Source organism: Corythoichthys intestinalis, chromosome 1 (genome assembly GCF_030265065.1).
Source record: "Corythoichthys intestinalis isolate RoL2023-P3 chromosome 1, ASM3026506v1, whole genome shotgun sequence".
In the NCBI taxonomy this organism is placed as follows: domain Eukaryota; kingdom Metazoa; phylum Chordata; class Actinopteri; order Syngnathiformes; family Syngnathidae; genus Corythoichthys; species Corythoichthys intestinalis.
Window position 1 is genome coordinate 19,393,792 of NC_080395.1, and position 72,089 is coordinate 19,465,880.

Sequence of the window (72,089 nt, forward strand, 5' to 3'; positions counted from 1 at the left end):
TTTAAAAATAATGGTACTTTTGACCAACGAGCAGAATGTGACACAGAAATGCCTCCAAAAAAACCAACCAAACAAAATAAATGAATAAATAATCGAAACAATACATGAAAAAAAAAAACTGCACTAAAAGGGGAAAAAAAGCTGTGAAAACAGCAAAAAACACACACAAAAAAATTGAAAAAAGTAAAAACTTTGTAAAACTGCAATAAAAAAAAAAAAAAATAATAAAATTGTTGTTCTGGGCACTCGTTAGCCGCCACTGGCGGCACTAGACGTCCGATTCATGTTGACTGGGAGAAGTCTTGCGCCAGCAATGGCAGCTAATGAATTAACAAAGCTTCTAAATGAATAAAAAGTGAATGAAAAACTACAGGAAGTGAGCCATGAGTGCAAAGCATCTCCACTCGATTTCTTCAGAAGTTACATTTTCTAGTTCACAATGGAATATTTTTTTAAAGTTTGTGTGTGTCACTTCCCCATCAAAACAACACCATGGGTCTTTCTTTCTCAGCACTTTCGTTTTATGTGAAAGTGCTGAAACGGCGACGGTTCTCAACGTCCATTCCTATGTACTTACAATTTAAGTCAAAGTATTATTTCTACACTGCAGTGTTGTTTTTGGCAACCGTAATAATTTTTGTCTTAGCCTGTTAGACGATAATACTTATTACTTGGTATACTTAGTCATATTTTTGCCATCTCAAACTGTGCTCGTCGTTGTTTTTGTTGACGAAAACTCAAGAGTCAAGACTAATTAATTTCGTCTAGTTTTAGTCGAAGTTTACTAAAAATGTTTTCTTCTGTAAAATTAAAAAATACATCACTAAAATAATTTCGAATGAACATTGACAGACAAGCACATATTGTAGAGTCTCTTTATGATGCCAGCGCCAACTTGGTGATAATACACGCTCAAGAGGAAAACAGTACATTACCGTATTGGCACGAATATAAGACGGCCCTGATTATAAGACGACCCCTCTCTTTTTCAAGACTCAAGTTTGAAAAAAGACTTTTTGAACACCAAATTAATTTTTTATACAGAAAATAATTACAGTACATCTGAAACAAATGATTATCACAATATATTTGAGAGAAAAAGCATGCTATTTTGCCTCATTCAAATCTTAATATCTGAATATTTAAATATGTTAACTAAAGTGCAATCACATTCGTAAATGAATGGCTTCTGGTTTTTGAAATGTAAATTAACCAATCTATTGTGACAAAAACAACAAAATTGCAATCACTGCATTACCCATCAAAGTTGAAGTCTAACTGTAACTGTAGTCTTAAAACAAATCTGAATAAGGAAAAGCATACCAGAACATCGCTTCAATGATATCTGGCGTCATCTTGCGTCGTGAATAGGTATAATGTCTAGACCGCGAATATAAGACGACCCCCTCTTTTCCAATCTTATTTCAATGCAAAAAACACCGTCTTATATTCGGGCCAATACATTATTTTCAATTAATTATACCCACCTGGACGCCACAAACTGTAACTAAAACAAGTTGTTCGAGCGAGAGTTTAAGAGGTCGCTCGCCGTTAGCCTTAGTCTAATGCTAACACGAACATGAACGCTATGCTAACGCTACGAGTTACATTTAGTCTGTGAAGATCAATCAGCACAGATCTTTGAAGGCTTGAAGCAACATTGCATGTTCTCTCTGGCCAACAGTGTTGTTAACCTTACTTTAAAAAAGTGATTAATTACAGTTACAAATTACTTCTCCCAAAAAGTAATTGTAAGAGTAATTAGTTACCAGTTAAATGGTAACTGGTGATAATTTTCCAGTTTTTTTTCTCAAAAAAAAAGGTCACTCAATGTGAACTTTAAAGGTTTTTTGGGGGATATTTGTACCTAGCCCAATTCTTTACCGTAAACCTACTGTAACTAGACACAGGGGTATTGCGATAACTAGATAGTAACCTTTGTTATGTGTGGAAGTCTTTTAATGTTGCGAATCAACCGTTAAAGTTGTTAAAATTGCTCCCATTATTGCATTAGTTCTCTTCTATCTACTTTTGACATGTGTAAGTTTTAAAACTATTTCATCATTTAAAGATAGATTTAAGTCAAGATTTTGCCGATTTAGGAGCATTTTAGATAAAAAGTTACTTAGGTTCGCTAGGAAAGTTCTCTACAACATAGCCTTCCTGAGAGGTCTACTGCTTTAAGATGGCGGCTGTTTACTAACACATCTAGTTCTTATACATGTTGCTAATGCAGCAGTGTCTGTCATTTGCATCTAGTTCTGTATATACTGTATGTAATATCTACCGAAGCATCATGTGGGTGTAGTTTGTCGGTTATCGGCTACAGTCAGGTATTATTGGAGCCACCAAGCACAGTAGCGTCGTGTTTACAACGGCGTCACACTTCCTTGCCTCTTCCCCACTCCTGCTCTGCTCTCTCGTCTCCGTGAGTCCGTCTTTCTCAGACTTTTCTCACGTCAGTCAACCAACATAGTAACGCACGCCTTTCCCGCCTCAGTAACGGTAACGGCGTTGCCAAGATGAGAAAATTAATTTGATTACTCACTACTGAAGAAAATAATGCCGTTAGTAACGCTGTTATATTCTAAGGCCATTATTAACAACACTGCTGGCCAAGAAAACAAATCTTACCGCGTATGCAAGCCTGCATGGAGACGGCACACTGGTGAGTCGGGAAGTGGGGGTTGTAGCACATCACGAGTGACACAACCAGACACTGCTATAATGCAGGCTAACTACATATAAAATGTCACACATTGTCAACATGTGACGAACCTGGCATTCGTCTCGTTATGTTTTAATCTCCAAGAACACATTTTTAGCTTGTTATCGTCATGAAAAATGTGTGATACACTGCCATGGGAGTCAATACTAAATCTTACTTGTAAATATGGTGGTGGTGAGTTGACACTTGAATATTTCCATCATTTTTTTGTGGAAAAATTCCCAATGCAATTTCTCCAGATTATGATTCCTTCTGGATTTTCTTTAAACTATCAAAACAGATACATTTCCCTACTGGCTGTTTAATAGCCTTTAACTAGTCTTCTTTTCCCACCTTCTCCTCCCCCATCTGTCTTCTATGTCACACCCTGTCCTCCATTACCATTTGGTTTTTTTCCCCTCGCCAATAAGGTTTTTTTCCTTATTGCTCTGCGTTATTGATCATTGTTTAATTGCGATGTGTTCCTAACAACCTATAATTATACAAGGTGGGCTAAAAATAGGTGTGTACAAGGAATGGTTAGAATGACATGGCTGTCTCAACCTTCTGTCTGGAACAATGCACACACATAAAGGTCCTGATGCATTATTAAAAGATAGTTAGGCGCCCACACAAGCAATAAAACGCACACAGTGGGTGGCTTTGTCACCATGGCAACAAATGTGCAGCCTAAAGAAAAGCAGCTGGGGGGTTTAAAGTGTATTTGATGGAGTGATAAAAGACAGGAAGCCCAATTAATGTATTGATCCCAGCATCTACACATACGCGTCAAACAAAATTCTGCCCCGTTAGCATTTCGACTGCTTATTGAGATGATCTAATTCGTCAAGAAACATTCAGCATTTTGGTATCGTTACGAAGTAAATTTTTGGTTACTTCATTACAACATATTGTATCTAAAATTGTTCAGTATGTGTACTAAAAAAATTGTCTTTGCCATTTGTCTTCTAAAGCACGGAAAAGGACCTGCTCTCTAAATTAAACGAAGTGAATTTTCACATTACATTAGAGTGCAGTTGTACCTAGGGGTACTTGAAAAAAATCATTTTACGATTTTTTTTTCCTGAGATTATTCCGCTTCATATTACGAAAAATGATTCATCATATGAAAGATAATATATACTGTAACTGATCATCCCGGCTTGCAGCAATGCAATCATGTAAACGTGTGACTATAGGTGTAAACGAATGAAATATACAGTGTCCTCCATAATTATTGGCACACCTGAAAAAGATGTTTTTTTTGTGTTTTTAAAAAAAAATTTTTATTCAAATAATATGGGACCTTAATGGAAAAAAAAGAAAAATCCAACCTTCAATACAAGTGCATTTATTTAGTGGGGAAAAATCCCACATAAAGAAATAATTATTTGACATAAAAAAATGTGTGTCACAATTATTAGCACCCCTGGTGTTAATGCTTTGTACAACCCCCTTTTGCCAACAAAACAAGGTCTGGGGACTGAGATGGCCATGGGAGGAGCTTGATTTTGTGTCTGGTGAACCATTTCTGTGTCGATTTGGCCATATATTTAGGGTCGTTGTCTTGCTGAAAGACCCAGTGACGACCCATCGTCAGCTTTCGGGCAGAGGGCAACAGATTTTGATTTAAAATGCCCTGGTATTTCAAAGCATTCATGATGCCATGCACCCTAACAAGGTTCCCAGGGCCTTTGGAAGCGAAACAGTCCCACAGCATCACTGACCCACCCCCATACTTCACAGTGGGTATGAGGTCCTTTTCAGCATGCGCATCTTTCGTGGCACGCCAGACCCACTGAGAGTGTTTGTTGCCAAAAAGCTCAATCTTGGTCTCATCTGACCAAAGCACATGGTCCCAGTTGAAGCCTGGGACCGTGTGTATTTTTGTGTGAGACCAAGATGTACTGATAAACATTAGACTTTCATAGATTTTAGATTCACTACACACAACTGAAGTAGTTCAAGCATTTTATTGTTTTAATATTGATAATTTTGGCAAAGAAAGTCAAGAAAAAACAAAAATCCCCATCTCAAAAAATATAGCATATCATGAAAAGGTACTCTAAAGAAGCTACTAACCTAATCATCTGAATCAACGAATTAACTCAAAACCCCTGTGAAAGATTTCTGAGGCTTTAAAAACTCCCAGCCTGGTTCATTACTCAAAACGGCAATCATGGGCTAGACTGCCGACCTGACTGCTGTGCAGAAGGCTATCATTGATACTCTCAAGCAAAAGGCCAAGACACAGAAAGAAATTTCTGAGCGAATAGGCTGTTCCCAGAGTGCTGTATCAAGGCTCCTCAGTGGGAAGTCTGTGGAAAGGAAAAAGTGTGGCAGGAAACGCAGCACAACCAGAAGAAGTGACCGCACCTTTAGAAAGATTGTGGAAAAGGGCCGATTCCAGACCTTGGGGGACACGCAGAAACAGTGGACTGAGTCTGGAGTAGAAACATCAAGAGCCACCGTGCACAGGCGGGTGCTGGAAATGGGCTACAGGTGCCGCATTACCCAGGTCAAGCCACTTTTGAACCTGAAACAGCCGCAAAAGTGCCTGGCCTGGGCTACAGAGAAGCACTGGACTGTTGCTCAGTGGTCCAAAGTACTTTTTTCAGATGAAAGCAATGCCAAAATGCCTGAAGACCAGTGTCAAGTACCCACAGCCAGTGATGGTCTGGGGTGCCATGTCAGCTGCTGGTGTTGGTCTACTGTGTTTTATCAAGGGCAGGGTCAATGCAGCTAGCTATCAGGAGATTTTGGAGCACTTCATGCTTCCATCTGCTGAAAAGCTTTATGGAGATGAAGATTTCATTTTTCAGCACGACTTGGCATCTGCTCACAGTGACAAAACCACTGGTAAATGGTTTACTGACCATGGAATTACTGTGCTCAATTGGCCTGCCAACTCTCCTGACCTGAACCCCATCGTGAATCTGTGGGATATTGTGAAGAGAAAAAATATTGTGAAGTTGAGAGACACCACACTGTGGATGAGCTTAAGGCCGCTATCGAAGCATCCTGGGCCTCCATAACACCTCAACAGCGCCACAGGCTCAATGCCTCCATGCCACGCCGCATTGAAGCAGTCATTTCTGCAGAACGATTCCAGACCAAGTATTGAGTGCATAGCTAATAAAATTAATTGAAGGTTGACTTTTTTGTATTGGTCGGATGAAATATGCTAATTTTTTTAGATAGGGGTTTTTGTTTTTTCTTGACTTTTTTGCCAAAATCATCAATATTAAAACAATAAAAGGCTTGAACTACTTCAGTTGTGTGCAATGAATCTAAAATACATGAAAGTATAATGTTTATCAGTACATTAAAGAAAATAATGAACTTTATCACAATATGCCCATTTTTTTTAGAAGAACTTGTATATACTGTAAAGTGTATATACTGTACGTATGATAGAGGTTTCCTCAAACTATGCACAATTGCACTTTCATTTAAAAATATATTAAAATACCTGATCTTAGCCTTAACCGGTATTTAAAAAAAAAAGCTAGCTTAAATGCGATAAACAGCTTTTTATTTTTTTATTTTTAACAATGCTCTTAACAAATCCTTTAAACATATTCCCACAAAACAGCTAAATATACCAATGAACTAAATTAAGAATGCATAAAAAAAATTCTCAAACAAAAACTTACCTTATGTTGGTCTGAACAGGGAGCTGCTGGATTCAGCCGTGTTAATTGAGTTGTCACATTCACTGTTGCCACTAGAGGGCAGTGTATCCACCCATATCAATAAAACTAAATGCAAACCAGCAAAATTTGATTCCAAGATTTTTTTTCTAATCTAATTACTCAAGTTAATTGATTGTTCGAGCACTAATTATATGATAGAATCATGTTATAAAAGCCCCCCCGAACAAATTAATTTAATATCTTGAGGTAGTACTGCAGTTTTGACTCTTTTGTATTTATTGAATTCAATTTCATAAGCGAATATCTTCATTGGATCAGCCGAATCTCTGCAATCCAAATATGATGTTGACGTTCAGTTCTGGATCTCTTAATTCATTGAACATTCTGGGAACAATCAATTTCTACTGTCTTCCGGCACTGCCTTTTTTGTTGTTGATTCCATGCATCTCTTTTTATAGTGTTGGATAATTGAGTTCTATCATTTATGTATGTCACATGGAGTATCCTATTTATTCTGAACAAAGGTGGACGTGGTTGTTTGCAGCTTCCATTTAATTTCAATTTCACTTGTTGTCATCTGGGAGCGTCGCCTTGTAGGGCAGGCAGCAACACGTTTGCCTTCTGGCTGCACGGTGTCCCACTCAAACTTGATTACAGACTTTCGACATAACAAAACATTCAGCTTGCCAGTTCCTTCCCGAACCCCCTCCCCTTCATTCCATACCTGCTTAGTCACCACGGAGGCTTCAGACAATCACTTTCTTCTCTTGAACGTTCCAGACTACAGTTTAGAAAAAAACAATCTTTTGTACAATACATATGTTACGAAATGATTTTTTATTTTTAACCGTTACAGGGCACTCATTTAACTGACTTTTAATTGACGGCGTTAGACGGCAAATCGATTTTGACTGGGAAGGGGCGAATGAAACATGAGCATTTACAGGTAGTTTTCCTGGTTTGAATGAATTGGACGTCTACCGACAACAATGACAGTTACAAGGAGTTAAATATTATAATAAAAACACAAGAGTATTACTCTGGGCTGTAACCAGTAATTTTTCTATTTGTTTTTATTTATTATTATAGAATAACTGCAAAAATTGAAGTAACATTTTGAGAAAAATTTATTTCTTGGTAGTTTCACAATGCTATACTTTCAAAATCTCAACTCCATTATACAAATCAAACGTAATAATTACAGCCAAATGACACATACACAAGTTTGCACTCGGAAGTCCTATGATCACGCCAGCGTGTTCAATCACGTGGTCTTCAAGGTGCCGTGAAAAAAAAAAAAAAACTATTAGCATACTGCCGTCAATATTACTTGAAAGCATGGATTTCAACGTTTTCCCCAATTTTTTTTGGCATGAATGGACCACGGAAAAGTGGAAATATAGTAGTCTTAATTTCACGCTAGGACATGTTTTCTCCACTAGAGGGAACTCATGCGCTTTGGACGGGTTGTTAACTTGTTTCCTTTCTGTAGATTTTTCTAGTTGGAATTTGATGATTTTTGTGCATTTGTGCTAAGAAAAAAAAGATACCATTGTTTTTTTAAAAAATCGGACAGTGTTAGCAGCTACTCATTACTTGAGTATTCTTTTCACTGAATACTTTACTTGTACTTCAATTTTTGGATGACTACTTTCACTTCTGTAATATTTTAAAGTAACGCTACTCTACCCACCTTGACATGATCATTCATTACAAGTAAAAGATCCATAAAAAGATATTTTTGTAAGTGTTTTTATTTACATAATTCATCTTTTTAATATTTCACTTGTGTATTAGATAAGAGTTTTGGCTGTACAAGAAAAGGAAAAAAAAATTGCATCTGTAAGTTAAGCGGTGTTTGTGATTGTTTGCACTGGAGCGCTCCCTAGAGCATTTCCTTGTCATTACAACTCCTATCCCAGCAGAGGTGACAAGGTATTCTTTCAATAAAACTGCAGGTAGTCCTTGATCCGGCAAAGTTCTAAGGTTTAATATCACTTGGGGGCAAAAAAAAAAAAGCGGCCGTACCGTGGCACGCTTTAAGGGTCGGTTGCCTGCAGCATCTCCTCGATCTCCTGGTCCCACTGCTCATCCCGGTTGTCCGACTCGGCCACCACCTCGTAATCCTGGAGCTCCTGCTGCAGCTCCTTCTCCCAGTCTGACTGATCCTCTGCTCCCGAGAAGAAAAAATTATATTACATTATATGAAATGTGTCATTGAAGCAGTTGAAGATTTGTATCAGAATGATTCAAACCGACCGTCAACAGAGGGGAGGCTGTCCTTCTTGTCGAGCACTAGCTGCTCCATTCCTTTCTGCAGGTCCTCGCTGTCGATGGCCGCCGATTCAAAGGCGTCGCTCACAAATTCGGAGACGCCAGGACTGGTGGAGATGGAAAAATCTTCATCCGGAGCCGGCTAATGACACGCACACACAAATGAGTAATAAGAACACAAGAGGAGTGCGGGAGATGTCTACCATGCACCACCAAGCAGTAAATACAATAACCAGGCATGAAAATGGGTCAGGGGTTAAAAAGGTGAGAAGGGTGTGGAGGAAATATGTTCCGGTACACTCTATAACTAGGGCTGTCCCAAACGACTAATGTTCTCTCGATTAGTCAGCCGACTATTTTTACGATTAGTCTACTAATCAAATCCCCCCCCCCCCCTTTTTTTTCTTCTAATTTAGCAATGAAATTTTTGATGACGCTTATTAATTCACAAAAACATTTTGGAACACTTAAATTCTTTATTAAAGTACAAATAAACACGTAAATAACAAGAATAAATCACAAATAAACAACGTGGGTAAATGCTGATAGCATTAAGTAGTGATAAAGAATGTAATGTAAACAGATTCAGAACACTGACTTCGCCTTTCCAACATGATTCAAAACATTTCTTAAAAAAATGAATATAGCACTAATATTATAGTATACTACTATATATAGTAGTAGTATAATAATTATTCATTGCCAATTAGATTTGTCATAAAGGGTGTCATTTTTAAGCTATTCTTAGTGTAGAAACTGAATTCTGAAATATGTGGGATTAACTCCAGAAATTGTTATTTATATGACCAAAATGGTGTGCTTTTATTTTGAAATGTTCACAGGAAGTACGTTCGCTAAACCACTAACAGTAAGCTTTACACTACTCAAAAAAAGCTTTTTGTCATTGCATGTGGTGTTAATAATCATTTTTTCATTTTTTTTTTCGTTTGCAAATGCTGTTAACCAGCGATTTTTCATGTTTGAAGTGTCACCTTTTAACCGCAAGGTTGCCTTTTGGTGAACACTGCCAATGTTTTATAGCAGGATAAAGTAGGTTGTCATTTTTCCCCATTAGCCTCATATTAACAAGCTAATGTTTACAGTGTTTAATATAGATGTGTTTCCTCATTTTGTATGTCTGAACTTTAATTCTCTGGCGTGTTGATGAAAAATAAATATTGGTGAAAGGAACGAGTCCCATATGCCCTCAGCACGCACACACAAATGTATGCACGCGCGCGGCGATAAAACACAGCCGTGAAAATTATCGCCCTCATTTTTATGTACCGTGCAATAAATGGATTCATTGCATATCACGACAGGCTTAGCAACTAGCAAAACATGTCATTAGTTAGTTAGATGGATTTACAATCTGCCAGCTTGTAACTGTCTCCTGTCGTCTTCCAAAATTACAACTGAGTGACAGCGCTTTAGGTGTTAATTCACGGTCGTCGAGCAGCCAAGCTTGGCATTGAAGAGACAGGACACAACAGTGTACACTCCTTTGTTTCGTTGAAATAAATGTTTTGGTCACTCTGGTGCGCTTTTTTGCCTTTGTGCCGCTTTCCCCGCTTGCATACCAAGAATCCGATATTAAAAAACAAAATCCTCAGACCCCCCCTAAAAAAATTTCCTTGGATCTACACAATTCACGTAGGTCACCCTTTTCGACTTCAAAACGGCAAATTTCGCTAAAAGGTGTGCGATTTTCATGCTACAACTGGGTGACAGCGCTTTAGGTGTTAATTCACGGTTGTCGTGCAGCCAAGCTTGGCATTGAAGAGACAGGACACAACAGTGTACCCTCCTTTGTTTCGTTGAAATAAATGTTTTGGTCACTCTGGTGCGCTTTTTTGGCTTTGTGCCGCTTTCCCCGCTTGCATACCAAGAATCCGATATTAAAAAAAAAAAATCCTCTGACCTCCCCCCAAAATATTTTCCTTGGATCTACACAATTCACGTAGGTCACCCTTTTCGACTTCAAAACGGCGAATTTCGCTAAAAGGTGTGAGATTTTCATGCCATATTAACACACCGTATTTGCATCTCTGGCTTGTCAAAGTCAGCAATGTTGACGCTTCAAGAGTTCAAACTTTTGAGATCACATTTTTAAACATAGCACATGAAATCTTAACAATTTTCTGACAGATTTCCACTTTTGTCTCAATAAATCAGAACATTCTATGTAAATTATTTTTTCAATATGCATACAATTTTACATTATTTTAATTACATATTTAAACCTCCCCCCTTCAACTGCTCAACTCGTTTCTAATGAAAACTTTGTGGAAACTTTTTTGTTTCTTAAAATACAACTTTTACTTACGTTCAATAAATATGTATATATTTTTTACATTACTCTTGTAGAATAGGAAAACAACAAATGTAAAAATAGTAATCGGGCTGTCATTTTTGGACTATAATGCTGCCTTCAAATGCTCTAGGAAAGATGATCCTGACCACTTGCTAATTGGTAATTACTAGTATGCGTTGTTAAAAAAAAAAAAAAAAAAGATGGACTTCATTTTGGTCTATTGGGTGGGCAAAATTATTTCAGACCTATTAATTCATCTACTCCACCAAGAGAATGCATCAAAAAGCAAACAGTAGGTTTCTGTTTGTAACTGAACATTTTAGCAAATACTTAAATATTTCATCGAAGAACACGTTTTTCATGATGATGGCGAGACGATAACGAACTAAAAACGTGTTTTGGGAGACAAAAACATAACAAGTCATTGTCAAGTTTTCATTGGACGAGAACGAGACCAAAATGTACAATAGTTTCCGTCACATCTTCACAATGTGTGACATTTTATGTGTAGTTAGCCTGCATCATAGCAGTGTCTGGTTGTGTCACTCGTGACATGCTGCACCCCCCCTCCCCCACTCTAACTCACCAGTGTCATCTCCAGTCACTCCAGCTTGCACACATGATAAGATTTGTTTCGTTATCTTGGCCAGAGAGTATATACACTGTTGCTTTAGTCTTTAAAGGTCTATGAAGAATGATCATCACTACAGCTGGGAATCTTTGGCCACCTAACGATTCGATTACGATTATGATTCAGAGGCTCCGATTCGATTATAGAACGATTATTGATGCACCCCCCTCCTTTTTTTTTTTTTTTTTTTTTTTAAATTTTTTAAAATGTTTTGTACATTAGTTCCAAAATTGTTCAAAAATACTCTCAGGCTAAACCAAACTACTATTTCAGTATCAAGTTAACATATAGCAGTAAATAAAATATACAAAAATAACAGTAAATAAAAAACTCCAGTCCCCATTCTGTATCAGCAGCTTTAAACTACATTCAATTCATTTAATGTTGTGAATCAACCGTTAAAGTTGTTAAAATTGCTCCCGTTATTCCATAATTTCCCTTTTGTCTACTTTCGACATGTGAAAGTTTAAAAACTATTTTAAAGATAGATTCAAGTCAATATTTTACCGATTTAGGAGTATTTTAGATAAAAAGTTAATTAGGTTTGCTTGGAAGGTTCGCTACAACAGCCTTTCAGGGAAGTGTACTGCTTTAAGATGGCGGCCGTTTACTAACGCCCGCATCTAGCTTCTTTGAAGATGTGCTGCTAACGCTACCGAATCTATAATGCATCTAGTCCTATATAAATTATATCTACCGTAACATTATGTGGATGTACTTTGTAACAGCTTTTCGGCAGCAGTCAGGTATGTTGTTGTGTTTTTTTTAAACTTGTGGCATGTGTTGAGCTAGAGCCGTGAGTTGAGCATTGGCATTACCCGAGGGGCCGGGTAATGAGAAGCATGAGGTTTAGCTACTCTTGCTTCGGTCTTCATTGACCGCGCGGCGCGCTGAGTGTGTTGTACTTCCGCTTTATTTGGCATATTTCAATAATCGGAATTTGGATGTTTGTGAATTGTTCTCGAATCTTTCACGGCCGAATCGCGAATAACCTAAGAATCCGAAATTTTGCACACCTCTAATCATCACACACTTAATGTAACTTGTAGCATTAGCATCGCAGTTGCGCTGGCAGTGCGACGTCCTCTTAAACTCTTGGACATTTTTTTTTTTTTTACATACAATTCATGGCGTTCGGGTGGGTATAATTAATTGAAAATAATGTACTGTTTTTCCTGCTGAGTATGTACTATCACCTAGTTGGCATTTTCCTTGTAGACGCTACAATATGCTTGTCTCTCAATGTTCATTCAAAGTTATTGGACACTTATTTATTTATGGAGCAATTTTTAAAAAATTTTACAGACGAAAACATTTTTAGTAAATGTCGACTAAAACTAGACGAAATTAGTTTTGAGTTTTCGTCAACAAAAACGACACATTTTGAGATGACTAAAATATGACTAAGACTATTAAGTATCATTGTCTAAAAATAAGATACAATTAAAATTCCTGCCAAAAACCACACTGACTTGGTTAAAAATAATAAGTGTTAAATAAATGTGTACACGTTATTATTCTAGGAGAATACGGCTTGAGGAGGCGTATATGGGCAATCTTTGACTCGACAAGTGGTATTTACCATCATTACAACACCACATGAAGGCAGCATTAGATGCACTTTACATATATGCCACACTGTAAAATGAGATGGGAAAAGTCTGATATGCATCGTCCAAAAATATGGTAATAACGAAAAAAAAAAAAAAATACTAATAATACTGATAAAAATATAAAGTATTTTCCTCAGTATAAGACGCACCTTTAATGAATGGCCTATTTTTAAACTGTTTTCATATAAAGGATGCACCGCATTACTAAGTGGCAGTAGTAGTAGTGGTTGGGGTTGCGTTATGCATCCGATAGAAGGAGCTGCGCTAAAGGGAGTGTCATGCCATGATTAGCCAATATTGATCTTTATAAAGGTGTGCCTTTTATTGCGGAAAATAGTGTATATGAAATATGAATAATAAAAATAACATTAGATTTTTAATTCTTGTAAAATTTGAAAATTCAACTCATTCACCGTCATCGAAAGGAATTAGAGCTGAAACGAGTACTCGAGCAACTCGAGTAACTCGAGTTTAAAAACTGATCCGAGTAATTTTATTCACCTCGAGTAATCGTTTAGTTTGACAGCTCTCAGCATCACGTTTTGCTCGGACTACTTTTAATGCGGGACAACGCGCTGTCACGTGCGGAGAGGAAGAAGGGGGAAAAAAAAAAACTTACTGCAGCCGACAGCCGCCACAAACAACGCCGACGTTGCTAAATACTAGCCCATACGATGCTACGTTGGTACAGGTAGCGTCTCATGCGTCTCATAGAGATCACATGTATGTTGAACTAGATGCTAAATGACAGACTCGGCCGCGTCTGGGCAGCTTTAGTAAACAGCCGCCATCTTAAAGCAGTAGAGCGCTAAGCGCTAATAAAGAGCGCTAAGCGCTAATAAATAAGATTAACGTTCCTGTTCTGAAGTCACGTTAGCCCTGCGGAGGGCTAGGTTTCTATTAATTATGACCACTGTCGATGCTTGGCTAACGTGTCTTACATACAGGCTTTAACATAACATAGCATTGTGGAGTGATGAGGGTGTAAAATAAAAACTTAATCATGCTAACTATCAATTTTAGCTCAGTAGTCATTGCTGGATAAAACACCAAGTAGCACTGGTGCTAATGTGCTCCAATACAGCCTGTATCATACATTTATTTTGAACACTGCAAAAACTCTAAATCCTATCAGGACTTACAGTTTAGACTAACTTAAAACTTAACTAGAACTTAAAAATGGCTTGACACAAAGAGAAATTCAATTGAAAGACGTGGGAAAAAATCCAAACTTTTAAGTGATGTGTGTTATCAAGCGTAACGGCATTTTTAGGTAAGATATATATATATTTTTTTGTAATAAGATCTAAAGTTTTTTGAGTGAAAGCAGTGAATTAGTCTTTTTTTTTTTTTTTTTTAATTCTAGTTACATCTGAGATGCAATTGTTGGCTGTTTTCAACAATATACATCGAAAATAAAGACATTGATTGACTGAAAATGGTTCAAAATTAGATGAAATGTCTTGTTTTCTCATGTATATTTATAATTGCTCTTCACCTAAAAATATATTTGTTTTATCCGATTACTCGATTAATCGATAGAATTTTCAGTCGATTACTCGATTACTAAAATATTCGATAGCTGCAGCCCTAAAAGGAATAGACGTCCAATTCATTTAAACAGGGAGGACTTGCTTGGACTGCTCATTGGGAGGGGTGACTAAACGAATTCCAGTCCAAATGGATTGGACATCGAGCACGGTCAATGACAGCCAATGTAATGTGTTAAAATAAAAACTTTGGTCTTGCTATGTGAAAAGTAAACTTCATATTTTTTTTACTACCGTCTGGTTGTCGCTGATGGAAACGGGCGGCGTTTTGGGCCTGACGTTGTCTACGAGAACAAGAACAGCAGAAATGAGCTTAAGCGTATGTGACTGATTAAGTGATTGTGATACCATTCATGTATTCAGTGGTATACCTGTTAAAATGATGTCACTGGATGAGACGGTGTCCTGTCCGTCACCGGCCACTTTCTGCTGCTGCTGCTGCTGCTGGGCCGCCAATGCCGTCAGCTGAGCAGACTGTTTGACGAGCGAGACGCGGTAGAAGTAGTTTCTCCAGAATACTTCCTCCTTCACGCTGTCAATAATATTCCATAATAATACGGAGAAGTCATGAAGTCAGCTTCTAACCTGTTTGGGCCTTTTTCGTCCTCATTTTATAACATTTTTCTCGTAACATTTATTATTTCGGAAGACCTTTTTTTTTTTTTTTTCCAGCTGTCAAATAAAAATTCTCGAATGCCAACTTTGCCTTTTACTTGAATTCTAACATTTTTCAAGTTAATTGAATATTTAATTTTCCACATACACTGCTCAAAAAATAAAGGGAACACTAAAGTAACACATTGTAGATATGAATGAATGAAATATTTTAATGAAATACTTTAATATTTCCACAGTTGAATGTGCTGACAACAAAGAGCATCAATGAAAATCAAATGTATCAACCCATGGAGGTCCGGATTTTGAGTTATACTCAAAATTAAAGTGAAAAACACAACAGACTGATCCAATCTTGATGGAATGTGAAGTCAAAATGAGGCTCAGTCGTGTGTGTGGCTTCCGCATACGTGTACGACCTCTCTACAATGCCAATGCAAAATGACTGGTTTGAATGTTTCTGACCAAACAATCAGAAACGGGCCCCATGAAGATGGCCTGACATCCTGTACTGAGCCCCGTTCTCAATTAACTTCACCGCAGAGCTCAATCGGCATTTGCCATTGACCACCAGAATTTGCAACTAGGCCATTGGCTCTGTGCTCTTTACCGATGAAAGCAGGTTTAACCTGAGCACATGCCGTGGAGAACGTGATGCTGCTGCAATATCATTCAGCATGACCGGTGTAGTGGTTGGTCAGTGATGGTCAGGGTAGGCATGGAAGGACACACAGACCTCTACAGGTTAGATAATAGCAGCCTGACTGCTATTAAGAATCGGGATGAAATCCTTGGACCCATTGTCATAAGCTACGCTTGTGCAGAGGGACCTGGTTTCCTCCTGGTCCATGGCAATGCCCAACCTCATGTGGCTGGAGTATCCAAGCAGTTCCTGAAGGAAGAAGGAATTGATAACATTGACGGGCCCCACATTCTCCTGACCTAAATCCAATAGAACACCACTGGGACATTATGTTTAGGTCCATCTGGCAGTCAGGTTGCTCCTCTGACTGTCCATGCCCTGGTCCACATCTGGGAGGAGATCCCCCGGGACACCCGCCGTTGACACATTAGGAGCATGCTTAGGTGTTGTAGGGAGGTCATAGAGGCATGTGGAGGCCACGTACAGTACTGAGCCTCATTTTGACTTGTTTAAAGGACATTATATCAAAGTTGGATCAGACTGTAGTGTAGCCTGCAGTGTTGTTAATCTTACTTTAAAAAAGTAATTAATTACAGTTACAAATTACTTTTCCCAAAAAGTAATTGCGTTAGTAACTCAGTTACCTGAATGTAAGAGTAATAAGTTACTTAGCAAAGTAACTGGTGATAATTTTCATGTTGTTTTTTTTTTCTCAACCCCCCCCCCCCCCCCCCAAAAAAAAAAAAAGAAATAAAAAAGAAAAAAGAAAAAAAAAAAACAGGTGACACCATGTGAAGTTTAAAGGGTTTTTTTGGGACAATTCGCCCTAGCCCAATTCTTTACCCTAAACTTAACTAGACACAGGGGAATTGTGGATATTGCGATAACTAGATAGTAACCTTTGCTATGTGTGGAAGTCATTTAATGTTGTGAATCAACCGTTAAAGTTGTTAAAATTGCTCCCGTTATTGCATTAGTTCCCTTCTGTCTACTTTTGACATGTGTAAGTTTTAAAACTATTTCATCATTTAAAGATAGATTTAAATCAAGATTTTGCCGATTTAGGAGCATTTTAGATCAAAAGTTACTTAGGTCCGCTAGGAAGGTTCTCTACAACAGAGCCTTCCTGAGGAGTCTACTGCTTTAAGATGGCGGCTGTTTACTAATGCATCTAGTTCTTTATTATACATGTTGCTAATGCAGCCGTGTCAGTTTTTGCATCTAGTTCTGTATATATGTGATATCTACCGAAGCATCATGTGGGCGTAGTTTGTAGGCTATCAGCTACAGTCAGGTATTATTGGAGCCACCGAGCATAGTAGCATCGCGTTTGCAATGGCGTTACCCTCCCTTGCCTCCCCCCCACTCCTGCTCTGCTCTCTCGTCTCCGTGAGTCCGTCTTTCTCTTTTGACTTTTCTCACTCAGCCAACCAACATAGTAACGCACGCCTCAGTGACGGTAACGGCGTTGCCAAGATGAGAAAAGTAATTAATTAGATTACTCACTACTGAAGAAAATAACGCCGTTAGTAACGCCGTTATATTCTAACGCCGTTATTAACAACACTGGTAGCCTGGAACTTCAGACTCACCGCTGTTCCAGCTATAGAGTCTGGGACCCAGCTACTTATTGGCCTCTAGAACCCAAACAAAATCGTCCGTGCAATCAGTTTTGTTTATTTGGAGATGTGTGCTTAACGAGCAACGTCACTCTTGCGCGTCGAAAGTAGTCTCCACAACAACAGAGATGGCGAACGGGAGAGCCGAGAATATGTTCTTATCTGCGGTAATTTGTCTTTCTCGCACTAGCCATGTTGAATAAACTTCTCCGTTCTCCTCGTATGTTTACGTCCTCGCACTAGAGTTTCTTGTCGCTTTACCAAAATCACGTCCGCCAGTTGCTGATTGGTCCACTCCCCTGTCGGTTTGCTGTGACTTACTCCATCCTGGGAATTTGATCCGCGGAACAGTCGCCAGACTCTTATAGCTTTGCCTGGCACGGCCAGACTCTTCTCCCTGTGTTTTCCAAACACTGAGAGAATAGTCGCTGATTGGTCCACTCCGCTGTCTGTTTGCTGTGGCTTGCTCCGCCCTGGAAATTTTATCCGCTTAATGGTGGCTGGACTCAATAGCTGGAACAGCGGTGAGCCTGGAGTACCAGGCTACTTATAGCTGGAACAGCAGTAAGTCTTGAGTTCCAGGCGAACTGTAGTGTGTTTTTCCACTTTCATTTTGAGTTTAACTCCAAATTCAGACCTCTATGGATTGATACACTGGATTTTCATTGATAATTTTTGTGTGAGTGATTTTGTTGTCAGCACATTCAACCATGGAAAAAAATATAAATATAAAAATATTTAAATCATTCAACTCTATAATGTGTTACTTTAGCGTTCCCTTTATTTTTTGAGCAGTGTGTATTTCTCTGGAAGTATTTCCCCTTTAAAATCACAAATTTCCCCATAAAAATGTGTTGTTGTTTTTTTGGTCAAACAACATAAGTTGATAAAACACATTATCGTTCTCATCAAATTAAATAATCGCTCTAAAGTACAATTACCACTCATTAATTTCCTCTAGAAGGTAAGAACATTTTTCTCATGAAAAGTAACCATACACAGAGTAGGTACTGACTGTTTGGGGACGAGGTCAAAGCGCATGCGGTTAAGCAACTGGTCTTCCTCCAACATGACAGCAGCCAGCGGAAACATTTGCTCCATGTCGAAGTGGAACTGCACGCCAGCCGGTGGGTCACGCAAGAAATTTCGCTTGTCCTGAACGTAGAACATATTAGTTAACAGTCAAGACTTTTTTTTTTTTTTTTTTAAATGTGCAGTTTTTTTTCATTATTGTGCCTATTCTTTACTCTGCAATGCAACAAGTGTGTGCATGAATTAAAGTGGGGAGCGGGGGGATCATTGTCAAGACGAAAAACTGGCAGAGATTATGGCTGCAGCTATCAATTTTTTTAAGTAATCAACTCATCTGTCAATTAATTAGTCCGAATAATCGTGTTACCGGATTAGGAACATTTATTGCGATGAAGAATAAATTTTAGGAGACATAAAACAGAGACCTGCTAAGATTGTCCTTTCAAAAGACCATTTTTCCCGAGTGTTTTTTTTTTTTTTTCAAACTATGCAGAATTGCGCTTTCATTATACGAGAGCAATAAAGGCATTTAAAAATAAATCAAAATACTTGGGCTCAGCCTCAAACGGTATAAAAAAATGAATAAGGATCGAAGTATGAAAAAAAAACAATTGACTAACTTGCATGTCTGCTAGCTTAAAAACTTTTTTTTTTTTAACAATCCTCTTAACAAAACGTTCAAAGACAAACACATATTCCTTAAATACAACTTCATGCCAATTTCAAACCTCGAAAACACGACAGTAAAATCCATCATTTTCAAGCATTTAAAGCAGGGGTCCCCAAACTTTTTCCTGTGAGGGCCACATAACCCTTCTCTTCTCTGATGAGGGGCCGGGGTCAGTTTGTAACAGAAAAAGTGTGACGATTGCAGGAGTGCCTAAATGTAAAAATGTATTGTTTTTCAGAAAGCCACAATCAAATAACCCTTTCTGGATTCTTCACGGAACCAAAGTAAATAAAATAAAAATGATATAATATAATATAGTATAATATAATATAATTAGGGCTGTCAAACGATTAAAATTTTTAAGCGAGTTAATCACAGCTTAAAAATTAATCGTAATTAATCGCAATTCAAACATCTCTAAAATATGCCTTATTTTTCTGTAAATTATTGTTGGAATGGAAAGATAAGACACAAGACGGATATATACATTCAACATACTGTACATAAGTACTGTATTTGTTTATTATAACAATAAATCAACAAGATGGCATTAACATTAATATTCTGTCAAAGCAATCCCTGGATAGAACGACTTGTAGTTCTTAAAAGATAGATTTTAGTACAAATTATACAAATTTTATGTTAAAACCCCTCTTAATGTTTTCGTTTTAATAAAATTGGTAAAATTTTCAATCAAAAAAATTAACTAGTAGCTCACCATTGTTGATGTCAAGAATTACACAATGCTCATGGTGCATAAAATCAGTCGCACCTAAGCGCCAGCAGAGGGAGACAAAAAACACAAGTAACAAGTGGACATGACACTGCTGTCATTTTAATCTGTTTGAGCGGGGCATATGCGTTAATTGCGTCAAATATTTTAACGTGATTAATGAAAAAAATTAATTACCGCCCGTTAACTCGATAACTTTGACAGCCCTTAATATAATATAATATAATATAATATAATATAATATAATATAATATAATATAATATAATATAATATAATATAATATAATATAATATAATATAATATAATATAATATAATATAATATAATATAATATAATATAATATAATCAGGGGTGCACATAATTTTTTTGCCCAGGTTCTCAGAGGAGGACCTGGAGATGTGACTTGGTCCTCATTGAGCTTGAGAGCCGACCCACCTGATGCGATAAATTTATGACAAGCTTTACTTAGAGCCAATTAACTTTGATTAATTATATTAACAGTTAATGCTTGATTAACATCAACTGGCACAACAAAATTGCCATTACTTTGAAGTGAAATGTAAAGAAATAAACATAAAAGCACCAATTCAAAATAAAGGGCATTATGCGGCTCCCACATTAACTCCAAGCCTTTTTAAAAGTGGGATGTCCTCCTCATAAGACCTCATTGAACGTGTATGTTTAGCTTTGTAAAATGCGAGCAAAAACACGTTTGTCAGTGCATGTCGCTGTTCATTACCTTTATTCCGCCCTATTCCGCCACATGTCCATAGGGCGAGTGGGGTCCTGTTTGACATCGATAGTTTGCTTAATTGCCACATGCTCTCTGTTTTTTTCGTGCTTTTCAAAGTTTGGATGGCTGAAATTCTTTGACCCTACATAAAATGCGTTGCTCTAATCGGCGACATTGGGATTCTCACGGCACATTTTGTACCGCATTTCCGTGCGAGCATCATTCACTTCTAGCCATGGTACCTCCTGTAGCCACTTTTCAGCAAAAGTCCTTTTTTTCGGTAGCTCCGGTGACGTCTCTGTCGTCTGTCTGTCTTTTGACGGGGGTGGGGGAACACGGAAGTAATTACTCAGTGTGGCCTGCCTCATCGACATTTTGAGAAGTTATTTTCTCGTGTCCGCCGCAAATAGTGGTCAGCCATCGGTACGCAAAAGCGTATGGAAGCCGTTGAGGGCCAGCGCGTTTGTCTACGTCCAGTACGCATGTGCGGACCACTTATGTGCACCCCTGAATATAATATAATATAATATAATATCATGTAATGTAATATAATATAATAATACTGTATTAATTAAATAGATAATAACCAAATAACCATTGCTCAGTTCTTCACAGAAAAAAGCCAGGACATAAATAACTCTATTGGAAAAAAAAAAATAAATAAATAAATATTATTATTATTTTTTTTTAACAATTTTTTTTTTTTTGTTGTTCAGGGGACCGGACCAAATGTGGCCCGCGGGCCGTAGTTTGGGGACCCCTGATTTAAAGGACCCGTCCGAACTCCCCTAACAGCACCCCCTGCTGACGGATTTCCATCACTACGACGGAGAACTTTAACCAATGTGAATGGCTCGTATATTATATTTCTATCTACGTAATATTGCTTACAGCTGACAGAGCGAGGATCTGCTGCTGAATGGTCTCCTCCTCATTGTAACCAACCCAGGGAGGCACTGCTGCTTCTGAATAGACATGCCAAAAAAATAAAATAATAAAAAGGAGACTTAATAACTTTCACATATTTTATATTTTAATACGAGAGATTTCTATCCTACCTGATCTTTTGGACTTCTTTTCCTGGACAAACTTCTCTTGCTCTTTCTGAAAGTCTCCGAGGAAGGTCTGCACACAAACAAGGAGGTGTGTGATTACTCAACTTTATTCACTCAACAAATGTCACTCAACAAATTTCATGGTCAAATGACCAAAATCAGTGCACAACCAGTCCACCCGAGCAATGTTCCCTCTGATTTTTTATGTGTCTGAGCACACACACTAGCTCCCTGAGCACATTGCGGACAACGGTGAGCAACATCAGATGTGGCCACACACACCAGTATCACGCCTGTTCAAAACATCGGCTCATAGCAAGTTACCTAACTTATTGAAAGAATGAAATTACAGCAGCAATTTTAATTATTTTACCTTAATACAATTGGCCTACTTAAAATGACAGACCAAAATCGAGTTGTTCATAACATGTGTACTATGTTATATGTGAGAGTCCTGCTTTTTAACCATAGCAAGAGTCCTGCTTTGGCCTGGGTAAGGTCCAGTTGTAGCATGGGTGAGTTAATAAATAAAACTAAATAAACAACCGCAATGGGAGTACAGTATATCAAACTCCTACATTAAAACAGTTCAGACAATAAAGACACTCAAGATTCCTATTCTCTGTGTCTGACCAGGTACACTGCAAAAACACACCTCCTTAAAACTAGTTAAATTCCCTTCAGTGTAAATCTACTAGAAAAAAAGTGAAATTATCTGCCAGTGCTTCAAGTACATTTTACTCAGATTTCTTGAAGAAAAATAGCAAGCTGAACCCTTGTAAGGATAAGAGGCTCGGTAAATGAACGAATGAATGAAAATAAGCTTAAAATATTTATTGACAGCAATAAATTTGTATATTTAATCTTTAAAAAGCTTTGAAAGGTCACACATGTTTTTAATTCAAGAATAGCTATTTTGCAAAACATTATTTGTAAGCAATTTTTTCTTCATTTAGGTGAATAATGACCAAGTTTGGATGTATGGGCTTAATAAGAACAAATAGTTATATTGACTTAAAGTCAGTGGAATAATCTGACGCATTAATCTGTTAACTAGTCTTTAATACTCAAAACAAGATGGAGAAAATTATTTGACTAATTAAAAGGTTATAAATTTGCAGTGTATACAGGGTAGGTTTAAAAAAATAAAAATAAATAAATAAATAAAATTAAAAAACCAGGAAAAAATCTCACTCAGTTTCACCGCTTTTCTTCTGTTTGCACGAGGAGTGGGAACCTCAGGGCACCTCACGATACGATACGATTCGCGATACGAGGCTCACGATAATGATTATCTCACGATATCACGATACAGCGATTATCGATATTTTGGTCAGAAATTGGATACATGATATTCTACGATACAACTGTTGAAACGGAAAAAAAGATATTTCAAAATAGAAAAAATACTGTTTAAGTCATTTATTAAACAGTGACACCTTTTCTGTGCAGCATTGCTGTAAAGTATCAATCTACTGCAAATTGTGCACCTACACATAGAGAGGAAACAAACCACAACCACTGATATCTCTTGGAGAGATTATGATGAATGGCACCCTTAATTTCCTTTAAGTTTTAAATCTTAAAAAAAAAACATCAGTGCTGTAGGTGTCAGTCAGCAGTTGAGCTTGGAGAGGGGCAATGATAAAATTGGTGGGTCTTTTCTTCGTATATGACCTTTGTTGCCAAAAGCGTTGGTTTAAGCATTTCCACTATCTGCTTCAGCATTTGAGATGCCAGACTTGGTCAGTCACATTCTTCCTCACCTTAAAAATGACAAAATAAAACAAAAAATATTAGCAACTTAATAGCTTTTGAGTTGGAATCCAGATATATATATATTTTTTGTTGGAAATATTGAATTACAAAAAATATTAATTGAATCTATAGAAATAAAAAATGCAATAATGACCTATTTTTAATATGTAGGCTACATTAATTATCAAGCACATCACTTTATATATTTTGGAAGCTATTCTAACCATTTTTGTAACTTATTGTATCAAAATGGCAGTAATAGGAGTTTGTGTAGTAAACTAGATGGAAAGTGGTTCTCAAATAATATCAAATAAATCAGTAAATTCTCAAATAATATCAAATAAATCAGTAAATTCATGTGGGCTTGCTCAATATTCATTTTCATCCAGTTTAGGGTCCTGGTTTATTTTATATCATTCAACACCAAATATCATCAAAATAATACATGAAAATTAAAAATCAATTACATTGCAAAACTTTTTTACCTCAAGTGATGAAAGCAAAGCAGTGAAGAAATCGACAGGCTGCAGCCAGACTCTCTTGAGGAAATCCGGGTGTGCAACTCGTCACCAGCTCCCAGTGGACCTTATTTTTGTTAGACAGTTCTTGCATACAGCAAAGTCCTTGTTCACCTTACTTCCTTTCTGGTTGGTGTAAAATCTAAAGTGTGTCCCCATGTATGATTTGTAGCAATATTTTCTCATTTTTTCCTCCACCATTCTCACGAAGCTTTTTTATTTTTTCAACCCACTTGGAGCCTTCTCTCTTCTTCTCTAGACGACTTGTGCGCACTTTACCTTCACCGCCACTCCCGAGCGCCCCTAGTGGACCGCCAAGGAATTGCTCAACAAACACTCAGGAGTTTACAGCATCCATACTCCATTGTATGGCCAATATGTTAAATAAAAGTATCGATACTTGGCGGGAGCATATCGATAAACAATCGGGTTGCAAAATATCGCGATATATCGCTGTATCGAGATATTGTCACACTCTTAGTTTGCACATACTCCGAAAGCTATTCCATTTTCAAAGAACCGCATTTCTTTTTTACATTGGCTTGATGTAGTATCGCTGCCCTACCCTTTCACCATGATGGGGGGTTAGCATTTGCGTCTCTTAACTCCGCTGCACTGTTGTTAGCTAGCTAACTTGCATGGTGCATATGGGCAGGGCACATATGCACAACACTGTCAATGCTACGATTGGCTGCGTAGCGCAAGTGAAGTGAACTGTATTATATTATTGGCCCTGACACCTGTTGCTCATTGAGTTACGTTGCAAAATGGTACAGAAAACAATTTTTTGGGTCTAATTAACTAGATTATATCAGTGTTGTAAATCAGCACAGTAGTCAGGCTCACTTTTCTCCACCAATGGGAGCGTTGCGTTGCTGAATCGAAAGCACCAATAGAGCGTTGCGTTGCTGTATCGAACACACCGATCGGAGTGCCGCGCTGACATATCAAAGCAGTGTCGACAATTGGCCTACTAGCGTTGCCGTATCGAATGCATCAATCGGAGTGTCACCCTGACACATCACTGCTGCGCTGACAAACAGTCATCTTATTGACGCTACAATATGTTTTTGTTGAATTTTATTTTGTGCGCTGCATTAATTTTCTTGTGCACTAAGTATGTGCAAGCAGTGGGCGATTGCGCACATGCGCAGCTTAGAAGGAACATTGCACACGAGGGACCAAACTAAATAATAAAGTACTGGTGCACGATAATTATTGGTCCGATAATGGGAACTATGATGTCATCCCAGTAAATCCAATAACATTATTAATAGGACTGATAATATGTACTGTGCTGGCTTTACACAGCAGTATGGGAAATCAGTTGACTATTTGCATGGCATTGCTGCCACCTGCCGGTCAGAATAATTCACTGCATCTATTTTTTGTTACAGTTTGGCTCACAAGCTCATTCACTTACACAGTGCTGTGTCTAGCGGTAGCATTGAAAACCGTGAATGCTTTCTGAAACGTTTCCGCCTCGGAAATATATGTCTGTAAGTATTTTATGTTTACTATCACATATGGATGTGCAATATATGTTTACTTCTGTGGTGAAGGGTCATATCTACAGAACTTCATAAGTTGTTGTGTTATATAAGCCAGCCAATGCTTAACGCTAGTAGCTCAAGCTAGTGTGCAATGCTATACATATAATAGTTGTGTATATAAGTGTTTTGTGCAGTTTGTTGTATATTGAGTATTGAATATGTGTATTTTTCTGTTGTACTTTCACAATATTAAGACGAGTGTCTTCCCATAAAAGCAAGAAAAGACCAAGGCTTGTGGTTTAAGGAAGTGCATTCATTGTTAGCTGGCTGTCGGGCATTGCAGAAGTGAAACGCACCGTTTTGGGCAGTACTGGCGCGATTTTATTACCTGGAAATTACGTCATTTTTGGTCGGCATTGACTGTCAGAATGTTGGTCACTTCGTGTTTTGTTCCTGAGGGTGCGTTCCCGACGTTGTATTCAATTCAAGCTCATTAAGACTGTATTCCACCCCAGGCGATCCAAGAGAAGGGTGGAAGGAAGAATCCCGATGGCTTTGTTTTGTTGTCTTATTGGCTCTCTGCCTACTGCTTTGCAGGGTTTCCCCTACACATTAAATATTGTGGCACACCACCACAACAAAATAAAAGCCGCCACGCCGCACAAAGAGATGTTTTATTTATTTATATTTTTTAAGGCCGTTTCAAACTAACGGCAGCCTAATGCGAAGGGTTCAGAGGCAACCTATTCATTGTGTATTGTAATGTCCGTAACTATACGGGGGCCACCTTGAAAAGTGACGATCGGACAGGGAGCTGTGACGTAGAGGGAAGCGAGAAGGAGATAGCGGTCGCATGTCGCGGAAGTCTGCCGTTATTTTGTTATTCTTTTTCTTTATTATTGTTGCCACAATAAAGTGGCTAAGCCAATACAGACCCCTGTCCTTCTTCCCCCATCCGAGGCATTAGTGTATTTTTGATCGGACTTTTCGGCGAACGTGAGCGGTGGACGGCCGTCTTGGACGGAAAGGCAAATTTGAATGAATTTGTGCCGAGTGGCGGGTCAGAGTGTCGCCGCGCTAATGTGTCAACAACGCATTCAATAGCAGAAAATGCAGGGGTGTTACAGCGGACGGATATATGCAATCACGGCTGACGAAACCTTGATAAATGCACTTTTTCCCCCAAGTTTCACGAGCTCTGGGAGACTCCAAAAATGTCTCTCATAACCTCCTTGCTAAGCTAAATGGTACCTCGATGTGCGTTTGTGTGGAAAAGTACTTCACGAACAACAACAACAACAACAAAAAAGCTAGTAAAACTCTTTACACGGCAATTAGAATTTCCCCCTAAACCTTGAAATGGCTCCATTACAAGGACGTAGGTTTGGTCTCAATATTGTTGGGGACGCTATAACTGCATAACCTGCATGTACACTTTTTGCTGGGAACAGGACATTAATAAAACCAAACTGATTAGGTGAACGGGGGTCAGGGCTTAATTTCTCACCAATATGAACCTAATTAATTGATAGGCTAAATGATCAATGCAAAAATAAATCTGTATTGACTTATACTAACTTTCACACTGCAAATTTATAACATTTCAATGTGATGATTTTTCTTAAATCTATTCGAAAAAAAAAAATCCATTTTGTTTTGAGTGTTAAAGACTAGTTAACAGATTAATGGGTCAGATTATTCAATTTACTTTAGGTAAATATTACAATTTGTTCTTATTAAGCCCATACATATAAAGGTTGGTCATTTTTCACCAAAATCAAGGGGGAAAATGATTTCAAATAATGTTTTGAACAATATCGCTTCTTGAAAGAAGAACATTTCTGACGAAAAAAAAAAAAAAAAGATTAAATATACTCACTTTTTGCTTAAAATAAGTGTGTTAAGATTATTTTCAGATACCGGTAGCTGTTTTTTATTTCAAGAAATCTGAGTAAAATTTACTTGAAGCTCTGGTAGATAATTTCACTTATTTCTAGTAGATTTACACTGAAAATGAGGGAATTTAACTAGTCAAAAAATGGTGCCATTGTAAGTCTGAACATAATGAAAGTAATTCACTTAATAATGGTAGGGGCAATTCTATCCTTACAAAATATGTGAAGACAATCTAAATGACCTCTATAACTGAACTCATTATATAATGCAAATAAGGTTGCCTAAATGTTGGTGGGGACAATTTGAGCATCCTGAAAAGTTCCTAGTGTTATGTTCCTAACATCCCGATGCAAACCTACGCCATTGGTCCATTAACAGAAGGACTAGTATTGTTGTGTTAATGTAGTACATTAAGGACTACGAGATGTTAGTAGTACTATTGCTACGGGGGGAAAAAAGTCGTATTATTACATAGTGTAATGTAGCTGTAATCAGCAACGCATTTTACGTACATGTACCTGGTTAATGAAATATTTCAAGTAGATCTCTGTTATGGTTCTTTTTGGGTAACAAATTGCGAAAAAAAAAAAAAAGAATTGTCATTATATGACGCAGTTTTGCCGTGGCACGATATGGTGAGGCGGTCCGACTCTGATGCAGCCCACCACCGCAGCTTAAAAAAATCTTAGGGGGAAACCCTGTTTAGTATTTCATTGATCCTCGTTGACCTACTGTCACGGACCCATTGTGTTTTTCCCCCTTTTCCGCGATCGCGTGTATTTTAGTATTTAACAAACCATTGAATGCATCCCTACGTTGTTTTCTGCTTTGAAGTACAACCTTGTTTCCGCAGTAGCGGACCTTAACATTGGCAACGAAATAAATCAAACATTTCCAAAGATGGACGATGGACTCTCTTCCTCTGTTGTACTGTCACGGACGTGTTGTGTAATTCCCCCTTTTCAGCTATTGTGTGTATTAAATCAACAATTGAACGCATCCCTCCATTGTTTTCTGCTTTGAAGTACAACCTTGTTTCTTTAGTAGCGGACTCTTAACATCGGCAACAAAATAAAGCACACATTTCCGATGATACACTCTCTTCCTTGCCTCTACGATTGCGTAGCAACTATTTCATTATGTTTTCAGTTTAATTTAGGTCTTTCCAGCTTGCTATGTTGATAACTGCGATGTTTATCTACCCCTTTTTGTCTTACTGCGAACAGGGAGGAAGATGCGATTGGTAGAGGTGGGAATCTTTGGGCACCCAACGATTCGATTACGATTCAGAGGCTACGATTCGATTATAAATCAATTATTGATGACACCCTCCCCCCGCTATTAGCTGATTTTAATGTTTTGTACATTAGTTACAAAAGCTAAGAAAAAAAAAAAGCCTCGCAGGCTTAAATAAACGACTATTTCAGTATCAAGTTAACAGTTAAAAACAATAAATAGTATACTCAAATATACTCAAATCAAGGGTTGGGCATCGAGCATCGATGGGAACCAGTTCTAACAATCCGGTGCTCCCGGAATCGTTCGAATTTTTAAATTTCGATTCCTTGTTTCGATGCCCTGACCGCCAAGCGGACAAAAATTGCTAGAGTTTAAAGAGTGATATTTATATACAAGTTAAAAATTACCCCAGTGAGAAGTTCACTTAATTTTAAAAATCGTCGAGAAGTTAAGACTTTAATATAAACGATGCAATTTTTGTTTTACCCTGCATTTTTTTTAAATTCTGCCTCTTAAAAGAATCGGAATCGTTCGGAACCGGAATCGAAACGTTGAATTGGGATCGGAACCGGAATCGCTAAATTTCAAACGATGCCCAACCCTACTCAAATCCCCATTCTGTATCAGCAGCCTTAAACTACATTCAATTAATTTAATGTTGTGAATCAACCGTTAAAGTTGTTAAAATTGCTCCCGTTATTCCATAGTTTCCCTTTTGTCTACTTTCGACATGTGAAAGTTTTTAAACTATTTTAAAGATGGATTCAAGTCAATATTTTACCGATTTAGGAGTATTTTAGATAAAAAGTTAATTAGGTTCGCTTGGAAGGTTCGCTACAACAGCCTTGCAGGGAAGTCTACTGCTTTAAGATGGCGGCCGTTTACTAACGCCCGCATCTAGCTTTCTGTCCACGTGCTGCTATCGCCACAGAGTCTATAGTGCATCTAGTCCTATATAAATATGATATCTACCGTAACATTACGTGGACGTACTTTGTTGCAGCGTCGGCAGCAGTCAGGTATGTTGTTGTTGTTTTTTTTTCATCTCGCGGCACGAGTTGAGCATTGGCATTACCCGAGGGGCCGGGTAATGACAAACAATATGTCTAGCTACTCTCGCTCCGTTCCTCATTGCGTCCCGAAGACTGCGCGGCGCGCTGAGTGCGTTTTACTTCCGCTTTACTTGACATATTTCAATAATCGGAATTTGGATGTTTGTGAGTCATTCTCGAATCTTCCATGGCCGGATCGAGAATAATCTAAGAATCGGAAATTTCGCACACCTCTAGCGATTGGCCCGCCATGATATTTTTGTCATCAGCCATCGTGCTGTGACCCGGGAATTTAAAGCCTGCTTGCATGCACACTGCTTCCCAGGAAAGTCCCGGACATTATACTAAGACGCGACCAGTAAAATGTCCGCTTAATCTCTGTGTCAGTAAACCCGGGAAATTGTTTTCACATACAACTGCTGCACGGCTAAATCCCGCGATATTCCCGGTGTTTCGGAGTGTGTGAAAGGGCTCATAAGGACGCTCGCCACGCTAAAGTTGATTCCTAGGTGTGTGATTATCACTCAGCACAGACTTTTAAAAGCTAAATCAAAATTGCAAATTCTCTCTTGCCAAAATAAGAAAACAAATCTTATAATGCGTTTCAAAACAAGCAAGCCTCTATTGCAGTTTGGCTTGAAGCACATGCTAAACACCAGTGGGGCCAGCACATGTCACATAAGTGACACGACCCAAACACTGCTACCATGCAAGCTGACATACTACACGTACCTTAAGAAAATGTCACGCATTGTGATCAGATGACGGGAATTATGTCGCATTTTCATCTTGTCAGATGAAAATTGGCATTAATTCCGTTGATTTTTAGTCTTCCGAGACTCATTTTAGCTCATCATCGCCGTGAAAAAAAAAATTGTTCGTTGACAAATATTTTCGTTATCATCGTTGACAAAAACAACAATGCTGCTAACTCAAAGGCATACTCTTGGAATGTAATGATGAATAAGGATTACATGAATATTTGTATAAATGAACCTTATCAATAATGCCGTCGATCTTCCCCTCCTCGACGCTCCTCTTAATGCTCTGTGCTGTTACGACCACTGACTCGGACAGCTTCTTGGTTGCATTGGATGCAAAACTGAAGATGAAGTCTGGACAGAGAAGGTGGAGGATGTTTAGAAAGATCATTAATTAACAAAATCATTAATTAAACACAATATTCTAGTCTTTCACCATGCTCATGAAGCGTGTCTGTCACTCATGTAAACATTGCTAATATTTTGGCCAGAGGCTGCATCTGACTATTGGTAAATGTGGAAATGACCATGTCTTTTTGGAAGAAAAAAGCTCTGATTTTCGTTCTGACTCTGAGATTATGTATTCTGATTCCCGATGACAAAGTATGTGTGGCATGACTTCATTACTACTACCAGTTTTTCTTGATGGGGACAAGTACTGTAGTTGAGGTTTTGAGAGGTAGGAATTTGTATTGCATCCCACAGAGCTACTATTTTCAATTATGTTAATGCATATAAAGATGAATAAAAAGTGAACCCACAAAATATACCTGATTGTTTTCATCATTTAAATATATATATTTGGATTTATACCCCGTTGATAGTACCAAAAACATCTAGGCTGTTGTATTGACTTTGAATACATCGAACTTGAAAATGCAATTTCTGAAGAAATTGTGTGGAGATACTTTGCTCTCCCAAGGGTCATTTCCTTTTAAGTTTGGGGCATTTCCTAGACACTTCCTTGTTAACTCATGGAATCATTGAATTTTCACCCCCCCCTCAAATAAATAGATGTCTATTTACATCAATGGAAGGCAACTTTATTTTGAGGTTACTTACAGATCACTTCCTGTATGTTTTTGAGTAACTTCCTGCAAATTTTAAGGCATTTAGGGGTTTGTTCCTGAACATTTTGGATTATTTCCTGTTTACGTTGTGGCATTTCATCACCTTATCAAAGCATTATATATACAATCAAGTTTCTCCAACACACACACGTCAATATACAAATGGAAAAGATTGATTGTATGTACAGTGGGGCAAATAAGTGTTTAGTCAACCACCAATTGTGCAGGTTCTCCTACTTGAAAAGATTAGAGAGGCCTGTAATTGTCAACATGGGTAAACCTCAACCATGAGAGACAGAATGTAGGAAAAAAAAAACAGAAAATCACAGTTTGGTTTTTAAAGAATTTATTTCCAAATTAGAGTGGAAAATAAGTCACCTACAAACAAGCAAGACTTCTGGCTGTCAAAGAGGTCTAACTTCTAACGAGGTCTAACGAGACTCCACTCGTTACCTGGATTAATAGCACCTGTTTTAACTCATTATCGGTATGAAAGACACCTGTCCACAACCTCAGTCAGTCACACTCCAAACTCCACTATGGCAAAGACCAAAGAGCTGTCGAAGGACACCAAAGACAAAATTGTAGACCTGCACCAGGCTGGGAAGACTGAATCTGCAATAGGTAAAACACGTGGTGTAAAGAAATCAACTGTGGGAGCAATTATTAGAAAATGGAAGACATACAAGACCACTGATAATCTCCCTCGATCTGGGGCTCCATGCAAGTTCTCACCTATGGCGTCAAAATGATAACAAGAACGGTGAGTAAAAAACCCAGAACCACACGGGGGGACCTAGTGAATGACCTACAGAGAGCTGGGACCACAGTAACAAAGGCTACTATCAGTAACACAATGCGCCACCAGGGACTCAAATCCTGCACTGCCAGACGTGTCCCCCTGTTGAAGAAAGTACACGTCCAGGCCCGTCTGTTGTTCGCTAGAGAGCATTTGGATGATCCAGAAGAGGACTGGGAGAATGTGTTATGGTCAGGTGAAACCAAAATAGAACTTTTTGGTAGAAACCCAGGTTCTCGTGTTTGGAGGAGAAAGAAAACTGAATTGCATCCGAAGAACACCCTACCCACTGTGAAGCATGGGGGTGGAAACATCATGCTTTGGGGCTGTTTTTCTGCAAAGGGACCAGGACGACTGATCTGTGTAAAGGAAAGAATGAATGGGGCCATGTATCGAGAGATTTTGAGTGAAAATCTCCTTCCATCAGCAAGGGCATTGAAGATGAGACGTGGCTGGGTCTTTCAGCATAACAATGATCCCAAACACACAGCCAGGGTAACAAAAGAGTGGCTTCGTAAGAAGCATTTCAAGGACATGAAGTGTCCTAGCCAGTCTCCAGATCTCAACCCCAGAGAAAATTTGTGGAGGGAGTTGAAAGTCCGTGTTGCCCAACGACAGCCCCAAAACATCACTGCTCTGGAGGAGATCTGCATGGAGGAATGGGTCAAAATACCAGCAATAGTGTGTGAAAAGCTTGTGAAGAGTTACAGAAAACGTTTGGCATCCGTTATTGCCAACAAAGGGTACATAACAAAGTATTGAGATGAACTTTTGGTACTGACCAAATACTTATTTTCCAAAATGATTTGCAAATAAATTCTTTAAAAATCAAACAATGTGATTTTCTGTTTTTTTCCCCACATTCTGTCTCTCATGGTTGAGGTTAACCCATGTTGACAATTACAGGCCTCTCTAATATTTTCAAGTGGGAGAACTTGCACAATTAGTGGTTGACAAAATACTTATTTGCCCCACTGTATATTTTCACTATTTTGCACATTCTATTCATTTCTGGTGGTCTACTGTGTTATACCTGTTTTGACCATAGTCTGTAGGAGAGGTGTGCAAAATTTCCGATTCTTAGATTATTCACGATTCGGCCGTGGAAGATTCGAGAACGATTCACAAACATCCAAATTCCGATTATTGAAATATACCAAGTAAAGCGGAAGTACAACACACTCAGCGCGCCGTGCAGTCTTCGGGACGGAATGGAGCGGGAGTAGCTAAACACCATGCTTCTCATTACCCGGACCCTCGGGCAATGCCAATGCTCAACTCGCGGCTCTAGCTCAACTCATGCCACGAGATTAAAAAAAAAACAAAAAACACAACAACATACCTGACTGCTTCCTAAAAGCTGCTACAAAGTACAGCCACATAATGTTAGGGTAGATATCATTTATATAGGACTAGAATGATTATAGATTCGGTAGCGTTAGCAGCACATCTTCAAAAAAGTTAGATGAGGGCGTTAGTAAACGGCCGCCATCTTAAAGCAGTACACTTCCCTGCAAGGCTGTTGTAGCGAACCTTCCAAGCAAACCTAATTAACTTTTTATCTAAAATACTCCTAAATCAGTAAAATATTGACTTGAATCTATCTTTAAAATAGTTTTTAAATGTTCACATGTCGAAAGTAGACAAAAGGGAAATTATGGAATAACGGGAGCAATTTTAACAACTTTAACGGTTGATTCACAACATTAAATGAATTGAATGTAGTTTAACGCTGCTGATACAGAATGGGAACTGGAGTTTTTTTTATTTAATGTTATTTTTGTATATTTGTTTACTGCTATATGTTAACTTGATACTGAAATAGTAGTTTGGTTTAGCCTGAGAGTATTTTTGAACAATTTTGGAACTAATGTACAAAACTTAGAAAAGAAAAAAAAAAAAAAAAGGAGGGGGGTGCATCAATAATCGTTTTATAATCGAATCGGAGCCTCTGAATCGTAATCGTAATCGAATCGTTAGGTGCCCAAAGATTCCCAGCTCTAGTATGTAGGATGGACAAAAACGCCTATGACCATACCTGCTGTTTCTGTTGAATTATTAAATATATAACTATTCTAGTTTTGCTGTTGTTGAATGTTTATCCTAACAAGTTGAATAAATATCAAGCTTTAAAACGGTTCGTTGAACATGTTTGGTTGTCAATGGGACGTCACATCAATATCACAAATTTTGACTTTTTTTTTTTTGTCTTTTTGAGTCCAAAATGTTGGTTATAATTGGTCAGTGAAGACAACAACAGTTATGGCCTCCTGAAAAAAGGGACCCAAAAATGACATTGTGTACATTTTTGTTTCTTTAAACTATAAAGGAAACGTCAAAAGCATGCAAAATAGGTCCAGACTTTAAAGGGGTTAAAGTATGTAGGTTGTGCAGTGTGCCGAAAAAATGGACTGGGGGACAAAAAATACAAATTTTGTATGTGAGGAACTTTGATTTGTTAGGCATCCCCAAAACCAAACGTCGATTACGTCACCCAAAAACCCAAACATGGGTAAAAAACTGAGTCCGTTGTTTTCATCGCGAAGTTCCACGATTACTGTTCTAACCACTATTATAATCAATGCTATGACTCACCGCCAAGTCCTTTATTGAGCTCCTGATTCGTCTCCACGTCACCTCGTTCTTCTTCATGGTGGCCATCAGCATCCACTTGCTGTTTGTTTACCTCGTTTTGTGCTTCCACCACTTTTTCCTCCAGCTTCTGCTTGTCTTCCTCTTCCGTGTCATTCGACGTGTTGGCGTCCGTCGGGTTCTCCAAGCCCAACCAAGAGCCTAAACCTCGCAACATTGTCAAATAAACTGATTTTCTGGCAGGGAAAACGTTCTTTAGGTAAAGGAACCGCTTCGAAAAGGAAGCTACAGCTTCCAGAAGTTCCCGGAAGTAAGACTCTAACCGGATTTCTTCTTCGCTTGTTTACGCTGCCTATTCTTCTTTGTTTGTATTGACCGACAATTTACCGCCATCTAGTGATCTGAACTGTACTAATTATTGCTCTGGCTTGCAATCAACGTAGTTCGTTATGAATAAAACAAAACTAATATATACATCAAATGAAAGAGAGTCTTATAATACCGTCAAATTTAACTATTTTTACCTGCTTCAAAATGAAGGAATTAATTAGAAAATTAAAAATATTTTTTCCAAACCTAATTAACCTAGAACAATGAAAGATTAGTTTGCTTCCAAATCAGGCAGTGAGATAAAAATGTAGTTTAATCTTAACAGTATTATGTAATCTATCAGGTGGAAAACGTGATTTTATGTGATTATTTTGACACGTTAAATATGCGATTTTTACAATTGCCAATGGGTGGCGATAATGAGTCGTAGCTGATCTTGAGACGACGCGAAGGGCTTCATTGACGACTTATAACAAAAATAAGGTCAGTTTTATCGTGTTATTTGCCTTTTACATTTACTGATCGGCGTTGTAGTTCACGCAGGAATTGAATAAGTTATAATATCCTAAATAGGACTATGAAATATACCGATTTGACCGAATAGATAAAAAGGTCATTTACAAATTTAAGTGTGTACATTTTTCTCTGTACGCAATGAATAATACATAGACCAAGGTGTCCCGTAATATGCAGAACCTTGTTTTTCATTCAGCGTGTTATTAGGCGCCTTCTTCTCGAATGTAAAGTGTTTTCTTTCACTTTGTCAGAGTCCAATTATCAGCACGTGATGAAGACGTTGGTGGTATTCGATTTCGATCACACAATGGTCGATGACAACAGCGACACGTGGGTGATCAGGTGAATGTTGATAATTTCGAATATAATACTTATGGGTAATTACAAACATGCTTTGCTGTTTTTAAAAGCACGTCTCGTGTTTCAGGTGTCTTCCAGGTCAGAAGCTACCTGAATCCCTGAAGAAATCATACAGAAAAGGCCACTGGACTGAGTACATGGGCAGAGTGATGGATTATATAGGCATGCACAGTTTGTACACTAATAACATTAATTTTGAGTAATCGTTAGGAAATAGGTAGTATTGTTGTTGATAGTTTTATTGATTTAACAAGGGTGACCAAACGTCCTCTTTTGCCCGGAGATGTCCACTTTTCACATTCTGTCCGGGGCTTCCGGCGTGGTTTTATAATTTCATGAAAAACGTCCAGTTTTCTGACTGACGATTTGCACAGAATACAACGGTCATGTGATGCCTGTGTTTCCAAAGAGCCTGCCCAGTTGTTAAGACTTGTGTTCAGTACGTATATAATCAAATGCTCATGTACCTAAAAGTGTATTTAAATCAAAAATTCCATTTTTCTACTTTGCATACAACTTTGCACATGCGTACGCAGTCACAGACTGGCTTAATCATGGCATGAACTGTCAATTCACATTCACAAACAAATCGTTGTGTGTCGTGACAACATGAGCTCACAGGCTATCGGTATGTACTGTACACTTGCTAAACTTACCTTTCGGCAACTGTTGACTTTTGTCGGAGCTTTGTACTGGTGTGATTTGTAAAATCCCATGTGGTGTCGCATTGCTGCCAATGTGTTGTCAATTTTTATAGCAATGTTTGATGTGCTAATGTGCTACCTGTCAGTGAAGTAAGCCGCACTAGGCATCATGGGATATGTTGTTATGCTGCGTTTGGAAACATGCTGGTTGAACTGTTTGTCAGTTTATTTAGGTTATTGTTTATGTGCAATCTAGAACACTGAATGAGAATAATAATTGAGTGGTATTAACAATTTGTCAACGACAATTGTAGTGATATTCTTGAGGCTACGGTTTAATTTATATTATTTCACTGGAAAGAGAAATGAGCTTTTTGTTAAAACTAGATTTGCTTCGCAAGAGGTATTATTTAGAACATTGTTTCAGATTATTTATTTGTACAGTAAGGATTGAAAAGACAGCTATTATTTTAGATTCGCCAATACAGAAGAGGCATTTAAAAAAAAAAATCACTATTGAATTCCTGTGTTTTTGTTGTTGTTGTTGTTTGTGTTATTTTAGGAACAACAAAGCCTCTTAGGTTACCTCTGCAAATTTAAATTTGTGTCTGTGGTTATATAGCTATTATTTGTGTTTTATTTCTATGAAAGGGAATTTTTCTATCCAGACAGAGGAGGCACACTTTAAATATATCAAAGTGATAAGGCATCTTTGAGTGAAGTAAACTTTAATTATCTAGGGGCCGGACCGAGTGTCCTCTTTTATGGAAATCCAAAATATCGACATCCTAAATTAAAATAACGACTATAGACTTCAAGTTACTATATGAAACAAAATTGGAAACCAATTGAAGCCTCATAACACTAAAAACTATGGTGGACAGAGTGGCAAAATTAATTGAATAAGTACATATATAAATCTGTGATTGTGACATATATATATAGGTCTATGGCGGAAAACAGTCAGGTGACTTGAAGTTCCGCTCTGAGACCTCATTGGAAAACTTAAAATCTCAATTTTCTGGTGGAAGAAAAATTTTGAACAGTAGGGCATTTTAAAAAAAATGTTTTAAACAGCAAAACCCTAACTGGAGGTGAGAGAATGAGAGAGCATATTTAAAGATGCCATGATTTTAACAAGATATTATCACGTACTTACCACTTTTTGATCCAAAAACTTCATGTAGCATGTATCACCAAGTGTCAAGACACAGCTGTGAATGGCCACAGCCGGATTTTTGGGGGGATTTTATGGGTGAAACTTGGTAATATAACAAGGGTCGCGATGCAGAAATCGCAGACATCAAGGAGTGGTTGAGATTTTCCTTTTCATATATTTACCGTTTTAAACATTGTTTTTCAATTTTTCTTTGTTTGGATCGATTATTTATCATCTAAAATGTCGGGGAAAATGCGACAGTAACAAAAAAAAATACAATTAAGTGATAGTTATGAGGTAGATACCTGTGACTTATTTACAGACAGTATTTGTTTCATTTTGACGTAATTAGTTTAAAAGTTTAAAATATGCGAGTGAATAACTTTTTAAGTATTTTTTTTAAACTAAATATTCGACATCAATTAGCTAAAAGTGACAGACATTTCGAAAAATGAATATAATTACTAGGGCTGTCAAAATTATCACGTTAACGGGCGTTAATTAATTTTTTAAATTAATCACGTTAAAATATTTGAGGCAATTAACGCAAAAATACCCTGCTCAAAGAGATTACAATGACAGCACAGTGAAACGTGTACTTGTGTTTTTCGGAGTTTTGGCTCCCTCTGCTGGCGCTTGGGTGTGACTGATTTTATAGGTTTCAGCAACCATGAGCATTGTGTAAGTAATTATTGACATCAACAATGACGGGCTACTAGTTTATTTTTTGATTGAAAATTTTACAAATTTTGTTAAAACGAAAACATGAAGAGGGGTTTTAATATAAAATTTCTATAACTTGTACTAACAGTTATCTTTTAAGAACTACAAGTCTTTCTATCCATGGATCGCTTTAACAGAATGTTAATAATGGTAATGCCATCTTGTTGATTTATTGTAATAATAAAGAAATACAGTACTTATGTACCGTATGTTGAATGGATATATCCATCTTGTGTCTTATCTTTCCATTCCAACAATAATATACAGAAAAATATGGCATATTTTATAGATGGTTTGAATTGCGATTAATTGCGATTAAATAATTTTTAAGCTGTAATTAACTCGATTAAAAATTTTAATCGTTTGACACCCCTAATAATTACATACCTTCTTTTTATGTCTGGGTTGAAACAAAAGCGGTTGCACGGTGTCTGTAAACGTGGGTCTCCAGGGTAAAACGGACAAATTAAAAATAGTTCGGGGGCTTAATGCGTCATGAATCTGCTATGGCATCATAGAGACTTATTGTTCTCTCAAACACAATAGTTCTTTTGGCTTAAAATACAAGAGTTTATTTTAAATAGGGGTGCAAGAGCAGAAACTGCTTGTTCAGCCTTGTCTGTGTTTTCCGCCACAGACATAGATTAAAAAACAACAACATTTTTATCAATTTTAATTTTTGCCACTGCTTGTCCTTCATCAAAAAACCTCAAGTCAAGGTACCGAGTTTTGGGCTCGTTCACGGAATTAATTTAACGTTTTTAAAATCCATGTGTTTTTTTTTCTCTCCAGGTGACCAGGATGTGAGTGTAGAAAGCATTCGTGCCGAGATGGAGCGCATTCCATTGACGGCGGGAATGAGCGAGTTACTAACATTCATATCACGCAACAAGAGCGATATAGACTGCGTGGTAATCTCTGACGCCAATTCGCTCTTCATTGACTGGATCCTCTGCGGCGCTGGGTTGCGTTCGGCTGTGGACCAAGTATTCACCAATCCAGCCGGAGTTAACGCGCGGGGCCGTGTGGAAGTGCAGCACCACCATGTGCACAACTGCCGCCGCTGCCCCATAAACATGTGCAAGAAGAAAGTTTTAGAGGACTACCTGGCCCAGCGGAACAGGTACAGCCACGTATTTTATGTGGGCGACGGTGCCAACGATCTCTGCCCTGTCACTTGCCTGCGGGGGTGTGATGTAGTCATGCCCAGGGAGGGATACGCCCTAGAGGAGCTGTTGGAGGACAAGAGAGAGACTTTGAAAGCCAGAATTGTTACTTGGAGTAGTGGAACCCAAGTCTTACAAGAGCTACAAGCAAGTTTAAGAACCAAAACGGATATAATCCTGGACTAACAGGGTTCTCACAGCTAACTGTCATGAATGCACAAGCCAAATGGAACCAAATGAAATTACTCAAGTGTATGGTTTATTTTTCTTTATCTTCACTGCAGCCTGTTTAACAACAATAATCTCTGATTGTTGCCACCAATACTGAAATCATCATGTCACATACTGTATTTATATTTTATCACTGTAGCCTGTGAAAGAGGCAAAATGGCCAGACGTAACAACAACAACAGATGTTTAGGACACATTTCTGAACCCTTAGTTCCTTGAGGAAATGTCAAAACCACCACACAAAGCCCCTCCAAGATGGAACACAGAAGCTGAGGAGACTTCTCGGTGACATTTGGCAATTCGCTAGCTAAAAACTATTCCTGCAAATTGAAATGTTGGAAATTTTTGTCGAGCTGACAGAAGTGCAATATAAAGTTTTTTCTACAAGTAATGGAATAACAATATCATTTTTTTGATTCGAGAACATTTTTAAGTTTCTGATCGATATGAAAAAGTTTAGCATTTCAGCTTTTATTTCATACATTTCCTAACATTCTACATGTGTTTACCACCCACTTTTTCAAGTGAGAAAATATTGGTGCTGTTAATGAATTTGTTGGCATAACTCTTACCTGCAATGGCAACCATTGACTTCACCAGACTGAATTTGTCATTTGAAATGCTTTTACAGGCCTTTTGTGCAGCCTCTTTCAGTTACTGTTTGTTTCCATTGTGTTAAGGTCTGGTGATTGACTTGGCCATTGAAGTCCCAATCAGAGGTTGCGCTAGACTTTTTCGTTGTCTGTCATTTTGACTGACAGGGTCATAAAAATCCAGTCATAATCTATTTTTACCCGTCACTTAAATTTTTTAAATGATAATAATGACATATTCAATAGCAGTGTTGGTCAAAAGCGGTGCGTTACTTATTCAACTATGAATAAATTGAAGAAACTACCAGCCATGTTGTGTCTACTCTCTGCTCTGTTGATTTGTCATCCAAACTCGGGGTGCGTTCAGGTTTGAGAATAGCGCACGCACTTCTGACTCCAAGCTGTTTGTCCCTGCTCATTCAATTAGGCTACGTTCATACTACAGGTCTTAATGCACAAATCCGATTTTTTTTTTTGTCATATCCGTTTTTTTGGCGTGCCCATTCAGACTGCTTTTGTCCATTGAGACCATTCAAGTATTACGCATGCGCTCTATTTCGCAGTCCGACACGCGCCGGTGCGCAGAAGCATCAAAACAAATGACAAGTCATCTGTCATTCCAGGGATATCATATTTTGCTTTTCAAAAGGAGGAGACAAATAACAAACATAAATAATCCCCGTTTAGGCTTATATTCACAGTTTATATGGATCGATAGCATGCACGCACTGTCCGTGCATGTCACACACACATACGGGCAGTTTGCCCCGACTGTCCGAGTCGGCTGCAGCTAGACCCCTCTCCCGACTCTCGGCCGTGTAGGAAATGTTGAAATATAGCTCACATAGACCAGAGAGAAAACCGATCATTCTCATGCTTATCCTCAACCCATTTTAATTTTTTTATGACTGTTGTCAAGCCCGGCCCTTCCCCAAAAGCCGTGTTCACTGCAAGCTAGGCGCTAATAACGCACAGCTGAAATCGGATTTGGGACACTGGACGGTAGAGACCGCCGCGACAGTCTGGAAAAATGTGGCCCAGATCGGATTTGAACCACATACAAAAATGACCCAGATCATATTTGAAATGGTCCACTTCTATGCGACTTGTCCCGTTCAGACCGTCAAGTTAACGCCTGACTCGAGTCGGAAAAACACGAAAAAATTGGATTCGTGCGTTAAGACCTGTAGAATGAACGTAGCCTGAGACAATGCTCTCCAAAGCTTCCTAACGTTTCCGTGTTTGCTACACCTGAATGCTAGTTCGGACATTTTTCCGAGTAAGGCCAGCTACGTCAGGCATCAAGAGAGACAATAGCTTATTAATATGCTCACTCGCCATCCTGTGGTCTGGGGTGTGAATCGCAACCTGTCAAAATGACGGATGGACTTCAGTTTTTTCCGTCACCGTTTTAAAAAACCGGTCAACGACGGCAAATATTCGGTTAACGCGACCCCTGGTCCCAATTAAGTGTTTGGCATGGTGTTTTAGGTGATCGTCTTGTTGCATGATGAAGCTTCTCCGTTCTATTTTGGATGCATTTTCAAGTAAATTGTCAGAGAAAATAGTTTGTAGTCAGACCAGGCTCCTGCAGGTTTCAACAGGCCAAATTTAAGACTTTTAAAGACTTTTTTAAAACCATATGGAATATAGTTTAAGACCCATTTCACATCAATACCGGCAAAAAAAAGCGTAAAAAAGACTTGAAGGAAAATGAGCGGGCAGCACAGGTCTGTTCCGCTTTGTAGTTAGGTTTTGGCGTGCTCAAAAATTGAAACATTTATAAGTTAATAAAATAAAAATAAAAACTATGCATCTTCCAAATAAAAAGTAACGTCATTTGAATTTCTAGACCTTTCAAAATTGTATTTAAGACTTTTTGTGAGATTTTATGAGAACTTGAGACATTTTTAAGCAACAACAGGTAACTTTTCAACCTTTATGAAATATTTTCATAACATTTGTGATAATATGTGGACTGACAACTAGGTGGATGACACCTCTTTTATATCTTGAGGGGGTCTGTATCGCTTGCATCGACACTAATTAACTTTGAGGAGGGTGGCAGGAATCCTGCCACACAAAAAAACTACAAATATGCTGACTGCTTTACGGCATACGTTGGTTCCCCCTTTCCACATTCCTTGTAAAGACTGAAGTGGATGTGAACGCTTTCGCGCGACTTCTGTAAGGATGGCAGAGCAACAAAAGACAAAAAGTTTTGTCCGGGGAGGGAAAAAAAGGAATGCTACCAGGATATACAGAATAAACATTAGCCCGGCTTTCACTCATTGGCATGAACCCGGGGGTTCGGGGGGTGGGAGCACGGTTGCTAACTGTCATATGCTATTGTTTAGCCACAACTTGATTCATTACCTTATTACTTTTCATCCTTCACATTGCTACTGGTAATAGAAATGTTGTTTAATCCATCTGCAGGTGACCGGGAGATAGATTTTTGATTGATTGGTGATTTTACAACACTGTCGGTGTTGCTTGTCCTCATGGGAAACGCAGTCTTCTTTAAAACAACACTTAGTAGGTTCAGTTTTGGTCGATTTTAGCGACGCCGGTTGACAAAAGCGGTAGTGTTTCCCTTAATCCCTTCAGATCCATGCATGCTGCTGAAATACATGGTGCGTTATCGTCTCTAAAAAATTAAATACACTGAATTAAGTTGCTATTGCCAATTTTGGAAGATGATTGGATGAAGCTTTACCCATCTAAATCAAATCATGAGGTTTGGCATGCCCTCTTTGCTATTTTTGGCTCTTTGAAAATTGTTGACCAAGCACAACTTCAAAAAGGATAACGTAAAGTGCTCATTTCTCATTAAAACACCTTAACTTAAAAAAATAAGCAATAAAAGCATGAAATATCTCTGACCAAAATATTGCCCATGTTCTGGTGTTTGAGTAGAGTAAAAATTAGCGCAGATTTTTTTTTTTTTTTTTGCCCAGTAGAAAAAAATGCAGGGCTGAAGGTTGAGGCTTTAAATTTAAATTATTGGATTTAAATTTTTTTTTTTTACTTTTTAAGACCCCGCGGATACCCTGTCATTAGAACTAATTCTGCTGCTACTACAAGGTACCACTGTATGTCATCGCATATAGGACGCAATTTTTTAATCAAAACTTCTGCCCAAGAATGTGGGTACGACCTTTACGCCCGATAGGCTATCCTTGAGCAGAGAGCTGCCCAATTTAGACCGTCGTAAAAGTGAAAAAGCACACAGTTTAGTATTACTTAAGTATGCTAACTACTTGGATAAGTTACGCTCAAAACAATCTACAAATGTCCAGAGTTGCCAATCTTACTTTAAAAAAGTAATTAATTACCGTTACAAATTACTTTTCCCAAAAAGTAATTGCGTTAGTAACTCAGTTACCTGAATGTAAGAGTAATTAGTTACTTGGCAAAGTAACTGGTGATAATTTTCATTATTTTTTTTTCTTAAAAAAAAAAAAAGCAGGTCACACAATGTGAAGTTTAAAGGGTTTTTGGGACAATTGGCCCTAGCCCAATTCTTCACCCTAAACTTAACTAGACACAGGGGTATTGCGGATATTGCGATAACTAGATAGTAACCTTTGCTATGTGTGGAAGTCATTTAATGTTGTGAATCAACCGTTAAAGTTGTTAAAATTGCTCCCGTTATTGCATAAGTTCCCTTCTGTCTATTTTCGACATGTGTAAGTTTTAAAACTGTTTCATCATTTAAAGATAGAGTTAAGTTTTGCCTATTTAGAAGCATTTTAGATAAAAAGTTACTCAGGTTCGCTAGGAAGGTTCTCTACAACAGAGCCTTTCTGAGAAATCTACTGCTTTAAAATGGTGGCTGTTTACTAACGCATCTAGTTTTTTATTATACGTGTTGCTAATGCTGCCGTGTCTGTCATTTGCATCTAGTTCTGTATATATGTGATATCTACTGAAGCATCATGTGGGCGTAGTTTGTAGGCTATCGGCTACAGTCAGGTATTATTGGAGCCACCTAGCATAGTAGCATCGCGTTTGCAACGGCGTCACACTCCCTTGCCTTCTCCCCACTCCTGCTCTGCTCTCTCGTCTCTGTGAGTTCATCTTTTTCAGACTTTTCTCACATCAGTCAACCAACTTAGTAAAGCATAGTAACGCACGGCTTTCCCCCCTCAGTAACGGTAACGGCGTTGCCAAGATGAGAAAAGTAATTAATTAGATTACTCACGACTAAAGAAAAAAAACGCCGTTCGTAACGCCGTTATATTCTAACGCCGTTATTAACAACACTGCAAATGTCAAATAAAAAAAGAAAACACAACATCTGGTACAACAACAAAAATATGCACTGGATTTTAGACAAACATACGAACAAACGTTTGCTAAGGAAGAAATAAAGACCAACATCACTGCAGAAGCCACTGATTTGCAAATGTGTACAACGTAGATCTTGGCTTTCATCAAACAATGTCGCCAAGTGGTGCTCTCGGAGTGCGCAAAAAGGAAATGAGAAAAATGTTTTGAAAGTCATAGTGATGATAAAGAGGAATTTGAGGTCTACTAGCCATGATGATGAGGAAGAGTTACCGTAAGACAGTTACGAAAGTTGACAGACAATAAACCAAAACTAGAAAATTAATATATTTACCAAATTGAATTGTTTGTGTTGTGTACTTTGTTATTACTATGTATGTAAGTTGTTACCAAATAAAAATACCGTGATCCCTCGCTGCTTCACGCTTCAAACTTCGCGCCCTCAGTCCATTGCGGACCCCCCCCAAAAAAAATACAGATGAGCTGTCGCGAGCCGATCGTGTAGTCTCACTCTCGTTTCCTCCCTCCCTCTCCCTGCTCTCTGTTGGTCAGGCAGTGAGTGCACTGGAGTTGCTTATTAAAGTTAACGATGACTGACAGATGTTTTAATGTTTAATGTTTTTTTTAATTCTATTCATGATTTAATGCGATTTTTATGTATAATTTTATATCCTGTTTCGATTTACTTTCGGTTTAAACTTTCATTTGATTTAATGTAATTTTTATGATCTTCATGTGATGTAAAGCACTTTGAATAGCCCTGTGTTGAATTGTGCTGTAGAAATAAATCTGCCATGCCTTGTTCAACTTGTTAATCAGCTGCTTTGGTATCTCATTGTGTGTAAGTGAGCAGCTTGAGCAGATTTGAGTGGACTCACTCAATGAAGCATTTAATAAAGCCAAGCATTTTTCTGCTTTATTTATTCTTGTTTAAAAATAAATCGGTGGGACAGTAACATATTTAAAACTTCAATTATAATTATGACATTTGAAGTGCTTAAAAAACATTTAGTAAAAAATATATATAGATATAAGTTTTTTAAAATTATATTTTAGGGAAAAAGTAAAAAAAAAAAAAAAAAAAAAAAAAAAACAGGTTTTATATATATCTTTCTCTTAAAACTTTTTTTTTTTTGGGGGGGGGGTGCTACTTTGCGGTTTTTCACTTATAGTGGCGGGCAGAGACGTGCAGAGACCAATGGAGGGGCAGGTGCTCATAGATCAAAAGGGGCACATGAACACAAATTTAATACACCTTATAACAACATAACTTCCAGTTTAACCAGACAGTATAATTGGCTGTGACTGTGACAGACTTTTATTGGGAGGGGGACAATAGTGAATGGAAATCAACACTGTCATCAACACTTTCTGGCTGTGACTCAGTCAGTCTTTGCCACTTTTCATCCTTTAACCTCAATATCAAAATTTCCTTCCTCAACCTGTTCATCTGAGAACAAACCACATCAGATGTTCACCGACAACATTGAAAACAATAACATTTGACAACTCCAGCACCTAATAATTCATAAAGTAATGACATAAAATGTTATAGAACAATATCATTGTAATTGTGTTTTAAATTGTTGTATTTTATACCTTAATATCCTTGCAAAATGTGTTATTCTTACCAATTGTGCTCTTCACCCAGCTGATAAGGGATCCACTTTTTAAAATTTATTTATTTTTTTATCCCTCAGCCTTCTTTCCTTACGAGGCATGTCTACATAATGAAATATAAATCTTAAATTTAAAGGGAGATCAAAATAGCCATGGTGCGGGGGTAATCAATTATTAAAGTAGAAAACTATTTAAAAGAAAATTACGTATTATTATCATTATTTTAATCCTCAAAATACACCAGGTGTAAACATTTTCACTATTTGCTCGATCACGGTTTATTAGGGTAACACCATTTGTTTTCAACCACCAGATGTCCTTCGACTCCTCACCACACACCCAGGTCACAGAAAAAACAACGTGCAGTGCAGTTTTTTTTTTTTTAAACGTGTTTTGGTGTTCTGATAAAGTACTTGGTCGCTTGCCTGCAATGTCAGCCAGCACACACGTACGCACCAAAAAAAAAAAAAAAAAAAAGCCCAATAAAAAGGGGCACTTTGGGCATGTAGGGGCAAAGGGGGAGGTGCTCAAGCACCCTCCACCCCCCCTCTGCACGTGCCTGGTGGCGGGTTCTGGTCCAAATTAACTGCGAAAAACAAGGGATCACTGTAGTCAGTAAATGATAAAAAGTAGTTTTATTTGTTTCAATCATATTGGTATTTAAAATTGGTCCAAAAATGTGCCCCATAATTTCCCATATTGTGGCGCAACCAACTGATGGTAAACCTAAAAATACCTACTTCTTTAACTACAAACTATGGCCGCGACCATTACCTATGTATGTACTATAAACATCGTTAATGAACACTAACAGTAGTGCAACAAATTTTTTTTTTTGACTTGGAACTATGATGAGTGTTAAAATACATAACTGTGGTGGCCTTTTTAAGTGATTAGATGTGTTGCTTTAAACATTTTGAAAGATTACTTAGTAGGTTTAAGCAAACAGCATCAGATAAAGAAGATGCACATTTAGAAAATAAGGCATTTTGAGATTGGTTTCCCGATAATGTAGCTGTTTGGCAGATAACTGCCAGGGCTCTGATGCTCCTTTCACACTTGTACATTTCTACAATTTACCTGCACATCAACATTCTTATTTATATGTTAATTGCAGCATTAATTACTAGCATATGGCAGAAACGATTACTGTCAAACGTTTAACCCTCGCCCCGTTGCCAGCTCGCTTCAATTGTCTCATTCTCACCTGGTGTTGGGCCAGTGGAGCCTGCTAGCCATGTCATCTTCAATGGTGTCAACTGGGGTGGATTCTTGTTCCAAGCAAGATTGGACGCCAGGCATCATGATTGAGCAGCTTTTTGGCATCTCATCTATCTGCCCAGTCAGCATTCATTTAGAGGAGCACTCTAATCGCTAACTAGATGACGCCTGAATAAAATGGGGACATTTTTAACTAAGGGTGGACTGGGGGAAAAAAATAATCAAACCTGACATTTTTGACTTAGCCTGGCACGCCATAATTAGCGGAGCATGGTCGACTCGTAATTTTTGTATGTGACCCCTGGCGGAATGCATTTTGCTATTATTACAAACCCAACTTGAATTATTTTGGTGAGTTGTATAGGCTACATCAGGGCGAAATGTATTTGAACATTTTGGATTTTTAAAAATTGCATACAGTGGACATAAAATATAGTCTGACCATATAGATCTGGTGTCAAATGTATGGCTCACGGGGCGTAAGCGACCCCCAAGAGGGTCCAATCCGGCACAGGAGGTTTTCTGCCTGACAGGCACGTTGTAGCTCATTCATACATACAAAATCGCATGATTTTATTTTGATATTGGCACCATAAAATTGTAAATTTGTGTGATCGAGTGCGTGCATAGAGTTCAATGAAAGATCGTTCAAGAACACAATAACATCGTTAACGTCGTTACCAAAGTGGATGAAATAATTGTCTGTGGTTCTATATTGACTTGGGTAGAAGAAAGAAAAGAACTACAAAGTTCATTTTTTTAAACCATGAATTTTAGTTCCAAATTTTAAGAAAGAACAGAACTACAAAGTTGATTTTTTTGAACCATGAACTTTAGTTAAAAATGTTCAAATATGAGCTAGGAACTGAACAGTTTGTTTTTAAAATTGTGAACTGCAATTAGTTCATGTAGAAATTAAACTTTCCTAACACTGTGCCGCACTACTGCACTTGAGTTAACAAGGAAGTGACCGAAAAATGCCAACCAACCAACGCAAACCAACAGGAAGTAATTCGGAAATGTCCCAAATCAACAGGAAGCAGCCCAGAAATGTCCCCAAAAAATCAACAGGGAACTATCCCAAATTTACAGCATGTGACCCGTAAGCATCTTAAAATTACATGGAGATGACGCAAAATGAACTCATTGCCTGCCATTGACAACAATAGAAGTCCAATTCATTTATACTGGAAGGACTAGCTGAGAATGATCATCTCCCGGTGCCACTGACAGAGCTTGACGTCCAATACATTTTGACTGGGAGGGGCGAATGAACATCAAAATGGGTTAGACGTTGAGCGCCGTCAAAGGCAGTCAAAATAAACTAGTCCCGCCCACATGAAATCTAATGGCGTACCGCAAGCAACACATCACTTTTGCTCATTAATATTCATGACTTTAGCAAATGTTGCTAGGAGGGGTCAACCTCCCGTTTGTCCCTAATAGTAAATGAATGGAAATAGTGTATGAACGAGATGTTTACTGAGCTAAACCTGCCAATTCTGTCCAAAAATGATGTCCCTGGTGCCAAAGTCACTGGTAAAGATGTGGAAGAACATACAAATGTTCACTTAAAGAGTTGGCTTGAGTGTCGAGGGCTGAAAAAGACGGGAAAAAGAGCTGACCTGATCGAGTTAGCTTTTTTATCGAAATGTTTTTCTTGTGTGCATTGCCTTACGCCACTGACAATTACATTCTCCTGTTTCAACAAGCTATCCTTTACCACCATATGCCCTGTCTTTCTTATATAATATATCCTCTGGTTGTCTTACAACTCTGACCGTTCTTGGGGGTAATTTACATTGCTATTTTTGTGTAGCGATCGCAAATTCTACTCAGTGACAGCCAACGAACACTTTTAATTTTTTGATTAATAACAAATCTTAATTCTATAATTCATTTACACTTTCCCTCTTACTAAATTTGTTTTTTTTACAACAGAAAAGGTAACAGTGGCAGTCAGATGCCATTTTAATCGTTTTCAGGTCATTCATTGTCAGACAGAAGCAGCACAGCAAAAGACCACACTAAAAAATACGTAAAAATATCAAAATGGCTTACATTTCGTCCTCTGTAGGACCATGACCCCCAACAAATGTTTACTGCTTATGAAATGTGAATGGCTTCACCTTCCTGGCTTTAAACTGGTCTTTTGGACGTCAGCGCAAGTTGATCCATTGTTCACATTTTTTCCTCTTTTTTGGCTTCGGGAAACATAGGAAGAAAACATCCTTCATATGTCGTAATGTCTAGAGTCGTTTCTACAAAGCCATAGCAGCAGTGTTTGATCGGCATGTTCTTTTTGACAGATAGACAGAAAACAAGCCACAATAACATGAGTTGTATACGAGGGCCTGTCTATAATGACCCACTTCCGCATTACGATGGCAACATCACGGTCTAAAAATAGCATTTGCTCGGTACGCTATTGCCATAAATGTGGCCCACGAACCAAAATGAGTTTGACACCCATGATCTAAATCAGAAGTAAAAAAAGAACCGTGGGAGGCAACATTATGCTAAAAGTGAGATTTACTTTAATTAAATGATGGTTAAAAACGTATTTTCTTCTACGCTTATGAACTTTTGGATCGTGTCGAGCCCAACAGCATTGATCATGTATGAGGCCTTACTAAATATTTAAAGATGAAATCTATGATCCTAGCAGGCTTGAGCATCTCATTTGAATATTAAAGTTAAGAAAGACCAGAGGGCAGCGCAAATTCTCCTGCTTAGGATGCACCACAGCTTTGCATCATACAAACACACCTTACACATAGTACTATCATTGCAAACCAGTAGATTGAACACATTTGTATACCAGTGGTTATCTTAAGACCTCATTTGTGATCTGGCCATGCATCCAGTATGTGCACTAAGGCCATATTTAAATTTTTAAAAATGAACAAACTGGCAAAGCAAGTTAAAACTAACAAACAAAAGAAAAACAAAGTTTTGGTGTTTAAACAATAAATAGTTATCTTTTTGTAATTTATCTTTGTTTTATTCTGAATGAATTTACTAATTATTTAATAAAATAAATATTGAATAGCATATAAAAGAGTTTGTTTTATTCCATTATTTCACTCGAAAAACAGAATAAACTATGTATGTTTTACAAAAAAATCATTTGTTCTCGTTTATAATGAAATTTAACTATAATAAACTAACCATTTTTCCCTTTATTTAAAAAAAAGTTTTTAGAGAAGGTCATCCATTCTAAAAAGTATATTTTTCATTAAAAATATGTTTTTTTTTTTTAAGTGATTGTTTTTTGGTGGGGCTACAAGTAATGAACGATTCCTCATTTTTGTTCATGGTCAGTGAGGAGGATTAAATAGCAGCCTATCTAGGCTATATTTACGTACAGTTAGTGTAAGGCAATACTTCTCAAATAGTGGGGCGGGCCCCCCTAGGGGGGCGCAGAGCGATGCTGGGGGTGGCGCATGTGACCTTGGGAAACATACTTTTTGCCGTACTAAAATAAAGTGTAATTGCACATCCACTCAGTTTTCACCCTCATTTTCAGCGTGTGCGCAATATTTTTGAACCAAACAAGAGCACACAGCAAAGAGCACTGGACATATGAAATGGTAAGACAAAGAAATATGACGAAGCGTATGTAGCATTTGGCTTTTGGCCATGACTTTTAGTACAGTGGGGGACACGGAAAGACCAGTCTGTTTATTTTGTCTAAAAATGTTCGCAGCGGACAGCAGAAATTATTTTTTTCAGCGAAAATGTGCCGAATATTGCTAGCAATCCTCTCGTTTTGTCAGTGTGACATCAGTAAACCAGCTAGCACTTTTAGCATCTTTTTAGATGATATACCACGTTGCTCAGTGCAAAATAACCCCACACCATAGCAAAGGAGCTGATACTGCCTGCAGCAAAAAAATAAAAAACAACAACTGTTCCTCTGTCCAATGAAACTGTTGTTTTTATTCTATTAATTTTTATTTTTCCAGTCTAATTGTTTGGCATATTATCCTCATGAGTTAATATGCAAACCAATTTAAATTTATTATTATTTATTGATTTTATTTTTTAGTATCAAACGGTCAAAAAATGAGTCTTGAGTGTATTTTTACAGTATGGATGTTTTTTATTTTATTTTTACACTTAATTGTAAATTGATCTATATTCGTTTTTCTTTAATATTAAAAAGAACACAATGTTATGCAGAGGTGTACTTATAACAATAAGAATGTTATATACAAATGATACTACAGTATATTTATAGTGGCGGCAGAGGGGGGCACGTTTACGTCTTCCTGGGGGGGGCATAACAGAAAATAATTGAGAAGCACTGGTGTAAGGTAAGGCTACTTTATTCATATCGCGCACTACAAAGGCACCAAATTTTGTACACCGTCTAAATTCAGACCAACATGAGTTTGCACCAAGCAAAGCAGCGTTTAGGTGTTGACCATGAGCAGATTTTAAGGGGGGGCCGGATACTGCCAGACGTGTCCCCCTGCTGAACGTCCAGGCCCGTCTGCAGTTCGCTAGAGAGCATTTGGATGATCCAGAAGAGGACTGGGAGAATGTGTTATGGTCAGATGAAACCAAAATAGAAGTTTTTGGTAGAAACACAGGTTCTCGTGTTTGGAGGAAAAAGAATACTGAATTGCACCATACCCATTGTGAAGCATGGGGATGTAAACATCATGCTTTGGGGCTGTTTTTCTGCAAAGGGACCAGGACAACTGATCTGTGTAAAGGAAAGAATGAATGATCGAAGTATCGAGAGATTTTGGGTGAAAATCTCCTTCCATCAGCAACGGCATTGAAGATGAGACGTGGCTTTTCAGCATGACAATGATCCCAAACACACAGAAAGGGCAACAAAGGAGTGGCTTCGTAAGAAGCATTTCAAGGTCATCACTGCTCTAGAGAAGATCTGCATGGAGGAAGAGGCCAAAATACCAGCAACAGTGTGTGAAAAACTTGTGAAGTTACAGAAAACGTTTGGCCACCGTTATTGCCAACAAAGGGTACTTAACAAAGTATTGAGATGAACTTTTGGTATTGACCAAATACTTATTTTCCACCATGATTTGCAAATAAATTCTTTAAAAATCAAACAATGTGATTTTCTGTTTTTTTCCTCCCACATTCTGTCTCTCATGGTTGAGGTTTACCCATGTTGACAATTACAGGACTCTCTATTATTTTCAAGTGGGATAACTTGCACAATTAGTGGTTGACTAAATACTTATTTGCACCACTGTATATGCTGTGTAATAGCTTATAAACAATTTGTTCATTCAAAATAGTTGGAAAACTTTTTTAAAAGACTAAAACCTTTTAATTTATACAGACGAAAACTTCTTGAACATTTGTCAACAAAAACTAGTCAAAAACTGCTCGAGTATTCGTCAGCGAAAACTAGACGAAGACTAAGACGAAAATTAAAAAGGCTGCCAAAACCAAAACTGCAGTACATCCTTGCAAAATAATGCAACTAACAAACAAATTGAGCAAATCAAACAAAAGAACTAACTTACAAGACTTGCAAAGAGACTGTACTATGAATGCATTTTCTGCTTGCTGATTTACTTTGCATATGGTAAATAATATTTTTACTGAGTCTCCTAATGATGAATCGTGCCCTTTTATTGCTTGTTAGACCCCCCCCCCCCCCCCCCGTTATAAAAAGGCCACAGGCAGAGAATTAGATGTAGTGTTAAACAATCCTCATGTGAGAGCTAATTAGCAGTGTGTCTCTTTTCATGACAGAGAGTCACTTCTTGTCCTTTCCCCGCAGGCTGTGGATGCTCTCCTCCATGCCCATCATTGACAATGTGCAGTGACCTAGTCAGATCTGTTGGATCGCTGCCTTGGCATCACACTGGCACTCACTCAGTCCCATGCCTGGCTGGGTCCAGCCACAGATAGAAGCCCACAGTCAGCTCGCAGGTAGGTCATATGTCAGCTGTCTCTTTTGTTATACTTAACTTTTCAAAGAGGAAGCAAAGTCTCCTACAAAATCAGCAAGTTGAGTTAAAATGTCAGGTACAAGTACAGTCTAAGGTCAGATCTCACAAACTCATGAAACAAACAAAAATATTTGAGCAACTTAATCAGGCATGAAAATCTCTCACCTTTCGGCGAAATTTGCCGTGTTGAAGTAAAAAAGGGTGACCTACGTGAATTGTGTAGATCCGTGGAGAAAATTTTTAGGGGGGGCAGGGGGGGGTGTTCGTAAGTCCATCTAATTCACTAACGACATGTTTTATTGAAGTTGCTAAGCCTGTCTCGATATGCAATGAGTCCATTTATCGCAAGGTAAATAAAAATGAGGGCGGTAATTTTCACGGCTGCGTTTTATCACCGCGTGCGTGCGTGCATGCATATATTTGTGCGTGCGAGTAGATGGCATATGAGACTCCAGTTCTTTTCGCAGATGTTTATTGGTTATCAACACGCCGTAGAATTACAGTTCAGACATACAAAATAAGGAAACACATCTACAGTGGGGCAAATAAATATTTAGTCAACCACTAATTGTTGTCCCACTTGAAAATATTAGAGAGGCCTGTAATGATCAACATGGGTAAACCTCAACCATGAGAGACAGAATGTGGGAAAAAAAAACAGAAAATCACATTGTTTGATTATTAAATATCAATACCAAAAGTTCATCTCAATACTTTGTTATGTACCCTTTGTTGGCAATAACGGATGCGAAACGTTTTCTGTAACTCTTCACAAGCTTTTCACACACTGTTGCTGGTATTTTCGCCCATTCCTCCATGCAGATCTCCTCTAGAGCAGTGATGTTTTGGGGCAGTCGTTGGGCAACACAGACTTTCAACTCCCTCCACAGATTTTCTAAGGGGTTGAGATCTGGAGACTGGCTAGGCCACTCCAGGCCTTTGAAATGCTTCTTACGAAGCCACTCCTTTGTTGCCCTGGCTGTGTGTTTGGGATCATTGTCATGCTGAAAGACCCAGCCACGTCTCATCTTCAATGCTCTTGCTGATGGAAGGAGATTTTCACTCAAAATCTCTGGATACATGGCCCCATTCATTCTTTCCTTTACACAGATCAGTCGTCCTGGTCCCTTTGCAGAAAAACAGCCCCAAAGCATGATGTTTCCACCCCCATGCTTCACAGTGGGTATGGTGTTCTTCGGATGCAATTCAGTATTCTTTCTCCTCCAAACACGAGCACCTGTGTTTTTACCAAAAAGTTCTATTTTGGTTTCATCTGACCATAACACATTCTCCCAGTCCTCTTCTGGATCATCCAAATGCTCTCTAGCGAACCGCAGACGGGCCTGGACGTGTACTTTCTTCAGCAGGGGGACACGTCTGGCAGTGCAGGATTTGAGTCCCTGGCGGCGCATTGTGTTACTGATAGTAGCCTTTGTTACTGTGGTCCCAGCTCTCTGTAGGTCATTCACTAGGCCCCATTTTGATGCCACGGGGTGAGATCTTGCATGGAGCCCCATATCGAGGGAGATTATCAGTGGTCTTGTATGTCTTCCATTTTCTAATAATTGCTCCCACAGTTGATTTCTTTACACCAAGCGTTTTACCTATTGCAGATTCAGTCTTCCCAGCCTGGTGCGGGTATACAACTTTGTTTCTGGTGTCCTTCGACAGCTCTTTGGTCTTGGCCATAGTGGAGTTTGGAGTGTGACTGACTGAGATTGTGGACAGGTGTCTTTTATACCGATAATGAGTTAAAACAGGTGCCATTAATACAGGTAACGAGAGGGGGCTCGTTAGAACTCGTTAGAAGAAGTTAGACCTCTTTGACAGTCAGAAATCTTGCTTGTTTTTAGGTGACCAAATACTTATTTTCCACCATGATTTGCAAATAAATTCTTTAAAAATCAAACAATGTGATTTTCTGTTTTTTTTCCACATTGTCTCTCATGGTTGACATTTACCCATTTTGACAATTACAGGTCTCTCTAATATTTTCAAGTAGGAGAACTTGCACAATTGGTGGTTGACTAAATACTTATTTGCCCCACTGTAACTTTATCCTGAAAGCATCGCCAACACTATTGATTGCATGAGTCATCGATGATTTACATGTGTGCATATGTTGTCTTTTATTTGCATGCTAAGATGGCCCATTTGACTCGCGCTAGCTTAGCCACTCCGGAGCCCTTAAACTAACAAATAACTAACAAACTACACGGAATTTATAGAAATTAACTTCCCCTCTAAAGAACGAAGTAGATCTTTGGTGCTTTTTGAGTGGGTTATAAATTTGTCCCAATGCAATGAGTGGAGTTAGAGCCTGGATAGAGGTTGGTAGCAACACATTACATCTACTCAGTAACATTTACTTGAGTAACTTTTTGAGAAAATGTACTTATAAGAGTAGTTTTACCACACCATACTTTATCCATTCACCTGAGTAGAGTTGTGAAGAAGAAACGCTACTCCGCTACTTTATGCTACGCTACAGTGGTTACAATTTCCCTTTTTATTTTACATATTAGATTTTATAATTATTTTTGCCAATGAGACATTGCAACAATAATAACATGACTCCATTATACCAATAAGATGTAACAATACAGTCACATGACCACACACAAGCTTGCAGTCGGAAGTCCTATAATCTTGCTGGCCTATTCAATCACATGGCGTCTTTAAAGTTCGGTAAAACAGAAACTATTTCACAGAGAGCACTGTCGTCAAGATTACTTGATACAGATTTAAACTCTCTCCCAGTTTTTATTAGACATCGATAGACCACAGAAAACTGAAGATATGATCGTTTAAATTTCATGGTAGGAAATATGTTTTCTCCACTTGAGGGCACTCATGTTCTTTGGATAGGTGATGTTTCATTTCTGTAGATTTTTTTCTAGTTGGAATTCAATGATTTTTGCTTTATTTCTTTGGCCTAATATGGTCATGAAATAGGTTTTAGTACAGTATAATAATAATGACAGTTCATATACAGTGGGGAGAAGTATTTGATACATTGCCGATTTTGCTGGTTTTTCCACTTGCAAGCCATGTAGAGGTCTGTAATTTGTATCATAAATTCTCTTCAACTGTGAGGGACGGAATCTAATACAAAAATCCAGAAAATCACATTGTATAATTTTTAAATAATACATTTCAAGGTGTCCCCTGCCTACTGCCCGTAGTTGGCTGGGATAGGCTCCAGCACCTCCGCGACCCTCGTGAGGAAAAGTGGCATGGAAAATGAATGAATGAATGAAATTTGTATTTAACTGCATGAAGTAACTATTTGATACATTACCAACTAGTAAATATTTTGGCTCTTAGTTCTTTTTTAAGAACCCCTCCTGTTCTCCACTCATTACCGGAAGTAGCTGCACCTGTTTGAACTTGTTACCTGTATAAAAGACACCTGTTCACATGCTCAAACAAACAAACTCCAACCTCTCCACAATGGCCAAGACCAAAGAGCTATGTAAGGACATCAGGGATAAAATAATAGACCTGCACAAGGCTGGGATGGGCTACAGGAAAATAAGCAAGCAGCTTGGTGAAAGGTAACAACTGTTGGAGCGATTATTAGAAAATGGAAGAAGTTCAAGTTGACGGTCAATGTGCCTCGTTCTGGGGCTCCATGCAAGATCTCACCTCGTGGGGCATCACTGATCATGAGGACGGTGAGGGATCAGCCCAGAACTACATGGCAGGACCTGATCAATGACCTGAAGAGAGCTGGAACCACAGTCTCGAAGAAAACCATCGGAAACACATTACGCCGTCATGGATTAAAATCCTACAGCGCACGCAAGGTCCCGCTGCTGAAGCCAGTGCATGTCCAGACACGTCTGAAGTTTGCCACTGACCATCTGGATGATCCAGAGGAGCAATGGGAGAAGGTCATGTGGTCGGATAAGACCAAAATTGAACTTTTTGGTCAAACTCGGCTCGTCGTGTTTGGAGGAAAAAGAAGGATGAGTACAACCCCAAGAACACCATCCCAACCGTGAAACATGGAGGAGGAAACATCATTTTTTGGGGCTGCTTCTCTGCCAAGGGTACAGGACGACTGCACCATATTGAGGGGAGGATGGATGGGGCTATGTATCGCCAGATCTTGGCTGAAAACCTTCCTTCAGTGAGAACCCTGAAGATGGGTCGTGGCTGGGTCTTCCAGCATGACAACGACCCAAAGCACACAGCCAAGGCAACTAAAGAGTGGCTCCGTAAGAAGCATCTTAAGGTCCTGGAGTGGCCTAGCCAGTCACCAGATCTGAACACGATAGAAAAACTATGGAGGGAGCTGAAAGTCCGTGTTGCCCGGCAGCAGCCCCGAAACCTGAAGGCTCTGGAGAAGATATGCATGAAGGAGTGGGCCAAAATTCCTGCTGCAGTGTGTGCAAACCTTGTCAAGGACTACAGGAAACGTTTGGTATCTGTAATAGCAAACAAAGGTTTCTGTACCAAATATTAAGTTCGATTTTTGTGACGTATCAAATACTTATTTCATGCAATTAAATGCAAATTTATTATTTAAAAATCATACAACGTGATTTTCTGTTTTTTTGTATTAGATTCCGTCCCTCACAGTTGAAGAGAATTTATGATACAAGTTACAGACCTCTCTACATGCTTTGCAAGTGGGAAAACCAGCAAAATCGGCAGTGTATCAAATACTCGTTCTCCCCACTGTAGATAATGTGCTGAGAAACGAAATATACCCATAGACTTCATAATGTATTGACGGAACAAGGGGAGAGGGGCCGATAAATGAGGGGCCTGCATTGTTGGCGAGGCTGTCAAAGCTGACTGAGTGGAATCACAGACAAAGAGCTTTTTCCGTTGAAAACTCTTGTGAATAAATGCTTAAATCCCTGAATTCTTTAAAGATATGGACGTAAAACAGTCTCGATTCTTTGTTAAAAGCAAAAAAAAAATGTGCAGTTAGTTTTTATTTTACATAAATATGTCAAAGTACAATGCTAGTCTGTTAGTAAATGTAGCTAGCGGCCGCCTGATGTAAACAGAGCTTTTCCGGAGAAAATTCTTGTGAATAAATGCTTTAATCCCAGAATTCTTTATAGGTATGTAATGCTTTAATCCCAGAATTCTTTATAGGTATGGATGTAAAACAGTCTCGATTCTTGGTTAAATGCAAAAAAACAAAAAAAAAAACAAACAAAAAAAACGTACAATTAGCATTTATTTCACGTAAATATGCCGAGGTGCAATGCTAGTCTGTTAGTAAATGTAGCTCGCGGCCGCCTGATGTAAACAGACCTATTCCGGTGAAAATCTTTGTGAACAAATGCTTAAATCCCCAAATTCTTTATAGATATAGATGTAAAACAGTCTTAATCTCGGTTAAAAGCAAAAACAAACAAAAAAAAACCCCACGTGCAGATAGCATTTATTTTACGTAAATATGTCAAAATACAATGCTAGTCTGCTAGTGAATGTAGCTAGCGGCCGCCTGATGTAAACAGAGCTTTTCCGGTGAAAATTCTTGTGAATAAATGCTTAATTCCCCGAATTCTTTTGAGATATGGACGTAAAACAGTCTCAGTTGGCATTTATTTTACGTAACTATTGCGAACTATGATGCCAGTACAGTAGCGGCTAATATCTCCCATTGATTTTTTTCCACAACCTTTCAAAATGCATGCATGGTACGAAAAATATGATAGTTATTTTGAATCCTTTAACAAATCACTCCTGAGACAATTCTTCCTGTTTGTATGCGGTACAGCTTTTGTACTTTTTCAACAGAAATCTGGCGTTAGATCGCTGCGTGCGTGTGTTTGTGAATAGCTCCTCTTAATGTGGGCGGCCCCCTACGTGAATGTGAGGCGCAGTGCATGACCGAGCTGACCCCCAATACATTATGATTTCTATTATATACCATTGTTTAAAAAAAAAAAAAAAAATCGGACATTGTTAGCAGTTACTCATTACTTGAGTATTCTTTTCACAAAATACTTTTTTACTTGTACTTGAGTACATTTAATGGATGAGGTGTTTTACTTGAGTAAAATTTTGGCCTACTCTACTCACTTCTGACTTTGGACTACAACACATTTCTACTTTCAAGTGACAGAACCCTGAAAATGCAGCTGCTGCTAAATAACCTTGAAGCATTTTTAGTCATCTAGGCTTGAGAAATAATATCTACTGTATAAATCAAAACTATTATAATTATTATTATTATGAAATTTGAGTTTGTGACCAGCAAGCCATTAGGATGGAGGAATTTGTTTGTAGTATTCCTTTCCTACCAGCTGGAGGCACTCTTGCTCCACGTTGAATACAGTATGTAAAGTATTATACACTGCAGCTTGTACCTCCTTGGAGTCCTTCTAATATTTTCCAAGTGAAAGTGAGCTTTGTTCTTGCAAGCAAGGACGTGCGCAGTCATAAAAGCTACAAAGGAGAATATTGGTGATTTTTGTTGGGCTGAGGTTCTGAATAAAGCCCCTATCTCTGCAAAAACTCCCTCTTCATTAGCCCGTTCAAGAGAACTGTGAAATATCAAAATTTACATAAAATATTTTTTTCTTTTAAAATCCACTTTCATTTCACATCAATGCTAATATTGTTTCATTTTGATTAATCTCCTTGCCTTAACAATGCCTTTATCCCCTTGAGTAAATAAATGCTTTTAGCCACTACGATCACTTAAAAAGTCTAATCAGGGCCCATACAATTACTTTGGAAATTTCAGCCCCGAAAGCAAGATTCAATGAGCGACTCCCTCTCACACACCAACACTGAACAGTAAGCATCATAAACAAGTACAAAAACTAATACTAGCAACCAGTGTTGTTAATCTTACTGTTGGGTCTAAACTTACTATTGTACTAAGAAAATAATAAAGGACATGAGGGAGGGCGGAGAGAGAATCAGACTTGAGACGAAGATAAAGCTTTTACGCTAACGGCCGTCAGGAGAAAGGTTGATGCGGAGCATGTGGCTCACAACAACCTTATCTAATCTAACCCCTGAGGAGCGCAGCCTTTTATTAAGAAGTTGGAGAGCATTCATTGCACATGCGTAAGTTTTGTTTTATCGAGATTGTGTCATTTACTGAGAACAGAAAATAGAATGAAACATTATGGTGACGTTTACTGAAAACAGAAACTTTACTCTTTCCATTGTGTAAACACTAAAAAGCATAAGTGAATAGAGAAAACAATCATAACACCTAGTTTTAAACAAACATAATTGCAATAACTATTGTAAATATTGTGAATATTGTTAATACTGTTATTGTGAATATTGTTAATACTGTTATTGTGCAAAAGCATTAAAGCACATCTCACACTTACTTAAAAAAAAAACTAATTAATTACAGTTACAAATTACTTCTCCCAAAAAGTAATTGCATTAGTAACTCAGTTACCTGAATGTACGTGTAATTAGTTACTTGAGAAAGTAACTGGTGATAATTTTCATGTTTTTTTTTCTCAAGAAAAAAAAAAAAAAAAAAAAAACAGGGCACACAATGTGGAGTTTAAAGGGTTCTTGGGACAATTGGCCCAAGCCCAATTCCTTACCCTAAACTTAACTAGACACAGGGGTATTGCAGATATTGCGATAACTACAGGGTGACCCCAAAAAAAGTTTACACTCAGTTGACTGCTTGTTTAAAAGCCATTGAAACATATCTAAATAGGTTATCATGCTTAAGTGATTCATTAAGGTCACTCAATGCAGCTGGTAATCTCTCATCTCTACAATTCCTGTGCTTCTGCTGAAAATGAAGAAAACTTTAGCTGTACCTGAATTGCTGCGTGCCGGTCTGACACCTACTGAGATTGCAGCAAATCTGAGAATATCCAGATGTGCAGTCTACAAAGTTAAAAAGAAGCTGAAAGATACTGGAACAGCCTCACGAAAACCTGGGTCTGGAAGTGCCGATCTGTGCGGACCAAAAAGTTGATTGACAAGGAGGTATGTGGCCACCCCAGAGTCCAGATCTCAATCCCCTGGATTATAGCATATGGGCAACTGTGGAGGACAGTGCCTGTAAGAAGCCACAAACTTCTGTGGCAGCCTTGGAGAGGTCCATTGTTAGATCTTGAAAAAAAAGATGACAGCATCCTACATAAAGAAGACCTGTCAAGCGTTCCGCAGGCGCCTGGAGGCTGTTGTGACACTTAAGGGAGAACACATTGAAAAATAGAGTGTACTGTACATGTTTTTTACAATAATGTATAATTTGTGATTAAATTCTAATTCTAAGATGAATAAACATGGCATTTAAGTTGTATTATGGCAGTGTAAACTTTTTTTGGGTCACCCTGTAGATAGTAATCTTTGCTATGTGTGGAAGTCATTTAATGTTGTGAATCAACCATCTAAGTTGCTAAAATTGCTCCCGTTATTGCATTAGTTCCCTTCTGTCTACTTTCGACATGTGTAAGTTATAAAACTGTTTCGTCATTTAAAGATAGATTTAAATCAAGATTTTGCCAATTTAGGAGCATTTTAGATCAAAAGTTACTTAGGTCCGCTAGGAAGGTTCTCTACAACAGAGCCTTCCTGAGGAGTCTACTGCTTTAAGGTGGCGGCTGTTTACTAACGCATCTAGTTCTTTATTATACATGTTGCTAATGCAGCCGTGTCAGTCATTTGCATCTAGTTCTGTATATATGTGATATCTACCGAAGCATCATGTGGGCGTAGTTTGTAGGCTATCAGCTACAGTCAGGTTTTATTGGAGCCACCGAGCATAGTAGCATCGCGTTTGCAACGGCGTTACCCTCCCTTGCCTCCCCCCCACTCCTGCTCTGCTCTCTCGTCTCCGTGAGTCCGTCTTTCTCTTTTGACTTTTCTCACTCAGCCAACCAACATAGTAACGCACGCCTCAAGTTTTGCCGATTTAGGAGCATTTTAGATAAAAAGTTACTTAGGTTCCCTAGGAAGGTTCTCCACAACAGAGCCTTCCTGAGAAGTCTACTGCTTTAAGATGGCGGCGGTTTACTAACACATCTAGTTAACATGCCGCCGTGTCTGTCATTTGCATCTAGTTCTGTATATATGTGATATTTACCCGTATTCGGATTTTAAGGGGGGGCCGAAATGTGTCATTGCATGAAATTGACTTTCCTATAGATATAAAAGTTGTAAAGCAATTAAACTGCAACAAAAGTGAATGAAATAAACAAACAAACAAAAAATTTATAGTGGGTCAAAATTATTTTATGAACAGATCATGTGACTAGCACCTTAGATGGTCATTTGCTTAGCATATAATTCATTTTTCATTCATTCATTTTCCATAATAAAAAAAAAAAAAAAATTAGAGGCGGGCAATTTTATTTATCAAATTATTTTTTTTCTTTGATTGAAAATTTTCTTTGATTGAAGCAACTTTTAGGGGGACTGAACAATTTAGAAACACATGTCCTACCCATAATATGGCCCAAACACAAAAAGGATTCATTCAATCAAGGAAAAACGTTTTCAATGAAAAATTAAGTGATCAAATCTGTTTTTCGATCTCAAATAATTTTTCGCATTCAAAAAAGTTTTCCATGATTGAAATTTTTCTTTTTTTTGATTGAAGTGGTTTTTCTTTTTGAAAATATATATATTTTTTGAAGCAACTATTTTTTTGATTGAATAATAAAGGCAAAAACGTCCAAGCCAAAATGTGGCCCAAACACAAATCAACATTACTTCAATCAAAAAAGTTGCTCCAATCAAAAAAAAAATTTCGTCACAGAAAAATAGCTTTTACATGCATTTTTTTTGAGTTTCAGATTTATTTTTGCATTCAAACTATTTTTTTTTTTTGATTGAAGCAAATTTTTTTAAGCGATAATATATATTTTGATTGATTTTTTTTTTAATTGAAGCTACTTTTATTTGTTTTTTGATAGAATAATAAAGACAAAAATCTACCTCCATATGGCTGCACCCAGGGGATACAATTTTTGACTGGGGTAACTACATTGGCACGACACTGGCGTGCGTACCATATTCAATGGATGACGATCTTGGCGAAAAGTATTGCCTAAGCAGCTTGATTTAGAATTCCCCTCAAGAATGATGGGAAACAAAAAACCCTCATTGTCAACTTATTATTATAAATATTCTTGTAAGTTAATTTTATTGCTGACACCGCGTTTCGGGCTCATCAACATGTTGTGCCCCCCCGCCCCAAAAGTCAAACTCCGCCTATGTATCTACCATAGCATCATGTGGGCGTACTTTGTAGGCTATCGGCTACAGTCAGGTATTATTGGAGCTACCTGCATAGTAGCATCGCGTTTGCAACGGCGTCACACTCCCTTGCCTCCTCACCACTCCTGCTCTGCTCTCTCGTCTCTGTGAGTCCTTCTTTCTCAGACTTTTCTCGCGTCAGTCAACCAACATAGTAACGCATACCGTATTTTTCGGACTATAAGTCGCATTTTTTTTCATAGTTTAGCTGGGGGTGCGACTTATACTCAGGAGCGACTCATGTGTAAAATTATTAACACATTATTATATCATTTCACATGTTATTTTGGTGTTTTGGAGTGACACTGACGGTTTGGTAAACTTGTTAGCATGTTCTTTATGCTATAGTTATCTGAAGAACTCTTAATACCTATGGCCACGTTCGCGTTCTGCCTTTGGCAATGTGTGTTTAATTGTATTATTGACTTTTTTACTAGTATATTGAAAAGCATGCTTTTAGTTTGTGGCTCTTTCACGCTCAAGTGGGGGCGCACTCACACTTGCTTATGTGAAGAAGAGCGCTCACACGCCAGAAGAAGACTGGCAGCTCCGCAGCCCCTGAGCGAGTGGGCGAGAGAGAGAGAAAAACACGGCTTCGGAACCTACGTTCATTGTTTATGCTTGTAAAATATCTCTAAAGAGGCAACGCCTGTGTGTATCATCTTTTCTGTTGTTTTGTGTTTTCCACCCGCGATCGGACACTTACAGCCAGTTGTGTGGTTGTTTGAACGATGTGCTAATGCTAGCGAACGCATGCTAACAGTTTGTCTCATTGCTGTAATAGCAACCAATTATAATTTATTTACTTTGATGTGAACCTGTTTGGTATCGAGGATGAAATTGATTTGTATTATTTCTATTTTTAGTTTCATTCTTCAAATAATGGTGTCTTAACGACAAATAAAGTCAGCAAAATATACAGACTTCCAGCATCGTCATTTGGGAGCTTAGCTCCTGTATAGCCAGGACCGAGCCGTAGCGTCCTGGTGAGGACAGTATATTCGCATTTCATTGTTCATGCATCACGTAACATTATCATGCTGTACTCTTATTCAGCATGTTGTTCTCTATTGTATATTTATATTAAAATGCCTTTCAAGATGACATATCTGTTCTATGTGTTGGATTTTATCAGGTAAATTTCCCCCAAAAATGCGACTTATACTCCAGTGCGACTTATATATGTTTTTTTCCTCTTCATTGGGCATTTAATGGCTGGTGCGACTTATACTCAGGTGCGACTTATAGTCCGAAAAATACGGTAGTAACTTACACCTTTCCTGCCTCGGTAACGGCGTTGCCAAGATGAGAAAAGTCATTAATTAGATTACTCACTACTAAAGAAAATAACGGCGCTAGTCACGCCGTTATATTCTAACGCCGTTATTGACAACATTGCTAGTAATACACTTGGTTTAGCTTTGAAAGAACTGCATGTAACAAATGTGGGCACTTTTCCATATGTAACAGACACCAACTGAAGCACATCTGCTGTGACAAATTATAGTGTTCAAAATAATAGCAGTTCAATGTGACAAAGTAATCAGATTAGTCTATTCTGCACATGCCTTTTTTTAAGAGAGGGACTATGCGGGGGATTCTTGTAAATAGATGAGCTTCACTCGGACGTCTTCTCACTGCCATAGTACTAACAGGTACAGTAAATGAATTGTGGAATGTCGTGAAGGAATTTTGGAGTAGAATAAAAGCTGAAAGGTGCCACAAGTTGGTTCACTCCATGCCACACAGATGGGAAACGGTTTTACAGTGAGGAGAAATAAGTATTTGAACACTCTGCGATATAGAAGTTCTCCCACTTAGAAATGATGGGCGGGTTTGAAATTTTCATGGTAGGTGCTTATCCACTGTAAGAGACAATCTAAAGAAAAAACATCTAGAAATCACGGTGTATGATTTTTTAAAAAACAATTTATTTGTACTATACTGCTGCAAATAAGTATTTGAAATCTTGAATTCTATTAGCTAGAATTGTGAGTCTCAAAGACATCTTAGTCGCCTTTAAAAAGTCCAACCAACAAGTGGAGAGGAGGTACACTTTTTGACCTGTTTAAGGCGGTAAGCTGCATATAAACACCTGTCCATTCCATACAATCGGGAAAACTCCAATCACCAACATGGCCAAGACCAAAGAGCTGTCCAAAGACACCAGAGACAGAATTGTAGACCTCTACAAGGCTGGAAAGTGTTAGGGGCGATTGTCAAGCAGCTTGGTGATATAGCATCCACCGTTGGAGCAATTATTAGAAAATGGAAGAAGCCAAACATGACTGTCAATCAACCTTGGACTGGGGCTCCATGCAAGATTTACCTTGTAGGAGGTCAATGATCCTAAGAATGGTGACGAATCAGCCAAGAACTACACAGAAAGAGCTTGTCAATGACCTGAAAGGAGCTGGGACCACCATTTCCAAAGTTATTCTTGGTAATACACTAAGTCGTCATGGTTTAAAATCACGCATGGAACGAAAGGTTCCCCTGCTTAAACATGTCCTGGCCCATTTTAAATTTGCCAATGACCATTTGGATGAAACAGAGGAGTCATGGAAGAAAGTCATGTGGTCATATAAGATTGAAATGGAGCTTTGGTCTTAATTCCACTCATAGAGTTTGGGAGAAGAATGATGAGTACCATCCCAAGAACACCATCCCTACTGTGAAGCATGGGGGTGGCAGCATCATGCTTTGGGGGTGTTTTTCTGCACATGGGACTGGATGACTGCACTTTCTTAAGGAGAGGATGACTTGGGCCACGTATTGTGAGATTTTGGGGAATAACCTCCTTCCCTCAGTTAGAGAATTGAAAATGGGTCGTGACTGGGTCTTCCAACATGGTGTTAATGACGTTATACTTGTATAGCGCTTTTCCACCTTTCGAGGCGCTCAAAGCACTTTACACTACATCGCCATCCACCTACTGGTGACGCAGCAAGGAGCAATGTGGGGTTCAGTATCTTGCTCAAGGATACTTAGGCGAGTTCATCAGGGCAGAGAATCGAACCCACAACCTCTGGGTTGGGGGACAACTACTGTACTACTTAGCCACGCCATTCCCAACATGACAAAGGTCTGAAGCAGACAGCCAGAATTACCAAGGAGTGGTTTCCTAAAAAGCATATCAAGGCTATGTAGAGGCAGTCTGGAGACTGGCTAGGCTCCAGACTCAGACCCAATAGAAAATCTTTGGAGGACCTGATTCTCAGTGACAGCCCAGAAACCTGATTGATCTCGAGAAGATCTGTGTTGAGCAGTGGTCCAAAATCCTTGCTGCAGTCTGTAAAATAATAACGAAATAAATTACTTAAGTACACTGCTGGCCAAAAGTATTGGCCCCGCTGCATTTCTGTCAGATAGTGCTCAATTTCTTCAAGAAAATGATTGCAATTACAAATGCTTTGGTGGTAATATCCTCATTTATTTTTCTTGCAATGAAAAAACACAAAAGAGAATGGAAAAAAAAAAATTGTTATTGTTTTAAACAAAACTCCAAAAATGGGCCAGACAAAAGTATTGGCACCCTTTGAAAAATCATGTGATGCTTCTCTAATTTGTGTAATTAACAGCACCTGTTACTTACTTGTGGCGCATAACAGGTGGTAGCAATAACTAAATCACACTTGCTGCCAGTTAAAATGGATTAAAGTTGACTCAACCTCCGCCCTGTGTCCTTGTGTGTACCACATTGAGCATGGAGAAATAAAGAAGACCAAAGAACATTCTGAGGAAAAATTGTGAGGAAGCATAGGCAATCGGAAAAGAAAAATTATGAGAGATTTCAACGAAAGATTATGCGGATGGCGGATAAAGAACCTCGACTAACATCCAAACAAATTCAAGCTGTCCTGCAGTCCGAGGGTACAACAGTGTGAACCCGTACTATCCGTCGGCATCTGAATGCAAAAGGACTCTATGGTAGGATACCCAGGAAGAACCCATTTCTGACCCAGAGACATAAAAAAGCCAGGCTGGAGTTTGCCAAAACTTACCCGAGAAAGCTAAAAACGTTTTGGAAGAATGTTTTCTGGTCAGATAAGACAAAAGTAGAGCTTTTGGGAAAAGGCATCAACATACAGTTAACAGGAAAAAAACCCCGAGGCCTTCAAAGAAATGAACACGATCCCCACAGTCAAACATGATGGAGGTTCCCTGATGTTTTGGGGTTGCTTTGCTGCCTCTGGCACTGGACTGCTTGACCGTGTGCATGGCATTATGAAGTCTAAGGAATACCAACAAATTTTGCAGCATATTTTATGGCCCAGTGTGAGAAAGCTGGGTCTCCCTCAGAGGTCATGGGTCTTCCAGCAGGACAATGACCCAAACACACACTTCAAAAAGCACTAGAAAATGGTTTGAGAGAAAGCACTGGAGACTTCTAAAGTGGCCAGCAATGAGTCCAGACCTGAATCCCATAGAACACCTGTGTTGAGATCTGAAAATGGCAGTTTGGAGAAGGCACCCTTCGAATCTCAGAGACCTGGAACAGTTGGCCAAAGAAGAATGATCCAAAATTCCAGCTGAGCAATGCAAGAAACTCACTGATGGATAGCGGAAGCGGTTGTTTGCAGTTATTTTGTCTAAAGGTTGTGTAACCAAGTAATAGGCTGAGGGTTCCAATAGTTTTGTCCGGCCCATTTTTGGAGTTTTGTGTAAAATGATAATGAGTTAACTTTTTTTTTCATTCTCTTTTGTGTTTTTTTCATTGCAAGCAAAATAAATGAAGATATTACGACCAATGCATTTGCAATGGCGTACTGCACGCAGGCTATTTTTAGACCGTGACGTTGCATCGTAAAGCGGAAGTAAAGTCGAAGTGGGACATTATAGACCCGCCCTCGCATAGACACAACGTAATTAGTGCTACTTTTCGCGGGTAATCTTTCAAAAACGAACATGCCGATCACGCATTGCTTTTTTGGAACTTGTAGAAACGACTCTAGACATTACGACACATGAAGGATGTTTTCTTCATACGTTTCCGGAAACCAAAATCTCGGGAGGAAAAAATGTGAAAACCGAATCAACTTCCGCAGCAAGCTTTGCTAAACTAAGTTTTCGTGGCATTCACCCTGTATTGCTACTGTCGACTCAGTTCCTAAAAAACACTATGACTACCGTGTTTTTTATTTTGACAATTTAAAAATCTGGTAAGCCATCTTGTTCCTTCAATCGTGACACATCCTGTTTCGTCCACGGTGGCCTGCAGTTTCAAATCCGTACCATTGTGTAAACGCCACATCAAGATCAACTAATACATTATTGCCTCCTAGACAAAGATGCGGTTTGACAGAGTTGGCATAAATTGTGAGCTATCGCATGTTTTTGTCAACAGAGGTCAAACCTCGTTTTCCCGGGAAAACAAGGAGGCTCAGGGACATCGACAATCTATTTTCTTTTTACACACACCTGATAAATGACTCTCATTTTTGCCGCCTTTCAACATCCCCCTCGTCACAGCTCGTCCGCTTCAAAGCCTCGTTGTTTTCGCCCACTTAAAGCCGATAATGAAATGTATGCGCGAGGCGAAGCAGGTGATTAATCAGAGCAGATGTGCACGGCGTCCGGTGCCAGAGTGCGTCAGCCCGTTGGATCGCACGCTGTCGTTGCGGCTTTAGCAGAGGGGGTGTAGCCGCGGGCCTGAGCCTCGCACCTCCTTGCCAGCGCATGCGGTGGCCAAAGCTTATTACAATTAATTAGTCGCACTCCAAATGTCCTCAAAGGCATCTTGTCTTGTTTCTCAGACAGTCTGTCAACGTCTGCTGTCATAACAAGACATTCCGGTGGCTTAAACACTGGTAAATAAATCACTATGATTGTCTTTTTCAAGCCAAATTTTCAAAATGATCGTCAATCTTTGACCATTTTAAGCCTTGGCCTAGGTTTTGACAGTGGCTGTCATATTTTTTAAATCAACATACCGTACTTGATTGTTCCTTTCCGTTCCGGCCCACTTTCACCCCTTATATACATACCAACGCAGATTTCTGGCATTGAAGATGAATATTTTAAACAACCCAGGCTAAAGTGAAGATACAGTGGGGCAAATAAGTATTTAGTCAACCACCGATTATGCAAGTTCTCCTACTTGAAAAGATTAGAGAGGCCTGTAATTGTCAACATGGGTAAACCTCAACCATGAGAGACAGAATGTGGAAAAAAAAACAGAAAATCACATTGTTTGATTTTTTTAAAGAATTCATTTCCAAATTAGAGTGGAAAATAAGTATTTGGTCACCTACAAACAAGCAAGATTTCTGGCTGTCAAAGAGGTCTAACTTCTTCTAACGAGGCTCCACTCGTTACCTGTATTAATGGCACCTATTTTCACTCATTATCAGTATAAAAGACACATGTCCACAACTTCAGTCAGTCACACTCCAAACTCCACTATGGCAAAGACCAAAGAGCTGTCGAAGGACACCAGAGACAAAATTGTATACCTGCACCAGGCTGGGAAGACTGAATCTGCAATAGGTAAAACGCTTGGTGTAAAGAAATCAACTGTGGGAGCAATTATTAGAAAATGGAAGACATACAAGACCACTGATTATCTCCCTCGATCTGGGGCTCCATGCAAGATCTCATCCCGTGGCGTCAAAATGATGAATGAATGAATGAATGAATTTATTGTCATTGTCATCATCATCAAAATCATTCACAGTTTCAGAGTGTGGAATTTTTGCCCGAAAGAAAGACGATGACAAAGGAAAGACGGGAAAAGCAGATGCTTATCGATGCCCGTCCCCCATCAGCCAGGGACGCACAGACAGCATATTTGTGTTACAGTCCAGTTATAGTCTTCACATGTTTCAAAAGTCATTGATTGCCATGGAATGATAACAACAATGGTGAGCAAAAATCCCAGAACCACACAGGGGGACCTAGTGAATGACCTACAGAGAGCTGGGACCACAGTAACAAAGGCTACTATCAGTAACACAATGCGCCGCCAGGGACTCAAATCCTGCACTGCCAGACGTGTCCCCCTGCTGAAGAAAGTACACGTCCAGACCCGTCTGTGGTTCGCTAGAGAGCATTTGGATGATCCAGAAGAGGACTGGGACAATGTGTTATGGTCAAATGAAACCAAAATAGAACTTTTTGGTAGAAGCACAGGTTCTCGTGTTTGGAAGAGAAAGAATACTGAATTGCATCCGAAGAACACCATCCCCACTGTGAAGCATGGGGGTGGAAACACCATGCTTTGGGGCTGTTTTTCTGTAAAGGGACCAGGACGACTGATCTGTGTAAAGGAAAGAATGAATGGGGCCATGTATCGAGAGATTTTGAGTGAAAATCTCCTTCCATCAGCAAGGGCATTGAAGATGAGACGTGGCTGGGTCTTTCAGCATGACAATGATCCAAACACACAGCCAGGGCAACAAAGGAGTGGCTTCGTAAGAACTCCCGTGTTGCCCAACGACAGCCCTTAAACATCACTGCTCTAGAGGAGATCTGCATGAAGGAATGGGCCAAAATACCAGCAACAGTGTGTAAAAAGCTTGTAAAGAGTTACAGAAAACCTTTGGCCTCCATTATTGCCAACAAAGGGTACATAACAAAGTATTGAGATGAACTTTTGGTATTGACCAAATACCTTTTTTCCACCATGATTTGCAAATAAATTCTTTCAAAATCAATCAATGTGATTTTCTGTTTTTTTTTCCCACATGTTGTCTCTCATGGTGAGGTTTACCCATGTTGACAATTACAGGCCTCTGTAATATTTTCAAGTGGGAGAACTTGCACAATTAGTTGTTGACTAAATACTTATTTGCCCCACTGTAAGTGAATTCTCAGTTTAAATGTGTTCGCATGTTTATACATCAATAAACCAAGGTTTTGCAAAATGTATGTTTTTATCTATATGCCTGCTGCATCAAGAGACCACTAAACTAAGACTGGCCCAATGAATATGTCTTAGAATTTTTCATTCTTTTCATTTCATTCATTCATATTTGGAGGAATACATCTTATATTGTTCAACATTAAACCTGCTTTGTTGCAGTAACCTTGACCATGCAGTTC

The 72,089-nt window shown here is 38.5% G+C and overlaps 2 protein-coding genes across 2 annotated transcripts; one reads left to right on the forward strand and one right to left on the reverse strand.

The window, feature by feature from the left end:
• Positions 1 to 7,473: 7,473 nt before the first annotated feature.
• syap1 (synapse associated protein 1) lies at positions 7,474 to 35,371 on the reverse strand. The gene is made up of 9 exons (XM_057850435.1): positions 35,028 to 35,371; positions 30,799 to 30,917; positions 21,850 to 21,916; positions 21,683 to 21,756; positions 18,638 to 18,777; positions 15,117 to 15,277; positions 14,980 to 15,029; positions 8,623 to 8,779; positions 7,474 to 8,533 (listed from the first exon to the last, which is right to left on the reverse strand). Exons 1-9 carry the CDS (start codon positions 35,239 to 35,241, stop codon positions 8,403 to 8,405), a joined length of 1,113 nt encoding a protein of 370 aa, XP_057706418.1. The 5' UTR covers positions 35,242 to 35,371; the 3' UTR covers positions 7,474 to 8,402.
• A 390-nt stretch (positions 35,372 to 35,761) lies between these two features.
• Positions 35,762 to 41,037, forward strand: phospho2 (phosphatase, orphan 2). The gene is made up of 4 exons (XM_057845954.1): positions 35,762 to 35,837; positions 36,122 to 36,212; positions 36,298 to 36,392; positions 39,549 to 41,037. The coding sequence occupies exons 2-4, from the start codon at positions 36,142 to 36,144 to the stop codon at positions 40,106 to 40,108; spliced, it is 726 nt and encodes a 241-aa protein (XP_057701937.1). The 5' UTR covers positions 35,762 to 35,837; positions 36,122 to 36,141; the 3' UTR covers positions 40,109 to 41,037.
• Positions 41,038 to 72,089: the final 31,052 nt, after the last annotated feature.

Bases quoted from the DNA above. Each gene is read 5' to 3' on its own strand.
- syap1 (XM_057850435.1), bottom strand. From the start codon at position 35,241: ATGTTGCGAGGTTTAGGCTCTTGGTTGGGCTTGGAGAACCCGACGGAC. The intron at 18,778-21,682 runs GTAAGCAATATT...TTCTACGTTCAG, and splicing joins AGATCCTCGCTCTGTCAGCT to GACAAGCGAAATTTCTTGCG. The intron at 8,534-8,622 runs GTCGGTTTGAAT...TCTCGGGAGCAG, and splicing joins CAGCCTCCCCTCTGTTGACG to AGGATCAGTCAGACTGGGAG.
- phospho2 (XM_057845954.1), top strand. From the start codon at position 36,142: ATGAAGACGTTGGTGGTATTCGATTTCGATCACACAATGGTCGATGAC. The intron at 36,213-36,297 runs GTGAATGTTGAT...CTCGTGTTTCAG, and splicing joins AGCGACACGTGGGTGATCAG to GTGTCTTCCAGGTCAGAAGC. The intron at 36,393-39,548 runs GCATGCACAGTT...TTTTCTCTCCAG, and splicing joins CAGAGTGATGGATTATATAG to GTGACCAGGATGTGAGTGTA.